Raw genomic sequence first — 71,840 nt, 5'->3', positions numbered from 1 at the left:
TGGTGCTTCCAGTTCCTGTTTTCTTTTTGAGTTTTGGGTTTTTTTTTCTGGTTTTTTCAGTTTATGCTTTCTTCGTTTAAAAGGCAAACAAGTTCGTTCAAACCTATTAACATGGGATCTAGTTTCGAAAATCTCGATGCGAGAAATGCAAATGCAGAAACATTTCATGATTCCGGCGCACGGTTCAAGAGATAAAACATTTTGAAAAATAAAGAATGAACGAAAAAACACAAAACTCGTAGGGTGTAACAGGTGTCACGCATGCACCGAGCCACTTGTCACCAGAAAGAGGTGGTGGGAGTAACCTTTGCAAGGGGTACCCGTTAACTAGCAATGTCAGAAGAACAACACTAACCATGGGTTGTGGACCTAATCTCATGTTCTCCAAATACACTAACCGCACAGACTCCCGTGTCGCCCCTGCACGCGGCCCTAGAGAAACCCTAACCGCCACGTGAGGGCACAAACCGGTGATGCCGTGTGTTGGCGGCAATGGGGTTCTTAAATACCTCGTGAGGAAAAATTGCGCATGCCAGTGTACCCTCGACTAGGAGATCGTTGTGTGAGGGCGGAGTGGCGTTCATCTGATCCCGCGCAGATGGATTTCTACTCGTTGTGACGCCCCGGTGGTAGGGGTGTGCAGCTTCCTTGTATGGGTGATGTGGCACGGCGGAAACCATTGCGGTACATGTGTATGGGGATAGGGGCAGCAGCCTTAGTTCTTCGACGAATCGACGACGCGACGGTCATATCTGGAGATGGTGATGGCCTTCTTCGAGGCCGGTGATGGTATGAGACAACCCCTCCAACTCCAGATCATGTTTGATATAACTGGACAGGTGTTACACACGGCGACTCTTGCGGATGCGCCAAGCCATGCCTATTGCCGCCAGGTGCTACACACGGTTACTCATCTAGAGGTGACAAGTCATGTCTGTTGCCGTTAGGTGCTATGCGCAATGGCTCCTATAGAGGCGATAAGTCATGCTTGTTGCTGCTGAATCGAAGGTGGTGCGGTAGTGACTAGAGGTGAGGTAGTATGGGACGTCTTTGTCTTCTGGAGATATTCGGCTATCAAAGTGTTGGTAGCCGAGCAAGGGAGAATGGTAGATTCAACTTCTATGACGAGCGTGCACTCTCCGGTGGAAAGATGAGATCTTTGATTAGGCTATGTTGATCTGTGCCCGCGTCGTGTCCTTGCTGAGGGTGGTGGATCGAAGCTCGGTGGTGGCATGAAAATTCGAGACCGGCTTATGGTGGGAATCGTCACCATCGATGTACATGTGGTGTTTCCTTCTTGAAGGCTTATCCTAGGAGTTGTGTACTGTTTGTTTGTTTGTTTCTGTCTTTTTATATTGTTAGTGGTTGCCTGTTGGAGCTACTGTGATGAGGCTAGTGACCTGGGGTTTTCTCTTTTCTGGATCGAATTTGGTTGGCAACTCGATTTTGTTTCTTGAATAATATACGGCTGTGTTCGTATTTTGATGCAGAGACGGGGTTATCCCCTTTTCAGAAAAATAATAATCAGAATTTTATTGACTAAAAAGGCAGAGCTTCACTACCCAATAGACTAAAAGCAGAGTTTCATTACCCAGTGTAGTCAACCACAGTCGTACTACGTCTGAACAAAAGATAAGAAATAATTGGCGCTTTGAGGACTTTTGTGGGAGTGGTGACATAGACACCGAGCCATCATATGAGTTCTTCCCGAACTTTGTAGACCAACCATGGACATCAAATTATCTCCATTTTCATTTGATATTTCCATTTGGCTACATATACCAAATACTAAAAATAAAGTCCCTCTTTGTATAGCGGCATTACAAAAGTGCGTGAATATAATAGCATTCCATGTAGCAGTGGCGAATCTAGAATTTTTTTTTTGGAGGATGGGCTCGAAGTTCAAGCCGAGAAAATCGAATGCTCTTTTGAAGAAAAAGTAACTTATCTCCTAATCCTTTTGTACAAATAAACTAAAAATTTCCCAGATTAATACTGGAAACATGTGCTATTTACTAGAATTTTTCTGAATTTTTAAGAAAATATCAAATTTTGAACCAAATTTTGAATCTGTTCACCAAATTGGCCATTATCTCCTAATCCTCTTGGCCAAATAAGCTCAAAATTTCCCAGCCGACTACTGGAAACATGTAGTATTTACTGAATGTTTTCTGGAATTTTTGAAAAATACCAAAATTTGAAAATAAAAAGGTTTCACCAATTTATAGAGACAATATGTGCCAAACAAGTGCTCAAATTGACATGAACTTTCTCAAGACCAACACTAGTAGCATGATTGACCAGACAACAAAGTTTCATACAACATGCACAACAATACTTCAAGTACTAGAGAAGCAACCAAAATAAGACAAACACAAGATATCGGTGTTGCTTCTTACTAACAATATTGTAGCTGGAGAACTCCTCCACACAAAAATGCAAGTGACTAACTGCAAGCCATATGTCCAAATTAGCACAACTATTAGGCCTCCTTTGGTTCATAGGGTAGGAAAATCATATGAATAGGAAAGTCATAGGGAATGAGATGACATGTATCTCAAATCCTATGACTAGGAATAGAAAAGGAGATGCCCTTTGCTTCACATCATAATATTTTTTCCATTGAGTCTAGACTAATGTTTATTTTTCTATGAAATAGGGAGGATAGGAAGAATTCGTCCATAGGAATAGGATTCTATTCCTACAAACAAAACGGCTCTAAAGGAATTTTTCCTATAGAAATAAATCCTATCCTATGGAATTCCTACATAATTCCTTCAAACCAAAGGAGGCCTTAGTGATATGGTAAGGTATCCTCAACTAACTATTGACACTGGTACTAAAACAGAGATACACCTATAAGAAATAGCACATACTCATGAGGCAAATGTCCCATGCGATTTTTCTTTCTCTGAAATCGTATCATAATTTGACCATCAGGAATACTTTTGAAATTATCACACAAGCCTCTAGAAATGTTGTGGTAACTAGATGGACCACCAACATGTTTTTGAAAACTTGCCAAAGCTGTTTTCCAACGTTTGTAACCATCTATAGTAACTACATCATTTCCAAATGTAGCGGCCTGTGATGGTTTCTTGAAAAGAAAACAAGGGAAGCAAAAGGCAGCCTCCTTTGTGACACTATATTCCAACCAATCAAACCTATCTAGCAATTGTGGTTGAAAAGATCTCCAAATTTTACCGCCCAATCTGACTTCAAATTTATGCCCGCTTGCTTTGTTTCTCTCTTTCAACAAATAAGCTTTTCTCACTTCACTAATTTCAGGGGCATAATCTTCACTAGTAGAAAAGAGGGCTTTGGTTCAGGCCGGATCAGCCCATTAGTCCCGGTTCAGTCCAGAACTGGGACCAATGGGGGCACTGGTCCCGATTCGTGAGGCCAGGGGCCTGCCGGGCCTCGTGGGGGCATTGGTCCCGGTTCGTCTGGCCCCTTTGGTCCCGGTTGGTGGGACGAACCGGGACCAATGGGCCTCGCTCCTGGCCCACCACCATTTGTCCCGGTTGGTGGCTTGAACCGGGACCACAGGCTGCCCTTTAGTCCCGGTTCATGCCACGAACCGGGACCAATGAGGTGCCTATATATACCCCTCGCCCGCGAGCAGAGCACTCCAGTGCTCTGTTTTTCTCTGGCCGGCGAGGGGAGGGCTTTGTGGTGCTCTAGCTCACCTCCTATGCACATGAGGTGTTCGATGAAATGCCCGAGCCACACTAGTTAAGCTTTCTCCTCTCGAAGCTCGACCTCAAAGCTCCATTTTCCTCGAGATTTGTCTAGGTTTAGCGGCCCGTCACGTCCCATTCCCGTCTTCACCGCCGTCGATCGCCCGCGCCGATCTCGTCGCCGGCACCACCGTGGTGAGCCTCTTGTTCTTATCTTCTTTCTGAAAGAAAAAAAATTCTTACTTTAGATAGATACTTGTCTAATTTTCTTACTATTTTATTGCTTGTTATTATATAGTGCGATGGTTTTGGTATCCGCCCCCGTCGGCCCTCGTCCTGTCTATGATTCGGATGTGGTATATATTGTCTTTATAACTATTGGTTCATTTATTGTTTATGAAAATTATGCCGAGCAACGTGACATAGATTTTATTTATCTAGGAGGTATGTGAACCAGAAATTCCAACCGACCCTATTGTCGAGAGGTTAAATTTAGTTGAAGAAGAAAACAATTTCTTGAAGGAAAAAATAAAAAAAAATTGAGGAGGAGAAGATGATATTGGAGTTGCATGTTGTGGATGTCGTCGATGATCACAAGATCAAGATGGATGCAATGCGCTTGAAGATTAGAAAGATTAGAAAATATGCCATTCATACCGAGGCTTGGTATCATTATGCCGTTGGATCAATTGTTACCTTGGTTGCGATTATGATCGCATTTGTTTTCGCATTGAAATGTTTTATATAGTTTCAATGTATGGTTTAATTAATTAGATGCTCTGGAGAGCTATATGTTGTTAGATGAGTACTATGTATGTACTTTGGTTTTAATGTGATGATGAACTTCTATTAATTTGGTCACTTAATTATCTATTCATGATGTTCTGTAATGGTTTTTGACACACTTAATTATATATAATGCACGCAGATGAACCGGCAATGGATGTACGGTGACAGACACACCTCCGAGTACATTAAGGGCGTGCATGATTTTCTGGAAGTGGCTGAGGCAAACAAGCAGAATGGTTTTATGTGTCGTCCATGCCCTAAATGTGGGAATACGAAGTCTTACTCTGACCGGAAAATCCTTCACACCCACCTGCTTTACAAGGGTTTCATGCCACACTATAATGTTTGGACGAGGCACGGAGAAATAGGGGTTATGATGGAAGACGGCGAAGAAGAAGAGGACGATGACAACTATGTGCCCCCTGAATACAGTGATGCTGCAACGGGGGAAGCTGCTGAAGATCAAGAGGAACCAGACGATGTGCCCAATGATGCTTTAACGGGGGAAGCTGCTGAAGATCAAGAGGAACCAGTGCCCGATGATGATGATCTCCGCCGGGTCATTGTCGATGCAAGGACGCAATGCGAAAGTCAAAAGGAGAAGCTGAAGTTCGGTCGCATGTTAGAGGATCACAAAAAAGGGTTGTACCCCAATTGCGAAGATGGCAACACAAAGCTCGGTACCGTACTGGAATTGCTGCAGTGGAAGGCAGAGAATGCTGTGCCTGACAAAGGATTTGAGAAGCTATTGAAAATATTGAAGAAGAAGCTTCCAAAGGATAACGAATTGCCCGACAGTACATACGCAGCAAAGAAGGTTGTATGCCCTCTAGGATTGGAGGTGCAGAAGATACATGCATGCCCTAATGACTGCATCCTCTAGCGCGGTGCGTACAAGGATCTGAACGCATGCCCGATATGCGGTGCATTGCGGTATAAGATCAGACGAGATGACCCTGGTGATGTTGACGGCGAGCCCCCCCAGGAAGAGGGTTCCTGCGAAGGTGATGTGGTATGCTCCTATAATACCACAGTTGAAATTTCTGTTCAGAAACGAAGAGCATGTCAAGTTGATGTGATGGCACAGTGAGGACCGTAAAAAAGACGGGAAGTTGAGAGCACCCGCTGACGGGTCGCAGTGGAGAAAAATCGAGAGAAAGTACTGGGCTGAGTTTGCAGCTGACCCAAGGAACGTATGGTTTAGTTTAAGCGCGGATGGCATTAATCCTTTCGGGGAGCAGAGCAGCAATCACAACACCTGGCCCGTGACTCTATGTATGTATAACCTTCCTCCTTGGATGTGCATGAAGCGGAAGTTCATTATGATGCCAGTTCTCATCCAAGGCCCTAAGCAACCCGGCAATGACATTGATGTGTACCTAAGGCCATTAGTTGAAGAACTTTTACAGCTGTGGAATGGAAACGGTGTACGTACGTGGGATGAGCACAAACAGGAGGAATTTAACCTGCACGCGTTGCTGTTTGTAACCATCAACGATTGGCCCGCTCTCAGTAACCTTTCAGGACAAACAAACAAGGGATACCACGCATGCACGCACTGTTTAGATGACACTGAAAGTATATACCTGGACAAATGCAGGAAGAATGTGTACCTGGGCCATCGTCGATTTCTTCCGACCAACCATCAATGTCGAAAGAAAGGCAAGCATTTCAAAGGCGAGGCAGATCACCGGAAGAAGCCCGCCATGCGTACCGGTGATCACGTACTTGCTATGGTCAATGTTTTACACGTAATCTTTGGAAAGGGTCCCGGCGGACTAGCTGTTACGAATAACGCTGAGGGACACGCACCCATGTGGAAGAAGAAATCTATATTTTGGGACCTACCCTACTGGAAAGACCTAGAGGTCTGCTCTTCAATCGACGTGATGCACGTGACGAAGAACCTTTGCGTGAACCTGCTAGGCTTCTTGGGCGTGTATGGGAAGACAAAAGATACATCTGAGGCACGGGAGGACCTGCAACGTTTGCACGAAAAAGACGGCATGCCTCCGAAGCAGTATGAAGGTCCTGCCAGCTACGCTCTTACGAAAGAAGAGAAAGAAATCTTCTTTGAATGCCTGCTCAGTATGAAGGTCCCGACTGGCTTCTCGTCGAATATAAAGGGAATAATAAATATGCCAGAGAAAAAGTTCCAGAACCTAAAGTCTCATGACTGCCACGTGATTATGACGCAACTGCTTCCGGTTGCATTGAGGGGGCTTCTACCGGAAAACGTCCGATTAGCCATTATGAAGCTATGTGCATTCCTCAATGCAATCTCTCAGAAGGTGATCGATCCAGAAATCATACCAAGGCTAAGGAGTGATGTGGCGCAATGTCTTGTCAGTTTCGAGCTGGTGTTCCCACCATCCTTCTTCAATATCATGACGCACGTCCTAGTTCATCTAGTCGACGAGATTGTCATTCCGGGGCCCGTATTTCTACACAATATGTTCCCCTTTGAGAGGTTCATGGGAGTCCTAAAGAAATATGTCCGTAACCGTGCTAGGCCAGAAGGAAGCATCTCCATGGGCCATCAAACAGAGGATGTCATTGGGTTTTGTGTTGACTTCATTCCTGGCCTTAAGAAGATAGGTCTCCCTAAATTGCGGTATGAGGGAAGACTGACTGGAAAAGGCACGCTAGGGGCGGACTCAATAATATGCAGGGACGGGCATTCTTGGTCTCAAGCACACTGCACAGTTCTATAGAACTCTACCTTGGTGACCCCGTATGTCGATGAACACAAGAACAGTCTGCGCTCCAAACACCCGGAGCAGTGTGACGACTGGATTACATGTGAACACATCAGGACTTTCAGCAGTTCGTTGGAAACACGTCTCAGAGGTGACACCACTGTTTGTGATGAGTTGTACTCGTTGTCCAGGGGACCATCTTCGACTGTATTGACTTACAAAGGATACGAGATAAATGGGAATACATTTTACACGATCGCCCAAGATCAAAAGAGCACCAACCAAAACAGCGGTGTCCGCTTTGATGCAGCAACCGAGAGGGGAAAGGACACATATTATGGTTACATAATGGACATATGAGAACTTGACTACGGACATGATTTTAAGGTCCCTTTGTTTAAGTGCAAATGGGTCAATCTGTCAGGAGGCGGGGTACAGGTAGACCCACAGTACGGAATGACAACAGTGGATCTGAACAATCTTGGGTACACTGACGAACCGTTTGTCCTAGCCAATGATGTGGCACAGGTTATCTATGTGAAGGACATGTCTACCAGACCGAGAAAAAGAAAAGATAAGGAAGCGAATACATCATACGATGAGCCAAAGCGCCACATAGTTCTTTCAGGAAAAAAGGGACATTGTGGGAGTGGAGGGCAAGACAAACATGTCTGAAGATTATGAAAAGTTTCATGAAATTCCTCCCTTCAAAGTCAAGGCTGACCAAGCATCCTGATAAACGATGAAGATTATCCATGGTTACGGCGCAATAAGCAAATGACACAAGCGAAGAAAAAGTGAAGACTTTCTCCCGCAACTATTATGATGATACCATGCCAACTTTGTAACAGACGAGTATGATACCATTGTCCGTTTTGTACACGAAGTGCATCCAGTTTTTGCCGTAACCCTCTCAACTTTCTTGCACATGCTATGTGGATGAAATGATGATACCATGCCAACTTTCAACCTTTTCAGAGTTCATTTGAAATGCTTTTTAATTTTAGAGTCTTATAGCTCAAAATAATCAGTAAATGCATGAAAAATGGTGCATGAAAAATAACAAATAAAATAAATAAGTAATTTGAAACAAAATAATATAAACTTTAATAAAATATATAAGTAGAAATAAAATAAAATAAACTTTAATAACATAAATAAAATTTATGAAACTAAAATTATCAAAGTATTTTCTGTTCAAAACATTATAAGCAACCTCTAGTATTACTGAAACTAAAATTGTATAAAATTGATGCAACTAAAATTATCGAATTATTTTTTGTTCAAAATCATTGAAAGCAAAAAGAATATTCATAAAGAACTTTTTTGTTAGAAACTTTAATAGCAAAAAGAATTATCATAAAGTAAAATAAATAAGTAATTAGAAACAAAATAAAATAAAATAAATAAGTTTTTTGTTGTAAGTAGAAACAAAACAAAATAAATAAAGCAAAAAAGAAAACAAAAAAGGCAAAAAATAAAAATTATGCCACCTACTGGGCCACCACGGCCTGAATACGACTAGAAACCCATCCATGGGCCAGGATTCAGGCCCGCAGAAGGCCCAGTAGGCCCACAGGCATGTACAGAGAGGTTAGGCCCGTAAGCCTGCTTTAGAGAGGAGCTCGACAGCTCAGGCGCACCGCACCTTATAAACAGGTGCGGCTCTCTCTCAGCTAGCGAGGTGGGACTAAACTCCCACCACCACGCCGTTGTGCAAGGCTTTCCGTCCCGGTTGGTGGCACCAACCGGGACCAATGCCCCCCTTTAGTCCCCCCGTCGTCGTCCCTGCCCCGTCACCGCCAGGGTGCCCCGACGCCGCCCGCCGCCCCCGCCGACGCCATCGTCGTCGCTCGCGCCCCTCGTCGCCGTCGCCGTCGCCCGCGCCCGTCGTCGCCGTCGCCATCGCCCGCGCGCCCCTGCCCCGACGCGTCACCCCGGCCCGAGCCACTGCCCCGATGCCGCCCCATGCCCCCGGCCTGCCCCGACCACATGCCGCCGCCACGTTCGGTCCGGCCGTCGGCCTTCCTCTCTGTTTTTTCATATATATGATTTTTTTCAGATGTTTTGTTCATATATATGATGATTTGTTTTTTGCATTTTTATAAAAATGTATATATGTATGTATGTTCTCTGTGCATATAAAAGTTAGATTTTTAGTACATTTGGGTACATTTTAGGTTAGTTTCATTTTCAGAAAAGTTTTATATATTTAGGAAAAGAAGGAAGAAGGAAGAAGAATAAAAAGTTTTATATATGCAAAAGTTACATTTTTAGAAAAGTATTATATATCTAGCTAGGAAGATAATGAAGAAGAAGAAAAAGAAGGAGAGGAAAAAGGAAAATAAGAAGAAGAAAAAAGAAGAAAAAGAAGAGGAGAAGAAGAAAGGAATAGAGGAGGAGAAGAGAAAATAGAATATATTCTATTTTCTCTTCTCCTCCTCTATTCCTTTCTTCTTCTCCTCTTCTTTTTCTTCTTTTTTTTCTTCAATCTTCTCCTCTATTAATATCTTCTTCTCCTCTTTTTATTTCTTCTTCGTCTTCTTATTTTTTATCGGATATGTCGTTGTCGATATACCCCGTGTCCCGATAACTTCAACACCGGGGGGGGGGGGGGTTCGACCTACCCCCTCCCCGATAACATTATTTTCCCATGTATGTATGTCGTCGTTGTCGATATAACCCCCTCCCAGATAACTTCGACCGTGATAACTTATACCACGGGAGCACCCCCCGGCCCTCTCGCTCGACCAAAACTCTCGAGGACACCCAAACCCTAGAAAAAACGATGTCGGTCTCCTACCCCCTCCCGCCGCGCCCCTACCCTTGAAGCGTTGTCGAGGCCACCCCAAACCCGGAATAAGCTAGGTCTACGTTTGCACTAATATATCCACCTGCTGTCATGTTTGTGTAATAATTGCCATGTTGTAATATTTGCAGAAACAATGGAGCATGGACGAGACGAGGAAGCAGAAGAGGTGTTGGGGGACATAATCTTAGCCGGAGGTGATGTCTTGTCGTATCTTAACGACAATGATGGTCTGGAAGAACAGGGTGAAGAAGCAGGCTACGGTGATCGAAGAGTGGAGGAGGAAAGACATGATTATGATGGCTCTGGTGACCCAATGCTGGTGCAAGAAGGAGCCCGTGGTGACGGCTCTGGTGACCGAACAGAGTCCGGCCAGGTAAATATATTAGTTAAGCCTGTGCTGACTAGCTAATTGATGCATTCATTGTTTTGGTATGTACACATATTAATTAACTCTCGTCTTTCTTCTTTTTTCTAGCCCTCCGGATCGAGCACAACTTTGGTAAAGAGACGAGGCCCGAAGAGAAAGTTGCGCTCAGATGAAAGGTTTGAGATCATAGCAATCACGCGCGACGGCCAACCGATTGAACCCATCCGGACAAAGGAAGCATTTGCTGCTCAGTGCGGGGTTCTTGTTAGGGACAAGATCCCGATCAGCATCCACCAATGGTATAAGCCTAAGAAGGAAGACCCAGAGGTGTCTTAAGTCAATGATATGCAGAAAGATGATCTTTGGACTAAGCTGAAGGCAAATTTCAACCTACCGCCAGAGGAGGATCCGGAGAAGCCAGTTAAAGTGCAATTAATCAAGTCTCATGCTCTTAAGAAGATGGCAGATCTATTCAGGAGGTGGAAGAATGAGCTGAAAACGTTTGTCGACAAAGAAGAGACACCAGAATTCATCGGCAAATATGAGAAGATCAGAGATCAGTGGCCCGCATTTGTGGCCCACAAGACATCGGAAAATAGTAAGAAGTTGTCAGCGACAAACAAGAAAAATGCTGCGAAGAAGAAGCTTCACCATCGCACGGGTCAGGTGGCTACCTCAAAGCCCGGCCTAAGTGGGCCAAAGCTGAGAATGATCTGCTTGATAAAGGGATCGAACCAGAGACAATGAACTGGACAGACCGTTGCCGGACTTGGTTCTTCGGGGCTGGCGGAACCTTGGACCCTGTATCAGGGAAGTGCGTTTGGACGGACGAGCAAATGAGAATACCAGTCAAGAGGCTTCAGCACTATATCAATGCAGCGCACCAAGGGACGTTCGTTCCAGACAAAGAGAACGACGAGCTCACAATGGCCCTCGGGAATCCTGAGCACCCTGGACGGACATGAGGCACGCCAGGCTCCGTTCCGTGGAAGGCTGGTTTTCCAGATGCAGACGGTTACAAAAGCCAGGCGAGGAGGAAAAAAGTGGAGCAGACCCAAATTCAGAAGCTGCACGAAAGGGTTCAAGCGCTAGAGGAACGAGACGTAGCTCGCAGCAATCGACCTGCCGAAACTACCCCCGAAGCTACCCCGCCATCTCAGCGGAGAAGCAGCGTAGCTTCCACCGAGCTGCTTCAGCCGGAGCATGTCTTGACGGCTCCTGCTAGCTACCCCGTGGATGCAATCATGGAGTCTCAACATTGCCACCTTATGACGCGATGGGAGAACTTCAAAGTCAAGGCGGCTGTCGGCTCTGTTCGACCTCCTGAACCCGGCGCAACTTTTCACTGTCGTCTGATTCCAGAAGGATATGCTAGGGTGACGGTGGATGAAATAATGGAGGGATTTGAGGACCTCCAGCTTGACCACCCTACCGGTGAAGGGGAGACTCGGCTGGGTTCTGCTCTGAAGACTCCATGCCTATGGCGGAAGGAGCTCATCAACCTTCCGAACTGGACGCCTCCGGCGAGTAAGGGCACTCCGCCTCCTCCTCCGGCGAGTGATCAGGGCACTCAACCTCCTTCTCCGGCGCGTGGCGGCACTCCACCTCCTCCTCCGGCGAGTGATCAGGGCACTCAGCCTCCTTCTCTGGCGCGTGGCGGCACTCCGCCTGCACCGGCGCGCCGGAGCAGCCAGCCTCCTCCTTCTCCGCCTCGTCAGCAAGGGCGGAAGAGACCCGACGCCGCTCCGGCTGCTCCGGCGCATCGTAGTCCTTCTCCTCCGCCTCGTAAGCAAGGAAAGAAGACAGCCGCAGCCGCTCCGTCTGCTCTGCCGGCGTCTAGCAGTACAGCCAGAGGCGGGAGGCAATACAGATTCGGTCCTTCTCTGAAGACTCCAGAGAAGTTACCATACGAGAGGACCGAGGAGGAAACCACGAAGATCGTGCGAGCCGAAGTGAAGAACTTCTTTGAAGGGGTGAAAGCAAAGAAACATCCACCTCCGGAGGAGAAGGTAGATCCGGTGAAAGCGAAGCGCACTCTGGCTGCCCTGACAAAACCACCAAAGTCTCCGCCGAAAGGCAACTATGAGCGCATTATTGGAAAGACATTTGCCGAAGCGGAGCGGTCGGGAAGTACTGTCAGTGATCAAAGGTTAAAAGAACGACGAGCTGGGAAAAAAATTGCCCTGCTCGGCGAACAAGCGAACCAATCGTGCCCCCCGCTCAAGGTGTCTAAAGACATCGTCGCTAATGATCCGAGGATGGTGGCCGGTTATAGCAATCTTGGAGATTACCTGCCCGACGATGTACATTATGATTTCTTGGAGGTGGACGAACACAAATACCATTACGGGAAGCCTCTCGTCAAAGATGAAAGATCTCTAACAACGATGATGCGAAGATTACATGATTGGTACATGAAAACCTGCAGAGAGTCTGGGGGGAGGGATACTTTGATGCTGAGAGTTAAAGAGGAGCATGACCTCGTTGGAATTGAACTGTTGAATGTTCCATTTGAGGAGTTCTTCCAGTTTTTCAATCAAAAGGCCCTCGATAAATCAACGGTCACTTGCTATTATCTGTAAGTAGTACTACTTCTGTCATTAAGTCTCTCTATATAGGTCAGCTCTTTCATTGCATGTATTTGTAATTATCCTCACTATATTATGCAGATTGAAGATCGCCGAATTGAAGAAAAGACAAGTCGGTGATATTGGATTCATTAACACAAATCTCATAGATGCAACTGAGGTTAAATACCATGCCAAAAATACCGAGGCCAACTTGCTACGATCGTTGGTAATAAATGAAAACAAAGATATAATACTCTTTCCTTACAACTTCAAGTGAGTGTTACTGTCTTGTGCATATTCGGTTTCCCTTATTAGTCCAGGTTATAGTAATGTAATTGATGACTTATGCATGCGTGCGCAGCTTCCACTATATTCTCCTAGAGATTAAGCTTGAGCAGGGAGTAGTAACCGTCTTAGACTCGAGACGAAAAGATCCCCAGGACTATGCGGACATGACTCAAATGCTCGAGAAGTAAGTTAAATCGATCATTATCCACCATATCAGCAACTTTGTTCATTTCCTGATATCAAGTAATTGTTTTCTTTGTCTGGCAGGGTTTGGAGAAAATTCACCAAAAAAGCTCCGGGACTGCCGAAGAAGCTGCAATTTAGACACCCGAAAGTAAGTACTATAGTAGCATGTTCCGCGCATCTCCTAGTGATTCAAGCGCTAGTTTCATCAATACCATTTAGCATGCTTGCTTATCAGTTTGATTGACCTGTATTTCTTGTAAAGTGGTTGTGGCAGGAACAAGGGAATGATTTATGTGGATACTACGTTTGCGAGTCCATCCGCCACACGACCTGTGAGCGGGGCTACTCTGACGAACAATATGAAGTGCGTAAGCAATAATATTCACAATTTTATTTTATTACCATCATTTGTGTTGAGTTTCATTTATTCATATATATATGTATTGACCCCCTTCTTCAAATTAGATCTTTCGGATGTGGGATGAACTCCTAGCACCAGATCGTATGCGAGCAATTCAAGAGGAATTGGCGGCATTCTTCCTTGACCACGTGACCGCTGAAGACAGAGAATACCATGTGGACCTTGACTTCGTATATAATTAGGAGATTATATTGTAAGAGATAATTATTGTATATATGTAGCCAGTAGTGTCGGATAGATATACGAGAACTTGTTGTTCGACCAATCTCTCGGAGAAGGAGAGGTGGTCGATATCACTTCTCTCTGTATGCATATGTTCATGACGATCTTCTGTTTCCTTCATTTTCTTACTAGCTAGCGTGTCTAGTCCTCTCTATACGTATATAGTACGTAGCGTCGACCAAGCATGGAGATAAGAGAGGACACTTCTCTCTATTAATTAGCTAGCTAACACAATATATAAACACCTAAATTAACCCCCCCCCTTAAAAAAAACAAAAACCCCAGCCCCTGAAATGCTGACGCGTGGATACCTATTGGTCCCGGTTAGTGCCACCAACCGGGACCAAAGGCCCTCCTGCCTGGACTCGCCGCACCGGCCACGTGGAGGCCCATCTGTCCCGGTTCGTGTAAGAACCGGGACTAAAGGGCTAGGGCATTAGTAAGGACCCTTTAGTCCCGGTTCAAAAACCGGGACAAAAGGCCCTTACCAACCGGGACAAAAGACCCTTTTTCTACTAGTGCTTCTATTGGTATTCAATCCGCTGGATCACCAAAAATCCGAGTCGAATGAAATTCTAGTATATATTGTCTTGGTGGTGCTGGCTGGTTTGTGCTTTCGTGAGTTGGGGGATTGATGCTCTCATCAGTTGGGGAACTGATGCTCTCATTTGAAGTGGGATTGGTGCTCTCATCAACAGAGGGATTAGTGCACTCATTTGTTGGATCATGGGGATTATGTTCTAAATGAGGGTAGGCTGAACAATAACATTGATTGGGGGCAACATTGGATTCAGGAACAATAGGAAGTGTATTTGAACTGCTTGCAAACCAACTATGCAGAGTCTTCTTCCTCTACATTTCTACAAAGAAAATAAAACAAGGATATATGTTTTTGAATTAATTTAAAATGGAACCAGTATTGACTAAAACTAAACAAGATATTGACAAGAATAAACTAAACTAGCAACTGTACTGATTACTGAATTAAGAAGAATTAGACAGACTCAGAGACAGAGACAACTGACAACCTGCGCCTTCGAACTACTCTGGACTAGGAGGCGGCGGATCCGGCGAGCTGTAGAGGGCCCTAGTTGACGAGCTCCCTGGCGGGCGGGCGGCTCCCTCTATCCCTCGGTGCAGGCTCGGTTGATGATGGATGGGAGGCGGCGTCCGGCGTCCGGCGGGAAGGCGGCGTCCGACGGCTAGGTTTACTGGATGGCAGTTGCTCATGCGTGTGTCGTGCTTCGTGCGCGTGCGTGCTGGTGGCATGTAGAACCATACTCCCTCCATCCATATATATAGGGCCCAATGCGTTTTTCGAGACTGTCTTTGACTATTGATAAGATTAATAGTATATGACATGTATAATCTAAAAATTATATTATCAGAAACTCCTTTCACGTACGAATTTGATGGTGTGCTTTGTGTAACTTGCATGTCATATATTTTTCTCTAACATGTAGTCAAAGTTAGCCCCAAAAATGCATTAGGCCCTATATATCTGAATGGAAAACAAAACGGTCAATAATGTTAGAAATAGGTTAAATTGTCCAAGCGCGGTACGGACGCATATGTTCGTATGGTCGCGTCCCTTTGCTCCACACGAGCGCCTGTATCCATGCCTCTTCCCCATGTTGGTGCCCTCTCGAGGTGCCCTTTTAACTTGTATATATAGCCAATTGATCAATGGAAAAAAACACACTTGATTCATTCAATCAATTACACCTAATTTTCACCCTAACAAATAATTGGGCAGGGGGAAGTGGTTATCTATCCGCGGGAAGCGTCACGCCGCCTAGAAATGGTTTAGTTACACGACAGGAATAGCACACGGCCCATTCAAACTATTCTCATAGGAATGGCATATATGCATGATTGGAGTGCCATGTCATTTTTAATCTTATATGACACAAAAAGATTGTACCATTCAAAAAAATGTTCGCGACATTTTTTAAAAGTTCACACATTTAAAAACTTGTTAACACTGCTTTTAAAAAATGTTCAATAAAAATATGTTTTTGCATAATTTGTAAAAAACAATTGCACCATTAATAAAAGTGTCCATGAATTTTAAAATGTTTGCATTTGTATCAATATGTTCTGTTACATTTTATAAAAATGTTTGTGACATGTAAAAAAAATCGTCCAATTTTAGGAATATATTAATAATACTCAAGGATGTGTGTGATGTTTAATTTTATTCTAACAAGTAACAACATTTGAAGATTTGAAAAAATTTCAAGCCATTCTTGGAAAATTCTCAACATCTATATTTAAAATATGTTCAATGTGCATTTTAACGTTCAATGTGTATTCAGATAAATGTTCAACATGTGTTTAAAAAATGTTCAACATGTATGTCAAAGTTGTTCAATGCGTATATGAAAAATATATTATGTGTATTTCAGAAAGTATACATGTATTTTGTAAATGAAAAAATAGAAGAAAATGGGTAGGAAAAAAGTGAAAATAAAAACCCTAAAGAAAACTTATGAAAATCATTAGAGAAAAATACAGATGAGAAAGGAAAAAAACATAGAACATTCTAAAACTATCGAGAAGGTTCCACGAACCGGTCCTTAGAAGCTTCCCAAAACTGCTCGACACCACTAACTGGGCGGGTGCACTTACATAGGCCAATGTGACCTCCATCCCGTAGCAAGCGATTCTTAGCATTTACCACCACCAAGACGCAGAAATGATATTGGGTGACGGCCCAGTGTGCCTGATCTTGTTAAGGGTTGTATCCTTTATGCCTGCCAATAATCTACAACTACCAATTGGGCTGACCTATGTGGTTAGACACACCCGACCACTCAGTCCTTTCTTGCTCGCGGGAATGTCTCGCTTCGGGGAGCTCCTATTTGACGCATTTTGGATGAACATAGCCTTGCGACGCACGCAAGGACCCTCCCACTGAGCCGACCCATTGGTAACCTTTGTAACAAGTAGGCTAATTTGCGGCATGAATATATTCACAAAAGAAAAGTGCACACCCTCGCTAGGAATCGAACGACGAACCTCTGGCACGTGGGGGATACTAGCTAACTAATGGAGCTAACAACCATTAGTAAAAAATGAGGAATGCACGACATTATGAACTAATTAAAACACAGAATTTTGACACCTTTGCAAATTTCTGAACATTTCTCCGAAATTCCGAATATTCTTTACAAAAAGAATATTCTTTGAAAATCCAAACATTTTTTTAACAACTAAAGCAAAATTTGAAATTTTATTTTTGAAAAGCATGATTTTTTTTAAAATTCCGTACACTTTTGTACAAAAATAAATTTTGAATCCTGAATATTTTTTAAAGGCGAACATTTTTTGTATTAGAGATTTTCTCCAACTAAGAAATATATGGAAATTCTAAAATTTTCAAAATATTTTTTCTAATACATGAGCAAAAATTTTAAAAAGCGAACATTTTCTTGATATATGAACAAAATTTAGAAACTTCGAACGTATTTGGAAAAGCCAAACATTTTTTCAAATTTATGAAACATTTTTTGGAAATTGTGAACAACAAATGAAAACGAGAAAATTTCTTAAACTTCATAATTTTCTATGAAAAGCATGATAATTATTTGAAAAAGTGAACACTTTTTGGATTTGTGAACAAATTTGAAAACAACAACATTTTGGATAGCACAAATAATTTTTGAATTACCAATTTTTTTACAAAATGTGAAAATTTGTTGATTTTTTTTAAAAAGTAGAAAACAGATTTTTTAAAGTTTTGAACAATTTACAAAAATGAATTTTTTTATGAAAATTACGAACATGTTCCAAAAATACAAAAAAATTAAAAGAAAAATAAAGTTGGAATGGAAAATAAGCAGAAAGAATAAAAAAAGGAAAGAACAGAAAAAGAAAGAGGAAAACGTAAAAGGAAAAAACCAGTTTAGGTTCCTAAAACCAAAAAAATCTACTAGGAACCTTCTAGAAGGAAGGTCCCAAAACAGTCGAAATCACTTCAGAAAAACCTTCACTAAATGGGCCAACTGACTACCTTACTCGCTTCGCTCGATCTGTGTGTTTGATCAACAACTTGAGGTAACGAGCGTCAATCAATAAATTCTCCGAGATCACCAATTAAGGGGTACCCCTCTCAAATGTCACTCCCACTTTTCTTGGGCTTGAGAACTCGCCCACTGTATGTGCCCATTTGTCACAATCTGGTAGTTTTCAATTTTGCGTACATTCATTTATTCAAAACATTTTTATCTCTTAACTCGGGTGTTCAAATCCCGAACCGTATTCACCGTTGGATTTTTTGCAACGAAATCTTCGAAACTAGATCCCACAATAGGTTTCGACAAACTTATTTTTCATGAAAAAACATGAAGAAAAAAATAAAGCCGGAAGCATGTTTCTTTTCACTTTTTTTCCTTTCCGAGAGGCACAGCTCGTGGAAACAAATCCGTGCCTCGACGAGAAGCAAATATGTGCTCGTTGAGAAAGCAAAAAATCTCTCGCGAAAGCAAATCTATGGCTCCACGGGAATTAAATTTGTGTCTCCCATGAAAGCAAAAGAATGTGTTGTTTTCCTTTTCCGTGAGGCATGATTGTGCCTCTCACGGAGAAATTTGTACATCCACGATAATCAAATCTGTGGCTCCCGTGGAAGCAAAAAGAAAAACATGTTATTTTTCTTTTTCAGGAGGCACAACGGTGCCCTCGCGGAAGCAAATCTGTGGTGTCTCCTGTGGAAACAATTTTTTGTTCTTTTCCCTGAGCTACAACTATGCCCCTCGCGCAAGCATATTTGGGCCTCCACGAGAAGAAAATCTGTGTATCCCACAAATGCAAAAAAAAAACATGTTTTTCACGCAAAATTTCGTTTCTATTCTTTTTTTCTCTCAAACACCTAGGGAAAAATAGAAAAGCTGAAAAAACATCTAAAACCTGAAAACGCATGCAAAAAAACAAAAACAAAAAACTGAGTGAGTGCCAGCATGTGACAAGTGGCGGCGGATACGAGCGCGCCATGGGTACCTATTGATTAGTTGCTCTCAAAATTCTCTACCTTCATGCGAGATTGATGGATCTGTCTCGCCTAGGAGGGTGTATGGTGGGCCGGCACAATATAGTTTGTTTGTTAGTTTCATTCGTTTCCTTGGTTTCCTTATTTTTATTTTTATTTTCTATTCTTACTTTGTTTAATTTCAAAGAAATTTATAAGTTCTTAGGAACATTCATCACATATTTAAAAAATGTTAATGCAGTGCGAAAATTTGTTCATGCAATTTTTAGATAATTCTTGGGTATTCAAAAACATATTTGAGACATTTAAAAAATGTATGCATTTCGAAAAAGGTTCATGACATTTTTCCCAAATGTTTATACAATTTTCAAAAAAAGTCCACGTGATTTTTGAAATACGTTCGTACTATTCAAAAAATGTTCAGCATCTATTTCATGTATTCAAAAAAAGTTCAAATATGTATTTGAGTTTTTTTACACAATGTAAAACGTTGTCCTCATTTTTTGTAAATATATTTTGTACCATTAAGAAATTGTTCAATGTGTATTTGTAAAACGTAACATGTAGTTGAAAAAAATGTTCGAAACATCTACAGAAAATTGTCTAGGTGTATCAAAAAAATGTTCCACGTTTATACAAAAGTTTAACATATACACAGAAAAGGGACAGGTGGTGACGACAATTTAGTGTTTTCCGGTGTTGTCGCCAGAGGAGGTTGACGAGGGGGACACGGTAGTTTATTCCCAAAGAATTTTGCCGCAGCACCTGGAGGCAGGAGGAATTCGGCTGTACCTATCAACGGAGTAAACCTTTATCCTGTGAAGTCAAGTCAAGGTGTCTCTGCGGAGATGCTTGAAAGCATCCGAATTTCTGGTACTTGTCCGTGATGATGCTTGGAGCAACTCCAACGCGCCAATCCAAACGGCTCCGTTTGGGTCGACGTATCAGTCCCTTTTTACCTTTGGGTCGGTAATTAATGTGTCCAACGCGTGGACACATATTCGTTCTTGCGGGTGCTTTGCGGCCATTTTTTTGTTTTTTGCGATATATTAATATAATTTAGCCCAAGTTCACATAATTCAAACAAATATAAATATCTTAGAATTTCACAACCAAATAAATATCTCATAGTTTACAAGCCAAATAAATTTAACATTTAAAAGAGAGAAAAAATAGCCGATACACCTATTGGTTATCAACGTGAGCCCACATATGCTCAACCAAATCATCTTGCAGTCGAATGTGAGTTTCTCAATCACGCATTTGATGATAAAATTTGGTGAACTGTGCAAACGTTGCCACTCCTCCATGCTCAGACACAACATTGTCACCCTGAAACTGAAACACTTGATCGTAGATTTCATCCAGATGCTCGTCCTCTACAATCATATTGTGCATGATCACACAAGCAGTCATCACCTCCCACAACTTCTTGGTGCTCCAAGTTCTAGCGGGATACTGAATGATGCCCCATTGAGATTGAAGAACATCGAAAGCACGCTCCACATCCTTCCTAGCACTCTCTTGTGCTTGGGCAAATCTCTTCCTTTGCTCTCCTACAGGTTGGGGATTGTCTTCACAAGAGTAGTTCACCGAGGATACATACCATCAGCTAGGTAGTGTCGTTTCTTGTAGTAGTGGCCATTGATCTCAACATTGACCTCCCGGAAGTTGCCTTCTGCAAGCCTTACAAACACCGGAGACCGTTGAAGCACGTCGATGTCGTTGTGAGATCCGGCTATGTCGAAGAAAGCATGCCAAATCCAGATATCTTGGGAAGCCATGACCTCAAGTATGACAGTGCAAGCTTTCACATGGCCCTATACTACCCCTGCCAAGTAGAAGGGCAGTTCTTCCACTCCCGGTGCATACAATCTATACTACCAAGCATCCCCGAAAAGCCCCTACTCACATTGATCGCCAACAACCAGGCTGTATCTTCAGCAGTTTGCTCTCTTAAGTACTCTGGGGCCACATCCTTGCAGAACTTGTACATGGAGTCTAGGCACGTGGACTCACTCATTCAGACATACTCATCAATGAGATCATTGGGAACTCCGTATGCAAGCATCCGAATAGATATAGTGCATTTCTGATAAGAGGAGAAGCCAACCATTTCCAGGGCATCCTCCTTGCACTTGAAATAGTTATCGTATGCCACCGCCCCCTCCCGGATACAGTTGAACACATGTCTAGCCATCCGAAAACAGTGCCGGAATAGGTGGTGTTTGAAGAGCGGGTTAGGGGACTCGAGGTAGTCCTACCAAAGTAGGCAATGACCGCTCTCTCGGTTGCGATTCAACGCTGGAGTATGCCCCGGGATCGAGCCCGTGAACACCGGCTGCTGCCTACTAGTGTAGTCATTGATGACCAAAGCAACAACCACAATCTCCTCATCATCGGATGAAGAATCATCCGAATTGCAAATGAAATTTTGGAAAAAGTACTCATCGCTGGAGTCCATTTGTACCTTGCTGGCAAACCATCAAACACCATGCATTCGTCATGGAAGAAGCCGGCCGATGAAGATCCTCGCACCTCTCCGAGACCAGGTAGCAGGCCCGTTGACGTGGAGGCAAACGTGGCGGTGTTCCGCGAGCGAGGTAGCTGCGCTTGTGTGCTGCCGGGAGGGGAGGCGAGGGCGTGGTGGCGTCGACGTCGGGTTGTTGCGATGGCGGTGAAAACGGTCCACCAAACGCCGGAGTAGGGGGCCGTCAGGGGGTGGCGTGCTACTGGGGGAGATATGTGGGTGCAGGCGGCCGGCCTGGGCACCGGAACTGAGTGGCAGTGCCGACGGGTGGGGTGGCCGGTTGTGCTAGTTGTCGATGGGATGAAGGGGGAATGGCCAATGTGCCACCGACCGGCGGGCCAGGGGGAGGAGAAGGGCGGGTGTGGCACGCTTCCGCTGCGTGTCTGCGCTGGTGCAAATGCGGCCCAAATTTGGGCCTAAAATGGGTCGCCGCAGACAAAAACCGGACGCTGGTCCATTTGCATCGGCGCGTTGGGCCGATTTTTTGTGTCCGTTTCGACCCAAACAGACACGCGCGGACACTTTGGGTCGGCCCGTTGGAGTTGCTCTTAGTGGTTATCCTTGGTAATTGTCTACACGGTATTTCTCGTTCCAAATAATTTAATTCTTAAAAATGAAGTGGGAAATAGGATCAGCACCTACCACCACTTCACCAAAGTTGTTATCTTTCTTTCGAAGCAAAGACAGACCTCCACATTCCATCCGGTCTCTTCTGGGCCTCCAAGCATATCTCTATCTGGATGAAAACTTATTGAGCGGTACAGACTCCACTAATCCTACCAAATGGCATTGATGCTTCGGCGCTTTCCTGCTCATTGGCATTACGTACCTAATATTGTAGATGGATGCATCTGGCAACAAAATTTGTAGTACAAGCTATCGCTGTCAACCAATTACAACACCGGGAATAACTTTTGAACAACGAATGAGAAGGACAAGCCAATGATTCGGTACCATGTGAAAATGCAGCATAGGTAGAAGCTTATAGAAGTAGGCAAACACCACTTTCACGTGTGAGTGTGACTGATTGTTGTTGTTACTATGGAAGATTAACCCGCAAAAAAAAAATTTAAAAGTAGCAATGTGGCCCGCGCATATGTGGCCCGCGCATATGCGCGGGCCAGTATATTTAACAAAGATAAGTTACACCCAGTAGATATTTGTCACTTCTACTGATTGGTCATCAACTGGTGGTTGAAAACACAAATTTACCCTTAGAATACCTTGGGGTGATTTTCAAGATAAGAGGAATTCCTCGCTCACAGAAATATCGGACGCACACATTTGCGTCGAATTCTTCAGTTGCGACGTGTTCCACGGGATCGTCGTTGTGTGGTCCTAGCTTGGTTTCTTAATTGTCAATAAATCATGTCCATCTTATCTCTAGGCATTAATCACAACAATTCTCTTTCTTGGTGATGGACAAACCTCACAGGAAATTTAACTTAAGTAGAACTACAGATTAGGTGCAATAACAAGCTAAATGCAAGTTAGAAGTTCTATATGTTTTGCACAATGTAATAACAAAGGCAGCTGAATAAAATATTCAATATTTCTGGTCAAGTTTAAATGCGCAGACATTCTCTTTCAATCATCTATTATATTTTCTTTTTGATCTTCTCTAATATAAGTGGAATTACATAAAGTTTTGAATGCATTTAGATATTTTGCGGATTCTTTATTATTTATATACATAACTATCGATAAAATCAATCAAACCCCAAGAAATGAATATTAATATGAATTTAGCATTTCAAGCTCAAATCTAATTATATATAATTGCAATTTTACTGTTTTACATCCTTTAATTCAGACAAATAGTATAGATAAATAAACAATTAAACATCACAATTGGCTCATGATACACATACGATAATAGTAAATGATAAGAGCAGAACAGAGTACCCTCCACATTATGTCTACACCTAATGAAGGAGTATATTTTGAAAGAATCTACGATTGTAAACACGGTGATGCTCGGGGTTGATATCGTGTTTTAAAATGATAATTCCAGTAATTTTTAGCATGCAACAGGAAGCTAATTTTTGTTACTCCACCTTAGACAGCAGCCTGTTTACATCACACAAAGGACAGACGAACCAATTTTTTTACGTAGAACAGATACAACGTTTTTCGGTTACATGTGGTTTGTCAAGTTGCAAGGTCAAAAATGTAATTCTGCGTAGATAAATATGTATGTAGATAATTGCTCTAGTAGAGAATGTTTACATATGAAATTATATCCATTCTACAACAAATTATCAACTATAATTATATTATAAAACATGTCTAGACTAGAGAATGTTTACATATGAAATTATATTAATTTTTTAATCTATTTATTTAGGCGGCGTTGTGGGGCGGTGGTGCGAGGGTGTCTGAGCGTGAAGTTTCTTGTGGTTGCAGGACGCTAAAATTATACGAGAAAGCTTTCTTCCCATAAATTTGTCGGACGGAGGAGGTGATTATACGGGATCCCGTAAAAAAATCAGGTTTACGGAGCTGTTGGAGGCCTTTTTTTGCTCCAACTTCCTGTAAATGATAGTTTTTTTAGAGATATGGGAACTATTGGAGCTGCTCTTAGTAAGGGATAAGTATATTTACTAATATAACTTAAGGAAAAAAGTATGATTCAAGAATAGGGATAAAACCCATTTGTTAACATGATCACAAATACATCAAGGCACTAATTATTATTGAATGACAATAAAGACAATGAATATATTTGTCCATACCCATGTAAATAGGAGTATCGATTATTTTTTATTTGATTCCACGAGAAAGTGTCAAGAAAAATCATTGTGTAGGCTCACAAAGGGAGTATTCGTCATCAATAGTGCAGTCATCTATTGTAGTGAGACAAATGAATGACATTAGAGTGTAGGATTACCTGATTAGGTTTGTAAGAGAGGGGCTTGGAAGTCAGTTATGGTGTGTGATGGGCTTGGGGTAGTGAAGGGATGTCGGTGCATAGGTATCATGATGACAACCACGGAAAAGACGACCACCACCATACTGATAGCATGTCCATGAGAAAGGGGATTAGTAGAGGAGATGCAGATATAATCTCCTTCCCTTCATTTTTTTCTCATATTTTGGTCAAGAGTATTATTCCTGATATATATACCTAAGGCAGTAAGGCTGATTGTGTTTACTACATTAGACATATATAACACATAAGTTGGCTTGTTGTACTTTGATGATGAATTTAACAAACTGTAAAATAGAGCAATGACTTTAAGGCTTAATGGTTACTTCTTAGTTGCATGCATAGTTGGTGCGTAGGTGTAGTTCCTAAATACATCTTGCTAGATGAAACTGATGGGAGTAAAAAAATGGACAGAAAACGTATAAAGGGGGGCTTGGACTGGATTATTCGAAAAATATATCCTGCTGGGTATTGGAGAGGGTTAATACGATGATTACCCTATTATTTTCAACCTGTAGAAATTTCACTGGTTGCATCACTCAAAGTTGTATTGTTGTAATGCCATATACATTATCTCGCAAAAAAATGCCATATACATTGCTTCGTGAATAGATGTAATTTTAGCATTTTAAATTTCAGATTCATACATAACTACCCCACTGCATGCAAACAAATCAAGAACAAAAATGCTTAGCATTAGCATTAGTCATAGGCCCATAGCCTTGTCTTGATGCAAACCGTGAAAGCCACATCTTAGGATTAGAATGCCTTTTTTTACACGGGCTCAACCACGCAACTCCCGCAGATATGGGGCAGCAAGAAGGTGGCAGCATTGTTGACAGCTGATGCCATGAGAGGAGAACAATTGAGTTACCATGGAGGTAGCCATGAACTAATTAATTACTTGCATACCTTAACTTCATATGCACAAAAATAAAGACTAAAATGGGCCCGCTAATATGACCTAGTCACCCACTTATTAATTATTAATTATGTAATAAGATTTCTGTATATCAACATCGAACTATGGAGGTCGGGTGATGAGATATCTATTCCCTGGTATGTAATAACTAGTACATCATGTGGATGCATGTAGCAAAACTGAGCGAAAAGAAAAAAGGATGATGGAATATTGATGAGTATAAGTATTGTGTGCCCCATGAATGCACACTCAAGCTAGTCTAAAAACATGACCCGCACTTAGCAAGTTAGCATACGTTGTGTCACTAAGGGTGAGGCCTATCATTGAGAGCATTTTATTAGCGTAAGTGTGATGTATACGCATGACGCCTTATCCTTGTACTACAAAGTGTTATTTTTGTGAAAGAGTGTGCTGGAAATCGGGAACATATCTCTTTGTTTCTTTATCATGGCGTACACCAATCATAGGAGGTACTTGATTCCAGCCATGGAATTATATCCTACAGTTCCGGACGAGAGCATCAATGCCTCCCACTTTCACAGCTGCTTTCGTGAGGGAAAGGAACATTTTGGACCAGGAGGCATCTTAATGGCATGAGCTCTTATTAATAGGACCATGGAGTTGCTACCGAGCCAACACACTAATGTAGCTGCCAGGTACAACGCACAAGCAAGCTTAGAGGAAGCAAGCGGAAGAGCCCCCTGTCTCCCGTCAGGTGATAAAAGGAGGAGATAACAAAGGTAGGTCGCTGCCCTGCTCGTTATCCCTGTATACTACGTAGTTGTAATTGTACTCAATCTGCTGATCTGTTGTACAATCAACTAGGATGGCCGACGCGGTACTGGGCAGCGTGACAAACGCTCTCGATATTGTGTTCAAGATCAAACATGCTGTGGATACAGTTAAACGGAATGAAAAGGAATGCCAAAAGATCAAGAGGCGTGTGGAGAGGGTCGGGCACACGCTCGCGTTGTGCCAAAAGGACGCGGAGCTAATGAACCCCGAAGGGAGCGGCACTGCACTGGAGGCGCTGCGTGAGATCCTCGCCGAGGCGCTCGAGCTCGTCACAGGCTGCCAGGAAGAGACCAACATGTGTTGTCTCCTCATAAAGGCCGGGGAGATGTCCAAGCAGCTCAACCAGGTGGACCAGAGTATATCCAGTATAAACTCTGATGTGTCGGTTGCCATCATGGTCTGCATTGCGCCGCACACCAAGCCACTTGTACGTTAAGTTTTCGATGCATAGTACATAATCTTTTTATTGGTGTTTCTTTTGATTTTATCATGAATAATGCATATATAGCTGAAGGATGGTCACTGTCTAACAGAAACTCTACCAAGTACCGGATGGACATGGCCGTTCGCTCCAACTGGTATTATGCAGTGAATCTTTTGTACATTCTACAAATTCTTACAGTATTACTTTTCATCTACTCCCTCCGTTCATAAATATAAGACCTGTTAGAGATTCAAATATGGACTACATACGGAGCAAAATGAATGAATATACACTCTAAAATATGTCTATATACATCTGTATGTAGTACATATTGAAATCTCTAAAAGGGCTTATATTTAGAAACGGAGGGAGTATATTATACTCCCTCCATTCCAAAGTAAGTATCCCTGACTTAGTACAAGTTTGCACTAAAGTTGTACAACGAACACTTATTCTGGGACGGAGGGAGTAGACTTTTGGTCATATAATTCTAAGCTTGCAGCCCTTGGTTGCTCAGGATCAACAACTATGAAACCTATTTCTGCAACAAAAAAACCCCTACAAAACCTTTGATATTTTAGTATATGAACTTTTAAATAATAATAATATCATTTCAGGACAATATTGGCATGGGATTCATCAACCCAATTTTTTGAGTAAATGACAGGTTTTACCTATAATAATTTTGGTGACACTACTTACCCCACTTGAACAAATAATGTGATATTTTATCCCCTTCACTTCACATTTTTGACACGGCTGACAACGTCCGGCAGTACTTATTCCCTTATATATATTTTTGTCAAAATTTACCCGTAACTTCACATTTATGACACTAATTAATTGCCCCTTTTTGTTATTAAAAAGAGGTAATTGGTGTCACAAATGTACATTTAGGGGTAAAATGTGGTGTGGGTTAAGTAGCGCCACAAAAAGTTTAAAGTATAATTTCATTGAACATAACATACAAATTCAGCTATATGAATAGTAGCTATTAAACCATCCTATCCGAGAACTTTTTATTAGATGTGTTTCTCATATTAATTTTACTCTATTTGAATTAAATTTTTACTTGAAATATTGTGTCAGTATTGATGCCAATCTTTTATTAAATTGTTGGGATTATTGTGGCCTTTTAATCTTGTATAGATTGCACGCATCCACCTAAAGTACAAATTTTTAAATACTTTCCTTCGGCCGAATGATCATAATACCCTAACAAATGGAGCTTATTTGGTATTGAATTACCCCTTAGTGTTTTATATACAATCCATTAGCTTATCTCTACTATTTAACCATATTAGCGATAACATATGTCATTACTGTGAAGGACAAACGAACACGGAGTGTACCACATACAATTTCTGAAGTTGCCATTGAGATCAAGGTAGCGTTGGACAAAGTTCAGAGGAACAAGGCAGAGTGTAATGAAATTGAAAAGCGTGTGAATGGAGTCAATGCCCTCCTTTCACAGTTTGGGAATACAGAACTCATGAAGGACCCATACATGAGGGCTTCAATAGAAAAGCTACATACAACCTTTTGCATTGCTCGCACACTCGTCATGGATTGTCAGAAAAGAAATATCATTTTCATCCGATCTGGTTGGGAGCTGTCAAAACAGTTACATGAGGTACTAGAGAAAATTGATCTTGCCCTTGATGAGATGATCACCATCAGTTCCAGCTATGAATGTACAGTGTGACAAAGTGGTGTGCCCTACATCCTAGCCTCTCAAGGTATTTTCATCTGCCTTAACCTCAACTTGCCAGTATTCCACCATGTATATAGTTTGAAGGATCCAAATATGCAATTATTAATTTCAAGTGCAAAGATGACATGCAGCTGCATGTTTTTTTTCAGGCATGACATTCTCACTCCTGAAAAAATAGGCCGACCTACATCTGAGCTAGTTTGGCAACACAAAGTTTCATACCGGAGTAAATCATTATGTGATAGTGATCAATTTTGTACCTCCATTGGGCCCACATCATGATATAGAGCCTAAAAAGTTCATTATTCTGGAGCAATGCCAATAACACAATGCATAAACATACTTTAATTAATTAAGTTGCTCAACACCCACTATAATAAAGGCTACCAAATTTGAGTTATAGTGAACTCGGGCATGGTTTGATTAGTTTTGCCTCATCGATGTCACTCATGCGAAAATCATTCATTTTGGCTGAATTGCAGTGCAAATTTGAAGTAAATTATGATGGTAAAAGGATGGTGGCCAAACCGCGAATCAGCTATGGAATACAAGAATGGTGCAGTTTGTCCGATTAAAGTTGGATAGTTGATGGTTGTATTAAACATATCAATGACTACCTACTTTGGAAACAATCCATTAGCTCGGGCAGGTTTTTTATGAAGTTCATAATTAGGTATCCAGGATTTTTATCTATGAAGAAAAATCCAGACACTCTATGTCTAGTTTATGTCCCCTCCATATATTATTGGGTGGGGGGGGGGGAGTGAGAATAAAGAAGTGCTTATATTTATGTTGATATATCTATGATAATATTATGTACCTTATGAGTGTATTATAGACGCATGATGAAATGGTAAATCTAAATATAAGAATTCTCATTCTTTGGTCTATAGGAATTTTTTTGGTGCTATCGCTACATTATACTGACATAACTAGGAAAGACGTCACTAGTAGAAAAAGGGGCTTTGGTTCAGCCAGAAAAGAGCATTAATACCGGTTGCATTCCGAACCGGGACTAATGTGAGCATTAGTCCCGGTTCGAGCGGCGAGGGCATCGTACAGGCATTACTCCCGGTTCAAATGGGACCTTTAGTCCCGGTTGGTGCCACGAACCGGTACTAAAGGGTGCGATGCCCATTAGTACCGGTTCGTGGCACGAACCGGTACTAAAGGTCTCAATCCCATTAGTACCGATTCGTGGCACCTTTAGTACCGGTTCGTGCCACGAACCGGTACTAATGGTGCAATTTTCAAATCCTACCCCCCCCCCCCCCCCGTGTATCGCCTTTTCAGTTTTGTAAAAAGCAAAAGAAAATGATAAAAACTTCAAAAGTTAAAATCCTTCGAGATGTAGTTATGTTACCACATGAAAGATCGTGGATGTCGCCTAGAGGGGGGTGAATAGGCGCTTTAAAATAATTACGGTTTAGGCTTGAACAAATGCGGAATAAACCTAGCGGTTAATTTGTCAAGCACAAAACCTACAACAACTAGGCTCACCTATGTGCACCAACAACTTATGCTAAGCAAGAAAACCTACTTAGGTGATAGCAAGATATGACAAGAAACAATATGGCTATCACAAAGTAAAGTGCATAAGTAAAGGGCTCGGGTAAGAGATAACCGAGGCACGCGGAGACGACGATGTATCCCGAAGTTCACACCCTTGCGGATGCTAATCCCCGTTTGGAGCGGTGTGGAGGCACAATGCTCCCCAAGAAGCCACTAGGGCCACCGTAATCTCCTCACGCCCTCGCACAATGCAAGATGCCGTGATTCCACTAAGGGACCCTTGAGGGCGGTCACCGAACCCGTACAAATGGCAACCCTTGGGGGCGGTCACCGAACCCGTACACTTTGGCAACCCTTGGGGGCGGTCACCGGTACCCGTCAAATTGCTCGGGGCGATCTCCACAACCTAATTGGAGACCCCGACGCTTGCCCGGAGCTTTACACCACAATGATTGAGCTCCGAACACCACCAACCGTCTAGGGCGCCCAAGCACCCAAGAGGAACAAGCTCAAGGGCACCAAGCACCCAAGAGTAATAAGCTTCTCAACTTGTAACTTCCACGTATCACCGTGGAGAACTCAAACCGATGCACCAAATGCAATGGCAAGGGCACACGGAGTGCCCAAGTCCTTCTCTCTCAAATCCCACCGAAGCAACTAATGCTAGGGAGGAAAAAGAGAGGAAGAACAAGAAGGAGAACACCAAGAACTCCAAGATCTAGATCCAAGGGGTTCCCCTCACAAAGAGGAGAAAGTGATTGATGGAAATGTGGATCTAAGATCTCCTCTCTCTTTTCCCTCAAAAACTAGCAAGAATCCATGGAGGGATTGAGAGTTAGCAAGCTCGAAGAAGGTCAACAATGGGGGAAGAACACGAGCTCAAAGGATAAGGTTCATTGGGGAAGAAGACCCCCTTTTATAGGAGGGGGAAAATCCAACCGTTATGTGCTCAGCCCGCACACGAGCGGTACTACCGCTCCACGAGCGGTACTACCGCTCGGGCGGAAGAAGCAGGGAAACAGATCAACAAAACATGAACCTTGGGGCGGTAGTACCGCTTATAAGCGGTACTACCGCTCACCCCAGCGGTACTACCGTGGAGTCTGGAGGGCAGGAGAGTGACAGACCCGAGTGGTACTGCCGCGGTGGTTGGGCGGTACTACCGCTCGTGAGCGGTACTACCGCCCTACTGCCACTGCGAAGTACCGCACTATCCGACACGAAAAATGACCCCTCGAGTCAACGCGGTAGGGGCCTGGTACCGTAGCGGTACTACTGCTGAGGACCCACCAGCGGTACTACCGCTGCGGAGCGGTACTGCCGCTTGTGACCCCTAAGCGATACTACCGCTGGGTACCGCGGTACTACCGCTGGGACCATCCTAAAGCCACTTCCACGAAAACAAGAATACTCCACGGGAAACCAAAACTGCCATAACTTCTGCATATGAGCTCCGAATTGAGCAAACTCAAGCTTGTTGGATACAAGACGACGAGTAGCATCAAAACAGCGACAAATAGAGGAGTGAAACCTCCAACCGAGAAGAACCGGCATAACCTTCCAACATCGAAAACATCATAGAAGATGCGAGTGAACTCCGTTTTCGATGAACTCGAGCTTGTCATCAAGATGACCATAAGCTCCAAAACTCACAAAGAGAAAAACCAAACAAGAACCAAGAAAGGTGATGCAAGGATGCAATGGTTTGAGCTCTCTACGAATGATACGATCAAGCTACTCATCGAGAGCCCCCCTTGATAGTACGGCAATCGATCCTATAACCCGGTCTCCCAACTACCATCATGAGACCGGTAAAATAGAAAACCTATCAAGGGCAAACCTTTGCCTTGCACATGGTCCACTTGAGCTAGATGATGACAACTTGACTCCCTCAAGTTGGACCACCTTTCTTGGTTGCGTTGGCTCGATGAAGACTAGTTGATTGCTCCCCCATACTCCACTATGGGTGAGCCACTCTTCCGCACATCTTCACAAGTCCATTGTCACCACAATGGACGGCAAGCTTCAAGCATTTGATCTCTTCATGATGCTTCACTTGAACTTGCACACCGCAACATCTTCACAAGTCCATTGTCACCACAATGGACGGCAAGCTTCAAGCATTTGATCTCTTCATGATGCTTCACTTGAACTTGCACACCGCAACCTAACCCCACAAAGAACTCTCACGAAGATCATGGGTTAGTACACAAAGCGTAATTGACAATGCTTACCACACCATGGAATCGCTTGATCCCTCTCGGTACATCTTCTACTCTTTGTGAGTTGATCAAGTTGATTCACTCTTGACTTAGTCTTGATCAACCTTGAATCTTTTCAACTCTCTTCATTTGGATGATGTCTTGAAGATATACATGAATGATCACACAATCTTCTTCTCCAAGACATGCTTGCAATAAGCTCAATTATCACATGACCAATCTTTGGATAATTCCTTAATAACACCTTGATCACCACATAAACTCCTTGAAACCAACACATGAACTTCAAGAAATGCCTATGGACAAATCCTTCAAATATAACTCAAGGCAACAATTAGTCCATAGAGATTGTCATCAATTACCAAAACCAAACATGGGGGCACCGCATGTTCTTTCACCACATCTACTAGTTAGGAAAATTTAAAAACTTAAATTTGGACATGTTTTGCAAAAAGTGTAGGGAAAATGTAAAACGGCTATAACTTTTGCATACGATGTCAGAAAAAACGTATAATATATCAAAATGTTCAGCACGAAAATCCGCATCCGATTTTGACATCCTACGGCTTGTTTGCAAATTTTTAGAATCCTCAAATTCCAAAAGGAAAAAAAGTTATGCTCAAATTCCAGTTTTTAAAAAAAAATCATTAAATCTGGTCAAACTATGGTCAAACTACTTATTCAAGAAGTATTAGCGTTACTAAATAATTATTCAAGAATATTAGTGTTACTAAATAATTATTTCAGTTTTTTTGAATTTTGGTCAAATCTGGTCAAACTGTGGTCAAACTATGGTCAAACTACTTATTCAAGAAATATTAGTGTTACTAAATAATTATTGCTTTAACAATAATTTCAAACTCAAACAGTGAAATGTGTGACTTCATGCTCAAGCTAAACTCCTGAGGGTTAATAGGATTGACATCTTACTATTGTGAGGAAAACAACAAGTGCAGACTTGGAAACGAGGGAGAATAGAACCCGGAAGTTAAGCGTGCTCAGGCTGGGGGAGTGGGAGGATGGGTGACCGTCCGGGAAGTTAGATGATTTGGAATGATGAGGGGTGATTAGAGATTAAATTGAGCAGTGATGAGGGGTGATTAGAGATTAGAGGTTAAAATAATTCAGAAATTTGAAAATCGGGAAAAAAAATTCAAAAAAAATCCTTTAGTACCGGTTGGTGTTACCAACCGGGACTAAAGGTGGACCTCCAGGCAGTAGCCACGTGGAGGGCCTTTAGTCCCGGTTCGTATAAGAACCGGGACTAAAGGGGGGACCTTTAGTAACGACCCTTTAGTCCCGGTTCCATAACCGGGACTAAAGGCCCTCTAGAACCGAGACAAAAGGCCCTTTTTCTACTAGTGCGTGTGTTCTTGATAATATAATTCTATTTTAGAAGAATGAATTGCTGCTATATATTTTGGTAGCTAAACATTATTATGAAGTTTTATGAAATAGTTATTACTTCTAGTGCTTGCTAAAAGATATATGCGCGCTATTTAAAATTGAACAAGAGTGCCGGCACATCGACCATTCTACCACTAGTATTTACTGATAGTAGCAATAAGCAAAAATTCGTCAATGTAGAGTGAGGAGATTCTAACATTCAAGACGCCAATCACATACATCAATTTAAATTTACTTGGTTGATCACATAATTCGAGAAAAATATAAGGGAAAAAAATCTAGGTTCATGTTTTGATTCATGTAGCCAAAAATAGTACATTAAATGTTTATGAACATGTTACCACTTTTAACAATAATATTTAAGTGCATATGTTCATCCGTGTGTGTGTGTGTAAAATTATGGACCATATTATTTCATACCACTAAAAATATACCAACTACAAGAATTGCGCCCTAAATTAAGGACAACCCTGTTGAAGTAATCTAAGAATTTTTTTAGAGAGAGCCTCATAAGGTTATATAAATACGTTGTTAAAATTTTAACTAGGCCGTTTGAATGAGTGGGACTCTCTCGCAAACTGAGAAAACACGGCCTATTGTCGTCCTTGGTCGAGCATACCTTTGCGCGATTCTATGGGCTGATTTTTTTTTCTTAGTAATAGCGAGGTGAGAGATACCATCAATGCAGTCACATTCAAGTGTAGTTTGTCGAGCCTTGCATTTATAAATAGTACCATCGAGCCTAAGCTTGTTCTTGAAGACCCATTTACATCCTAAATGTTTACACCCATAAGGACGATCAATGACCTCCCATGTCCCATTGGCCATAATGGAATACATGTCACTATGTACAACTTCCCTCCAGTAGTCAACATCAGGAGACGCATAAACTCCTGAAATGTAAGTGAGAGTATCATCCATGAGGTACACAATGAAATCCTCACTGAAAGACCATGCGGTCCTTTATCTCCTGCTCTTTTGATCCTCTTCAGGGATCTCATAATGTTCTAGTGGAGCAGAGGGTTCATGAGTTATGCATTATCCCTGACTAGATGAGCTAGGCATATCTTTCACAGGAAAAATATCCTCAAGGAAAGCTGCATCATTTGACTTCATAGTTGTACTAACATTCATGTCACGTACCTCAAAATTTTCAACTAAAAATCTATAGCCAATGCTATAGAAAGCATATAACTAATATAAGCACAATCAAAGGTTTTTAGTCCAAGCTTACACTTATTGGGAATCGGCATGTTGACTTTCGCCAGGAAGCCCCAAGTTCTTAAGTAAGAGAGTTTAAGTATTTTTCTTTCCCATTCCTCAAATGGGGTAAACTATTTTTATGGGAACTCTACTTAGGACATGACATGCAGTCTTCATAGCTCCCTCACCATCCCTTGGAAAGTATCGCACCGCCCAACATGGCATTAACCAAATTAGTTAGAGTGTGATTCTTTCGTTTGCTAGCCCCATTTGATTAGAGAGAATAGGGAGACATCATCTCATGCATTATACCATGTTCCTCCTAGAATAAATTGAACCCGTTGAAAAATACACTCCGTTTTGATCCAACCTAAGCCTTTTGATCTTTCCATCAAGTTGATTCTCTGCTTTGGTTTCACAGATTTTAATGTAGTGGAACGCCCCGTCTTTTGTTTTCAACATACATAGCATGCAATATCTAGTAGAGTTATCTATAGAAGTCATTAACTATCTTTTTCCACCCTTTTTCAACACACCATTCATCTCACAATTCTAATGGCGTATAGTTCCTCACCTCAGCAGTCATTTGGTACTTGCGAGGTTGCTTTGCTTTCACACATACTTTACACTTAGAACTTTTGAGAACAGTAAATTTCGGGATTAGACTCAAATTTTCTAGCCGCGTCATGCAACTAAAGTTAATATGAAAAAGTCATAAAAGCCAAACATTCGATTCAGATTCATTAAAAATATGAGTATATTAACTTTAGTATAGAACTCTATGGAACACGGGCGGAACAAGACTAGCTCTGCACCCATAGCCTTTTACCAATAAATTGTCCACATTATACAACCTTATTGGACTTAGATACCAATTTATGGCCATCTTGATAAAAGATGGAGCCGGTGACAAGATTCTTATTTGTAGTAGAGACATGCTACATGTTCTTCAGCAACAAGATATTTCCTGAAGTAAACTTTAGGTCGACCATACCAACAACACGAATAGAAGAATGTGACCCATCTCACATTAGCTAGGATGTAGTTCTTGTGACCTGATAAGAAGAAACCATGAATATATATATATCAGCACACACATGTATATTTTCACTCGTGTCAATCCACCAATCAGGAGAATGGCATACTAAAAGAATGGTAGGGAATTTACCATACCCGCATTTTTCATTTCAACATCGCCAATAACAACCTTAGTGGTATTGTCACTGTTCCATGCCGACGTCAGTCAAAGCGGTCCATGCAACCATTTTCCCAATGCCCATCTTCTTCACATACATGTCATTTTTCTTTCTTCTTAAAGGTATCCTTCTTATTCTTCTTGAAGTTGACAGGTTGTGATACCTTGTTCTTTCCCTCAAACTTCCCTTTGCCTTCATAGTTTTTCTTGTTCTTGAACTTGTGGGACTACAAATTATTCTTTTGCACCAAGTTGGCACTAGAATTCCCTTCATGGAAATGAGCATGTGTGCCATTCGCCCTTGCCTTCTCTTTAATATCAAGAATACCAATTAGACTGACAACAAATATCCCTATCTTTTGTGCTTCAGATAAGTAGCAAAATTTCTCCACGAGGGAGGATGCCATGCAATGATGCCTTCGGCAATAAATTTGTACGATAACACAAAATTGAAATGCTCAATTTCCTTGCCTAAGTTCATTGGCAAGTGAATGTATCTCATGAGCCCGCTCAACTACAGAGTGGTCAGCAGTCCACCTGTAGTCATGTGTTGTTCCATTACATACAACTCACTTCCTGCGTTCGATACTCCAAACTTGGCCTTGTTCTCATCCAACATATCCTTACCAACCTGAATGGTCATGAAAGGATTGCCGATCTTATCGACAAGAACACTCCGAACAACACCTCTGAAGAGGGTATCTGTAGCTTCGAATTATTTCTCTTGCTCGTGAGGAAGAGTACCCTCTGGCTTGCCCTTGGAGGTGTGACAACAGTTCATGGTGGTTAGCCAAAGTACTACCCTTGCACACATATAATTCACACCTCAAATGGAGGAGCTTTGAGGGTCGTGCTAAAAGGAATCGGAGAAAAATTCCTATACACATCAAGTTTTTGGATTGTTGAAAAACTGAGCAATTTACCTTTAAGTTTAATCTATAAAAATGGCAAATAAAACATGATAATCGTCTACGGGCGGGTGACTACTGGGCTGACCCCTTAACGCAGGTTGCTCGATGCCACTAGTATCGTTGTAGGTTCGCTCTGCTCTAGTTTCTTCGGGTTATTTTCTTTTTTCTTTTTGTGTTTTTCTTTTTCACCGGTTTTCTTTGGGGTTTCCTTTGTTATAGTTTAATTTCTTTCTCTGATTTCCTTTGGTTTTCCTTATTTTTTTCATGGTTTTCTTTGGTTTTATTTTTTTATTTCTGTTTCTTTGTTGGCTTTCATTGAGTTTTCTTTTTTCTAACACATGCCTACTTTTTTACTCAGTACATAATGTATATTTAGAGTACACACGTGAAGAAAGCATTATGCACATTTACCATTTTTCAAATATATGATTTACATTTTATTTCTCGCAAAAAATGATTTACAATTTCTAAATCACAGGTTTTGAACACTTTTCGAATACACACATACATTTTCCAAATACACATTGTACATTTTTCGATGGAAATAATTTTTGTAAAGACTGCAAACATTTTTTAACGCATGTCTTCATTTCTCATAAGCGTTGTACATTTTTCGTATATCGCGGGGAATTTTTTATGGTACTACTTTAAAATTTATATATTAAAACATGTGTAACATTCTTTTTTTGCGGGGACATGTGTAACATTCTTACAAAATGTATGTTCTCATGTATACTTTTTTTAAACACATTGTATATTTGTTGTATACATTTCTTTTTTTGTATATATACGTTTAACATTTTTAAATATATGATTTCACATTTTCCTTAAATTCGTGTCTTGACAATTATTTCGAATATGTGTTATTTATTTTACATTCAAACATTATTTTTAAGACACAAATAATATTTTTGAACTATGCGACTTTGTTTACATTGGATCAACGTTTTTTCAGAAACGTCACAAACATTTTGTTTGAAAGATGGGGCCATTTTTTTCTTCTAAATGTAACAACACGTTTTTTTAGTGGTATGTAAATTTTATTTGAATTACAATGGTTTTACATTATATAAATTTTATTGAAGTTGCATACATATTTTTTGAAACACATGAACATTTTTTAATTGCTAATAATTTTTTTTGGAATGGTATTCTAAAAGTGGGGCGAACATTTTTCGTACACTGCATTCACCTTTGCTGACACTGCAGTTATTATATTTTACAATATATATTTTTTATTTTCTGAAATAAAAATAATAGAAAAGAAGAACACACGGGATGTCAGTGTGGCGGGACCATGTCATAACTGGGCTGGCCCACTACTAAGAAGCTGCAGGCGACGGTAGCGATTCACAGCGGGCAGGACATAGGTGCGTCCAAAGAATACCTGGCCTAGTACCGGCCGAGACATGCACAAGGCCCATCATTCATTATTCTGCAATGTGCGAATCGAGTGACACGAGAGCCATATCTCGCTTATAGCAAGATGGTAGCTCCCTAGGACTGAAGCGCCCTGCTGCGCCCACGCTTATGGCGAAAAGGCTCACACGCGGCCGCGCGTTGCAACGCCCGACCTGGGCATCGCGCGTACGACACTGTCGGAAAGGGCGCAGGGTCCACCCACATGTCCAGACCATCCACAAAATTCTGACCGTGATTTCAATGGTGGGGCCTATTGTCTCCTTCCATATATAAAACTCTGCCCCGTGATTTTAACCGGTGGGGGGCCCGCTATGCCTGATTAATTAGCATCACCCTGATTTCTTTACAAGGAAACTTGAGTTCCTAACACGCTGTCGGAAATCGATCGTTCTAACGCGCGCGCGGGTAATAGCATCCCTCCGCTTATGGACGGCCCAGTAGCATGTTTGTCGTTCGTGCGTTCATTCGTCCAGTCTGATTTGTTGTGCTTGTTCTTTTTTCTTGTTTCCATTTTTTCTATTTTCTTTCATTTTTCTATTTCTTCATTGGTTTTCTTCGTTATACTTTGTTTTTTATTCTTTCTTGGGTTTTCTATTTTTTGTTTCTTTTTTTCACTAGCTTATCTATGGTTTTCTTCTTTTATTTTTTTCGTTTTTATTCCATTTATTTCTTAGTTTTTCTGGGTTTCTCCCCAACACAAATCTAAAATTCTCGTATACATGTGGTACAATTTTTAATATAAATTTAAAAGTTTTCAAACAGACAATAACATGTTTTTAAATGCATGATGTTATATATTTTTTATATTTTATGCACATTATAAATTTTGGGTATTCATTTAAAATAAATTTTTTATGCATTTAAAAAGGTTTCAATTTTGATGTCAACTTTTTCCATACACATTATACATTTTTTATACACTATCAACATTTTTTATAATAAATATTAACATTTTTCAAATGCATGAATAAAAATTTTAGAATATGTTTTTTTATGTCTACTTTTTTTTTACGTACACCTTCCACATTATTTTGGTATACGTCAAGAACATTGTTTTGTATCTTTTTAGCATTTGTTTGGTTTACGTACATGATTAACATTTTTGTTTCATATTTATGTTTTTCTGTGTACGTTGTCCATGCACGTAGTACATTTTTTGTATACACTAAAACATCATTCATTTTTGTCATTTTGTATTATGCCATCAATTCATGCATCTTTTGTACATTTTTTTAGTATATAGATATTGGCCGGTTTGTCTAGCTAATAGATCCGCCTGCGGGCGTGTGTATCCCTAAAACACTTGTAATTTAATGTGTGAAGGAGTAAACCATAAAAAAGGCAGGCATAGTCGCGCGAGTGACATCATCGATGAGGTTTGAATACTAACGCCGGCTGCTGTCTGCCTTGCTCGAAATGCCATATACTCACGTGCAGTGCTTAGACATGCATCCACGAGCCTGCCTATTACTCCCTCCTTCCCATTTTATTAGGCGTACTAGTCGCTAGCATGAAAATTGACGCATCGATCATTAGGTGAGGCATAGTACGAGGGATCTCCTTTGACCTACTTGGTTGACCGATCCAATCTCTAACTGCACGAGAGGCCTATTGGCATTTTTTTTCTTCAGAAAAGTAGCGATAGTAGGTGAGCCTATAACTGCATGCCTTTTTATTTTGACGTGCCTAATATTATGAGATTGCATGCAAAATTTAATACACCCAAGATTTTGAAAGTGAGGGAGTTAGTACTACCTCCGTCCCAAAATAAGTGTCCCAACTTTATACTAACTTTAGTTCTAGATTAGGCAACTACCAGTTGGTCAGAAACTTCTTTTTTGCGGGTCAATTGATCAGAAACTTAATCATGTTGTTAGTACTAGATTAGGCAACTAGCAATTGATCAGAAAATGATGCCATCGATGACGCTCTCATACCTTTCCTCTAACGGTAGTGGATCAAATGACTCACTCTATTTGTTCAACCAGACAAAACGGTCACGCCAGCAACTCTGACGTTCACAATGACATGGCTGAGATCAATTTTGGTCATCTATTTAAGCCGTCTCCTCCACCACGACCGGACACCAGTCATTGATCGAGCTCCACATCACATCAGTAAACCAAGCAGCCACCCACTCTCAGGTTGTCACGGCAACCATCAAGATCTAAGCATGGGATCCGTGACGGCGTCGACGACGGCAATGCCCGTCCTCCGTGTGGCCGCCATCTCCGGCTCCGTCCGCAGCAACTCTTGGCACGTCGGCCTCATCCGCGCTGGTACATACACACATTTCATTTTGCATGTGGTTACGTGCACTAATGAGTGCTCACTGTGCCATGTATGCATGATGCAGCCGAGGAGCTGTGCGAGGAGTCCATCCCGAGGCTGCGCATCGACCACGTCGACATCTCCAGCCTGCCCATGGCCAACCCGGACCTTGAGACACAGGGCGGCGACGGCTTCCCACCGGCCGTGGAGGCATTCCGCGACAGGGTCGCCGCCGACTGCTTCCTCTTCGCCTCGCCGGAGTACAACTACTCCGTCACCGGCTCTCTCAAGAACACGCTGGACTGGGGGTCGACCCACCTGCGTGAGATCGGGATATACCTGACCTGCACTTCATCAACAAGCCGGAGCTCCACATCAGGGCGTACGAGGACCCGCCCAAATTCGACGGCGAGGGGAACCTCATCGACGTCCAAGCCAGGGAGCGGCTCGTGCTCCTCTCGCTGCAGGCATTCGCGCTCAGGCTCCAACACAAGCAGGACTGACTGAAGATCGAAGAGACTTTGCATCACAGCTACCTACTTATCTGCATTTCCATTCAGATGATCCGTGTTTAAACACTAATAGGTTAGGTGTGTAGGCATCATAGCCTGTCGCTATTTTTGCAGGCTGTGGCATCTTTTATTTTCCTTTTTTGTTTTGCTCCGTTTGTGAGCCATATTTGAACCTCAGACTTTGTTACGTACTTTACTTAAAAATATGGCTGCATGCATCATTCTAATGCAAAGGTTGGGGTCATCCTCTTTTTTCAAAAAAATTCGTGTATTGGAGCACAATTTACTTCGTGTATTCGTGTACTTCCGTGAATAAAAAGACGATGCTACTCCAAGCAGTCTGCTTGTAATAAATATCCGAAGAGTTGCACTCATGTCAACCCCGCAATCCGGCGCGCCCATGGGCACCTGACCTGAATGGGTAGGTGTTAAAAGGGATAGGGAGGGGATTGGTGGAATCGTTGGTTATTGCTTGAGCCTCGTGGGCATATATATAAGGAGTATAAGGCAAGATGGAAAAATCCTACGCTATCCTATGTTTCCTTAGTAAACATTATACTCAACATGGAAACTGACGAGGTTGCTCAAATAAGGCGGTAGCCCTTTGTGCCGATGTCGATGTAGGCGAGAGCGTAGGGTGGTGTAGCTTTGGTCGAGGTAGCCGTGCGAAGAATGCCGTGGTCGATGTCGAGTCGGGGTAGCCGGAGTCGAGGAAGTCACCGTGGAGCCGCGGGCGCAAGGAGGCGCCGAGTTAGTCATGGGCTCAGTGGTGTCGAAGTAGTGGTGTACAGGGAAGAAGACGGTGTTGACGAAGCGTCGCGCCGGGTTTGCCAAACCCGAGGTCACGTTGTAGACGAAGGCACGCATTGGTGTTGCCAGCACCGGCCATGCGTAGACGGACGAAGATGGAGTTGACGAAGCGCCGCGCCGGGCTTGCCAGGCCCGGGAACACGTCCTGGACAAAAGTACACATTGGTGTTGCCAGCATCGGACATGCGTAGACGAGGGACCTGCACGAGCTCTACGCCATGTCGAGGAGTTAGAGGGGCTAGTAGAGAAGGCGACTCGACGATGGTTGTGGCGCCAATCGGCGTGGGGCCGATACCAACAGTGGTCGGAGTAGACGAACTTGTCGGGGACGATGACGGCGACCCTGGCGACGGGTTGGTGCTGGACGAAGAAGAAGGGGGTGGACGGGCGGCGGCGGCTACGGGGGTAGCAGCGGCGGTGGCCAAAGAAGAGCGGCGACGGCGGCGATGGTCGAAGTAGGCGAAGAACCCGACATCATGACAAAGACCGGCGCGGACGGTGGTGTTCCTGCGCCAAGGGAGCCGGCGCGTCGCATACCACAAGAAGTTGACGCGCGGGGACGATGGAGTGGACCGCGGCCCACGGCGCCACGGCCCGAAGGGGTGACACAGTGGCAGCAAGCGGGTCAGGGCGGCGACAGGAAGATCTCGGGGCGGCGGCGGGGACCTCTTGCATAATTGACACACACCATATTTGGCCACCCTATGTGTTCAGTGCGATTCAGTGTGCAGACCCTTTCATGTGGCTAAAAAGACTTGATTTTGGTCTTACCTACTTACTTTTGCCAATCACTTGCAAGTCAGTTACCCCATTTTGACGGTCATTATATAATTTTGAACAAGAAACCAAATTCAGGGCAGGTTTAAATCCAAAGTATCAAAACAACATACTAAATTTGAACAAAATTGCTTTGTTTTTTCTCAACCACTTACCCGAATGAAAGGGCATGATACTTTTGGAGAAGAGGGCATTAATAAGTAATCAGATATGTATTACTCTACCTGTACCAGAATCCAAAATTCCTCTTATGAAAAAACGACAGAGTGAAAAACACCAGGAGGTGGATTCAACCCTAGCCTAGCTAGAATCAATCTCCAGGTTTGACATCATGTGTGTCTTGCTAAGGCAAAAATTCCTTCAGTGGGAGGTGACGTTTCTTCCAAACAATCTGTGATTTCGGTCTTCAAGTGTTGCGTGAGTGTGTACATATCGTGACGGTGTGCATGTTGTGTACTTCTATGTTGTACATGCCACTATAAAAACGAAACAGAGCAGAAAAATTGTCGTTGCAAGTGGATTGGAGGTCGCTTGCGTTGACACGGGGAATTAAACTTTGGTCGAGACTGCGTGCAGTGTCCTCCAGCCGTGTAAGAGCATCTTCATCCGAGCATCTCAAACGTCCGGGCGGTCCGTTCGGTCACTGATTGGTCACAATTTTGTGATCTAGACGGCCCTCTCAAACGGAGCTCAAAGGCGTGGGCTGACTGACACCTCTCATATCCAGCCCAAATATGGGGCGGATATGGGGGAGTCCAGGCACGCCCGCCATGTCAGCCCGGCCCACCCGACCCCACAAATATCCCCACATCCGAAAAATCCTAGACATCGGTCAATCTGAAATTCACTTCACTCCCATCTCCGTCCACTCCATTTTCGATCCCCTACCTTCGATCCGATGGCCGGCGACAGAACCGAGGCACATAAAGCTCGGCGCGAGCGGCAGCGGGCGAGGCAGATGGGGGAGGCGATGTCGGCCTGCCGTTCGCCCTTGAGCGTGTCGGTGGATCCCGAGGCCGCAGTCCTCGCGTCGGTCCTTCGCCGCTCTCTGAAGACAACGGAGACGTATGCGCGGCGCCTCCGCCGGAAGAATGCCACGGTGCACTAGTGCAGAACCGGGCTATAGCACCGGTTCGTAAGGCTCTTTAGTGCCGGTTCTGTAACCGGCACTAAAGGGTGGGGACTAAAGGTCCCCCCCTTTAGTACCGGTTCTGCACGAACCGCCGCTAAAGAGCCACCACGTGGCACGTGCCAGCGCCGGGGGAGGGGAGCCATTTAGTACCGGTTGGTAACACCAACCGGTACTAAAAGGTTTGGGGGTTTGGGGTTCATGATTTCTTTTTTCTTTAATTTTGTGTTTTCCATTTAATTCTTTTTCGTTTGCTGGTATTTTAGATACTACATATTATACACATTAGTATATATATAAATAGAATTTCTCGTAGAACCGATCATATATACATATATATATCATCGAATGTCTCGCACCACCATTCACACACATACACATGTATACATATATACAATTTGGTATATACAATTTCTCCTACATTGAGGCATTACTGCGGTAGCGGGTAATGGTATTCTCCTTTGGGATCTATGACCTGGTCGAGCAAAAATCCCGCTATTTCCTCTTGAATTGTTCGTACGCGATCCGTTGGTAGGAGCTTTTCCCACACCTTATCGAACTTTTAAGAAGGAGATCAATATGCATATGTATTAGTCGTTGTGTGATTAGATATATATAATGATGTAAAAACTGTGAATAGTATTCTGGCAAATGTACCCATAGCTGTATCAGGTACGCTCCTTTGGGAAGCCATCATGTGAATGTTCTCGCAAACGTAGTATGCACATAAATCAGTCCCCGGCGCCTGCTTAATGGCCTTTACGAGAATAGAATTCAATCAGATAATAATTAATCAAGCATGATACTTAATGGCATTGAAACTAGAATTAAAGAGATTATAGCTAGTTAGTACTATAATTAATTACTTACCTTGGGTCGAAACCAATACACCTTTGGTTTCCATTCGCCTGGAACCGTTTTGATGAACTTTTGCCAAGCCCTGCCCGCCGGCAAAGAAAATGAATAAATGAGTAATTAATTAGTTGATATCAGGAAATGACGAACTAAAGACACTACTAGAAAAAAGGCTATAGATAATATGAACACTAATGGCGCACCACACATGTAGTGCGCCACTACTATATACTAATGGCGCACCATGTGTTGGTGCGCCATTAGTGTCCAAATACTAATGGCGCACCACATCCACGGTGCGCCACTAGTAAAAAAAAATTAATTTTTTTCAAAACTAGTAATGGTGCACCAGGGGATAATGCCGCACCACATCCATGGTGCGCCACTAGTAACTTTTGTAAAAAAAATTCAATTTTTTTTTATATTTTTTTTTCAAAACTAGTAATGGCGCACCGTGTGTGTGGTGCGCCATTACTAGTTCTAACTTGGCCCAAAAATTCCACCGAATGCACTCTCCCTGGACCGCCTTTTCAGTTTTAAAAAAATAAAAGAAAATGATGGAAATGTCAAAAAAATAAAAGAAAATAAGTTTTCCATGTGATATGTGGTCTACTTGTTGGGGAACCCCGTTAAGCATTTTCAAAATCCTCAAAAACCTAACAGAAAAAAAGTTACAGGGCTTTTAAGATCTAGAGGGGAAAAAATGGACAAAATTTCAAACTTTTTTTTTGGGAATTGTTTTCAAAAAATGATACGTAATATGACCAGGAAGTTTGAAATATTTTTCAAAATTTCATCATACTCATGAACATGAACAAAGTCATAGACATCAACAAGGTTTAATAGGATTGATATGATAGATATATCAACAAGTGCCTGTTAAGTGAGGTGGTGCTGGGGTTGGATAGAACTGCGAAGTTAAGCATGCTCGGGCTGGAGTAGTGTGAGGATGGGTGACCTTCTGAGAAGTTTGACCACTTAGTGCGATTTGACTTGAGATTAAGCATATTGACCCGAGATTAAGCCATAGTGACCCGAGATTAAGAAAAAAATGAAAAAAAAATTGAAAAAAAAATTCTGAAAAAAATTTGAAAAAAAATTGTTAGTAATGGCGCACTTTCTTAGTCAGATAGTAATGGCGCACTGTGTGATATACTAATGGCGCACTCCCTGGTGCGCCATTAGTATATGGTATACTAATGGCGCACCAGGGGTGCGCCATTAATATTAAAATCTAATGGCGTGGTGCTAGTGGCGCACTTGTAGTGCGCCATTAGTAGTCAAAATAGGTGCGCCACTAGCAGGCCTTTTTCTAGTAGTGAGAGGCTGACATATATAGTTCAATAATGATTGAAATTACCTGTTGACTATCCCCTTCACGATTGAGTAGTCCATAGATTCTTTAAGTAGTGAGTCTAGTACTTCAATTGTTCCTTCTTCAACTTTAATGATTAATAAGATCCAGTGGTAACTGCATGCGTTTGCATGTATAAATTAAGCGGGCATGTGCATAACACTCATCAACTACCCTAAACCCTATACACTTATTAACATCTAGCTAGTAAGAAAAATAGAATTTATAGTAGAAGACAGTGTGACTCACTTGAAGTTGTAAGGAAGTAGTATATCTGGATTGCTATTGAGGCGTTTCAAGAACTCTAGCATGTTTTTCTCTACTTCTGCTTTATACCATTCATATGACCATGTCTCTTCATTAATGGTGTTAGGGTCAATGAACCCAATGCCATAGTGTCCTTCTTTTTTCACTTCATACATCTTCATCCTGCATAATACCACAAAAAATTAGTGAGGATAATTACAGTTAATGATCAACGAGAGCACTACACGGCTATCTTGAGACTTAAATTACAGAAAGAAATCACTTACAGACAATAGCAACTAATGATAGATTTGTCGAGTGCGTCTTGATTGAATAACTGGAACAGTTCTGAATACTCAACAGACAGAGCTAGCTGATGGAAGTAATGATCTTCGTTGACTTTCACCATGAGGGGCTCTCCATTGGTAGTCTTGGTAATTTCCATGTACCATTGATGCAACTCATACATTCTTGTTGAGAGCTTCTTGACCTCCTCAGGCTTGACCAGAGGTTCGCCGCGGACATATTTTCGTTTTAGCTCCTCCTCTTTAAAAGTTTCCATTGGCTCCAAGCCTAGGAGTTGTTCTACAGTGCATTTGATCTCTTTAGCCTGCCTTATATGGTCGTCAGTTATTACCAGCTGATCAACGCCGGTACTCACATGTGTTGGTACAATGAGCGGGGGGATCGATTGCACCGCCTGTTCTCCCAGCTGGGGAACGGTTTTCCCGCTTTTTTTGGCAGCTGCTTGGCTCGAGCTCGAGCTCGACTCCTTCTGTAGTCGTGCTCGATGTGCCTTTCTGATTTGGCGCTCATAGTCTGAGTCAACAGGCTTGGGAGCTGGTTTTCTAGCCATACGAATAAAGTGGTCAATGATTTCCTGGGTCACTTTCTCCCTTGGCGGCGGTGGCGGTTTCGGTCCAAAATTGGCGTCCACTTGGGCCTTTACTATGGCTGCGTTTTGTTCGTCGGTCATGTCGTAAGGCCTCTGCGGAAGAGGCGCGAGGCTTGGACCATATTGAAATCGCTTGCCTCCGCCTGTACCTCCTGTACTACCTCGACTTGTACCGCTACGCACCAGAGCTGCGGCGGCTCTCTTCCGCGATTGCTGAGGCAGCGGAGACGGCTGACATGGCTGAGTTGGAGCAGGAGGAGTGGCCTGACGCGGTGTCGGACTTGGAGGAGGAGTGGCCTGACGGTTGGCGGACTTGAAGCAGGAGGAGTAGCCTGACGCTGTGCTGGACTTGGAGGAGGAGGAGTGGCTTGACGCGTTGGTGGACTTGAAGGAGCTAGACTCTGCTGAGGCGGTGCAGACTGATGACTTGGAGGAGCGGGAGTCTGCTAATGCGGTGGCGGACTTCAAGGAGGAGTCGGCTGACGGTGTTGGTGGCCTTCGAAAGATGATGCAATCCTTTCTCCATAGGATGATACGATGTATGGCCTCTCCCAGTGTGTGCTCCTCATCACCTCCAGGAATGTCAAGCTCTAGCCCCGAATATTGGTCCACCACCTCATCAACCACGACACGAGCATAGCCGGGTGGAACCGGGTTGCAATGGAAGGTTGCATGGGGGGGGTTGTATAAGCAACGGCGTCCGCCACCTTCATGGATATGTTCTTCATTTTGAAGTGTAGCAAACAGTTAGTGTTCTCCATGATGTCATCCACCGGGTATCTATCGAGCAGTGCGTCGCCCGGGGCAGAACCCATGCTGCTTCTCGGCATGGATGGGACGGTGCTATCCAATGCTGGATCATCCGCTAGTTGTTGCCGCTGCTGAGACCCCCTTTCCTGGCTAAGTGAGTCGATCTGCTGCTGCTGCCGCTGGAATTTGAGTGCCAACTCCGCGTGCGCTGATTCTAGGCCTTGAAGGCGTTCTGCTTCCTGCTTCCTCTGCTCCTCCTCCAGCTTCCTCTTCTTCTCCTCCTCCATCTTCCTTCTCGCACGGCTTCTGTAGTCGGTGTTCCAGTCCGAAAAGCCCTCATACCACGGAACAACGCCCTTGCCTCGTGTTCTTCCCGGGTGTTCAGGATTTCCCAGGGCGCGCGTAAGCTCGTCGTTCTCTCTATTGGGCGTGAACACCCCCGTTCGAGCATCTTCTATTGCTTCAAGTAACTTATCTTCGGCTCCTTTAAGACATGCCTTCTTCGAAACCTGGCCTGTCTTTGGGTCCAACGCCCCCCATGCGCATAGAACCAAGTTCTGCACCTGGGGGGCCAGCTCAATGTAACTGGAGTGACCTCTGCAGCCAGCATCTCTTTCACAGACTTATCCCACCTGACCCTAGCCTATGGAACTGCTCCTTTTTTCGGCATTGGCCTTGTTTTTTCTTGACCGTTCCTTTAGATAATTCCGATTCCTTGAATTTCACGAAAGCGGGCCAGTGATCTCTTTGCTTCTCCAGTGTTCCCGTCAATTCTGGAGTCTTCTTTTCTCCTTCGGCGTACTTGGCCCATATAGTTTTCTTGTGGTTGCTGAATGCAATTGCCATCTTCCTAAGAGCAGCGTCCTTGACTTTCTGCACATCTGCATCTATGAAATGATCTGGTAGGGTGAAATGTTCCATGAGAGATCCCCAAAGCCGATCTTTTGCTCTTTGGTCGACAAAAGTAAGATCTGGACGTGGCTTTGCTGGCTCTTTCCATTCTTGAATGGAGATCGGGAGTTGTTCCTTCACAAGAACTTCGCACTGACGAACGAACTTGTTCACAATGTTCTTTGGCTCGCTTGGTTCGCCATTAGGTTTGATGGCATCGATGTTGTACTTTACGCCCTCCTTCAACCTTTTGGCCGGGCCTCGCACTGTCCTGCAGCCTGTAGAAGATTTGCTCGATCTGGAGGGCTGAAATAAGAAAGATCGATTCATTAATATATATACAAATCATTTAAAACATGTGATGATCACCAGATGCCTGCTTGTATAAATATACCTCGTCGGTCTCTGTTATTTCAAGATCAACATTTTCTTCGTCATCATAATCATAGTTCACGACTTCATCAATTCGGTCGTCGCGATCGAATATCATATCACCCTCCCCGGTATTGTTCAGATATTCGGAGCCGTCATATTCTTCATTCTGATCATCTGGCCCGCGAGGGGAGCGTATGATCTGGAACAGGGCCTCTTCTCCCTCTCTGCCGGTATTGTCCGTCATAGCTTTTATTTAACCAATCCAGAAGAAATATAAAACAATTTAGTATTCAAATTACAATGCATGCAATCAATAAGGAAAAACTGAATCATAGTACATAATATGCATCATCGAATATAATCTCGAATACATCATCTCGAAAATATATATAATCTCGAATACATCGTCTCGAATATTATATATCGAATACATCACAAGCTGGCTAGCTAATAAATATCGAATAATACAGAATAATCTAGGCCACTCGCGGTTCCTGAGGCGCGGGCGGTGGACACCCAAAGTGAAGGAACCATCACAGGATCATAGCTCCAGTCATCTCCCCAAAGAACCTGCCAGGTATTGGAGAACCTGACGTCCATAGCAGCCATGTAGCGACGGACGTGCTCGTCCTCCTCCCTGACACGGCGACGCACCATCTCCGGCGGGGCCGGCTCCCTCCACACCGAATGTGGCCCACGCGAACGCCACCAAAGGAGCTCAGGGTCGACGACGGGACCCGGGGCCAGGTTCCTCACCAAGCGGCGAGCCCCTGAAGGTAGCACCTCCCAGTGCCAGCCCGGCGGAGCCCAGTCCCGGGCATGGGTCCTCTGAAGCAGGACGTCGTCACGAACGTGTCGACGGCGAGGATGCGGGCCGGGCATCGTCGAGAACAAATACTATATGCCGCAAAAGTAACATTTTTTTAAATGATAGGATTGTGATTTCTTATATGCAAATTCTAAATTTCTATAACTAAAATTATAAGAAACTAAAAAAACATCGATCGTCGTCTAACAATGTGAAATTAATCTAATTCATCTAGCTAAAACTAACATTTCTAAAATTTCTAACATTTCTATAACGTTTCTAACATTTCTATATAACTAACATTTCTATAACATTAATATATCTAAAACCTTTGACATTATACTATTTGACAGAAAACATTTGTATAAAAAACAGAAAAAACCTTTGACATTATAACTAACATTTCTATATACTATTTGAAATTAATCTAATCTAATTAATTAATTCATCTAAAACCTTTGTATAAAAAACAGAAAAAACTAAAAACTAAAAACAGAATCTAGTGCAAAAGATGAACAAATAGTGTGTGTGTGCGCGCGCGCGCGTGTGTGCACCTACGGCGCCGGCGGCGCGGCGGCTTCGAATGGAGGGTGGAGAGGAGGAAGAGGGGCTCACAGCGCGGGCGAGGTCGAGGCGACGGCGACGGCGAGGTCTAGGTGACGGCGACGGTGAGGTCCAAGGCGACGGCGACAGCAAGGCGAAGGGACGGCGACAGGCCGGTGCGGCGACGGGGACGGGCCTGCGACGGGGGCGGCGCGGAGTTGACGGGGACGGCGCGACGAGGACTGGGGCGGCGCGGAGTCGACGGGGACGACGCGATGGGGGCGGCGACGGCGCGGGACGGGGCGGCGGCGCGATGTCGAAGCAGAGAGAAGTGGGAGATGAGAAACTGAATTTTTTTTTGAAGTGTTTCTTATATAGGAGGCACCTTTAGTACCGGTTGGAGCCACCAACCGGTACTAAAGGCCTGTTTTAGCTAGGCCAAGTGGCGGGAAGGCGCACCCCTTTAGTACCGGGTGGTGGCACCAACCGGTACTAAAGACCCCACCTTTAGTACCGGTTGGAGCCACGACCCGGTACTAAAGTGGGTGCGCTGGCGCAGTTGGGGTGTGGAAGTTTAGTCCCACCTCGCCTAGCGAAGAGCGGCCACACCTGTTAAAAGCCCCGGCGCGGGTGAGGTATCGAACTCCTCTCTATAGCAGGCTTTTGGGCCTAACTCTACCGCTCTGCCTTGTGGGCCCATTGGGCCTTGCGGGCCTGCATCCTGGCCCAACTAGAGGTTGGGTTTCTAGTCGTATGCAGGCCGTTGTGGCCCAGTAGGCGGGCTTTTTTTATTTTTTTTTTCTACTTTAGTTATTTTCTTTTATTTATTTCTGAGTTGTTTTGTGCTGTATTTAGAATTTATTTGTGAATATTTTTTTCTTTAGGTTCAAAAAATTTCTGTTAGTGCCAGTAGTTTTCAAATGAATAGTTTAAATTTGAATTATTTGAAATTTGTGTGAATCACTAGTTTGTGAATAACTTAACTTTAAAAATAGATTTTCTAGTGATTCTTTTTTCTTATGTTTAATATTACTGTTTTTATCATTGTATTCAATTTGGTAATACTTAGGTTATTTAAAAAATGAAATGCCTTTGTAACAGATGAGTTTTCGTCCGAAACCCTGATACTTCGAAAGAGATTGTCCATTTTGTACACGAAGTGCATCCAGTTTTTGCCGTAACCCTCTCTACTTTTTTGCACATGCTATGTGGGTGAAATTATGATACCATGCCAACTTTCAACCTTTTCAGAGTTCATTTGAAGTGTTTTTCAATTTTCAGGGTCATTTAGCTGAAAAAATCAGTAAATGCATGAAAGAATTTGTTTGCACATAAAATTTCTTCGTGTTTCAAATGCCAAAACACATAAGTACCCTAACTATTACAAAGATTCCCTCCGGTTTGTTCGAAGCGGCACTTTCTAGATACATAAGTTCGGAAACTCACTAAAGAAGAAAGTGATGACAGTGAAGCCGATCACATCCCAGAGTGTGATCTTTGGGTGTGAAACTTTTTCTTCGCGTGTGTCCCTTTGCGCCATAACCATGGACAATCTTCATCATTTAACTGGATGCTCGGGTCAATATTCACTGTGAATGGAGCAATTTCATCAAACTTTTCATAATCTTCTGACATGTCTGTCTTGTCATCCACTCCCACGATGTTTCTTTTCCCTGAAAGAACTATGTGGCGCTTTGGCTCATCGTATGATGCATTCGCTTTCTTATCTTTTCTTTTTCTCGGCTTGGTAGACATGTCCTTCACATAGAAAACCTGCGCCACATCATTGGCTAGGACGATGGAAAAGGCACAAAGGGACCTTCAAACCACGTCCATAGTCAAGTTCCCATATGTCCTCTATGTAACCATAATATGTTTCCTTTCCCGTCTTGGTTGCTGCATCAAAGCGTACACCACTGTTTTGGTTGGTGCTCTTCTTATCTTGGGCGATTGTGTAAAATGTATTCTCATTTATCTCGTACCCTTTGAAAGTCATTATATTGAAAGATGGTAACTAGGACAACAAGTACAAGTCATTTTCAATAGCGGCGTCATGCGTGGCACGTGTCTGCAACCAACCGGCGAAAGTCCCCGTTTGTTCACGTGTAATCCAGTCGTCAGACTGCTCCGGGTGTTTGGAGTGTAGAAAATTCTTGTGTTGCTCCAAATACGGAGCCACCAAGGCGGAATTCTGTAGAACTGTGTAGTGTGCTTGAGTGAGAGAATGTCCATCCATACATATTATTTGATCCCCTCCTAGCGTGCCTTTTCCATCCAGTCTGCCCTTATGCCGTGATTCGGGAACACCAATCGGCTTAAGGTTAGGAATAAAGTCAATACAAAACTCAATGACCTCCTCATTTTCATGGCCCTTGGAGATGCTTCCTTCTGGCCTAGCACGGTTATGAACATATTTCTTTAAGACTCCCATGAACCTCTCAAAGGGGAACATACTATGTAGAAATACAGGACCCAAAACGTTAATCTCTTCGCATAGGTGAACTAGGACATGCGTCATGATGTTGAAGAAGGATGGTGGGAACACCAACTCGAAACTGACAAGACATTGCACCAAATCATTCTCTAACCTTGGTATGATTTCTGGATCGATTACCTTCTGAGAGATTGCATTGAGGAATGCACATAGCTTCACAATGGCTAATCGAAAGTTTTTTGGTAGAAGCCCCCTCAATGCAACCGGAAGCAGTTGCGTCATAATCACGTGGCAGTCATGAGACTTTAGGTTCTGGAAAATTTTCTCTGCCATATTTATTATTCCCTTTATATTCGGCGAGAAGCCAGACGGTACCTTCATACTGAGCAGGCATTCAAAGAAGATTTCCTTCTCTTCTTTGGTAAGAGCGTAGCTGGCATGACCCTGATGTATGCCGTCTTTTCCGTGCATACGTTGCTGGTCCTCCCGTGCCTCCGGTGTATCTTTTGTCTTCCCATACACACCAAGAAGCCAAGCAGGGTCACACAAAGATTCTTCGTCACGTGCATCACGTCGATTGCGGAGCGGACCTCTAGGTCTTTCCAATAAGGCAGGTCACAAAATATAGATTTCTTCTTCCACATGGGTGCGCGTCCGTCAGCGTCATTCGGAACAGGTTGTCCGCCAGAACCCTTTCCAAAGATTACCTTCAAATCCTTGACCATATCATGTACATTAGCACCAGTACGGTGGCGAGGCTTCATCCGGTGATCCGCCTCACCTTTGAAATGCTTGCCTTTCTTTCTTACGGGATGCCTGCTCGAAAGAAATCGATGATGTCCCAGGTACACATTCTTCCTACAATTATCCAAATATATATTGTCGGTATCATCCAAACAGTGCGTGCATGCGCGGTATCCCTTGTTTGTCTGTACTGAAAGGTTACTAAGAGCAGGCCAATCATTGATGGTCACAAACAACAACGCCTTCAGGTCAAATTCTTCCTGTGTGTGCTCATCCCACGCACGTACACCTTTTCCATTCCACAGCTGTAAGAGTTCTTCAACTAATGGCCTTAGGTACACATCAATGTCGTTGCCGGTTTGCTTAGGGCCTTGAATGAGCACTGGCATCATAATGAACTTCCGCTTCATGCACAACCAAGGAGGAAGGTTATACAAACATAGAGTCACAGGCCATGTGCTATGGTTGCTGCTCTGCTCCCCAAAAGGATTAATGCCATCTGCGCTTAGACCAAACCATACGTTCCTTGCGTCACCTGCAAACTCCTCCCTGTACTTTCTCTCGATTTTTCTCCACTGCGACCCGTCAGCGGGTACTCTCAACTTTCCGTCTTTCTTACGGTCTTCTCTATGCCATCGCATCGCCTTGGCATGCTCTTTGTTTTGGAACAAACATTTCAACCGTGGTATTATAGGAGCATACCACATCATCTTGGCAGGAATCTTCTTCCTGGGGTGCTCGCCCTCGACATCACCAGGGTCATCGCGGCTGATCTTATAGCGCAATGCACCGCATACCGGGCACACGTTCAAATCCTCGTACTCACCGCGGTAGAGGATGCAGTCACACTACTAGGGAAAAGCTTATACCACTAGTAGAAAAAGAGGCTTCCATACGCCCCCATTAGTCCCCAAAATAATCGAACCGCGACCAAAGGGGTCTTTAGTCGCGGTTCGGGAGGAGACCCGCGACCAACTATCTGGGCCCAGCGCGCTCGGTCGACAGCTGGCGGACGGGAGGGGCTTTAGTCCCTGTTGGCCTGGCCAACCGGAACTAAAGGTCCTCAGGCTGGCCCAAAGGCCTTTAGTCGCGGTTGGCCAGGCCAACCGGGACTAAAGGCCCATCCCTATATAGGACTTAGCTCACTTCACTTAGCCACAATTGGTGCCACTTCTATTCACAATATTCAGAAGGGGGGTGGTGGGTTTGCTTTTGGTTCCTCCTATGCACACAAGGTGTTCGATGAAATGCCCGAGAGCATGAAACAAACATGATATGAAGTGTCCGAGCCACACTTGAGCTTTCTCATTTATTTTTCCTCCGCGATCGCGGTTAGCAACTTGAACCTTTCATGTGTCATTGATAAAATATGCATGTGTGTAGTTCATTGTTTAATTTGTATTATTTCTAGCTAGTTAGTTTAACAAATGCATGATGGTTAATTATATACTTTATATAATAATAATGCAGATGAATCGGCAATGGATGTACGGTACCCGACTCTCCGGCAAGTTCACTACGGGTTTGAAAGATTTCCTTGTAGTGGCAAATGCGAACAAGCAGCGAGGTTTTATTATCTGTCCATGTGTTGTCTGTAAGAATCAGAAGGGTTACTCCTCCTCAAGAGACGTTCACATGCACCTGCTTCGGCACGGTTTCATGCGAAGCTATAATTGTTGGACCAAGCATGGAGAAAGAGGGGTTAGAATGGAAGAAGATGAAGAAGGGGATGATATCGATGACAACTATCATGATCATTTCGGTGATACTTTCATGGAGGATGATGCTGAAGGTGGGGAAGGGTTAGGTGAAGGTGAAGAAGAGGCACATGATGAGCCCGCTGATGATCTTGGTCGGACCATTGCTGATGCACGGAGACGTTGCGAAACTGACAAGGAGAGGGAGAATTTGGATCGCATGTTAGAGGATCACAAAAAGTCGCTGTACCCAGGATGCGATAATAGTCTGAAAAAGCTGGGCTGCACACTGGATTTGCTAAAATGGAAGGCACGGGAAGGTGTAGCTGACTCATCATTTGAAAATTTGCTGAAAATGTTGAGGAATATGTTTCCGAAGAATAACGAGTTGCCCGCCAGTACGTACGAAGCAAAGAAGGTTGTTTGCCCTCTAGGTTTAGAGGTTCTGAAGATACATGCATGCATTAACGACTGCATCCTCTACCGCGGTGAATACGAGAATTTGAATGAATGCCCTGTATGCACTGCATTGCGTTATAAGATCAGAGGCGATGACCCTAGTGACGATGTTGAGGGCGAGAAACCCAGGAAGAGGGTTCCCGCCAAGGTGATGTGGTATGCTCCTATAATACCACGGTTGAAACGTCTGTTCAGGAACAAAGCGCATGCCAAGTTGTTGCGATGGCACAAAGAGGACCGTAAGTCCGACAGGGAGTTGAGACACCCCGCTGATGGAACGCAATGGAGAAAGATCGACAGAGAGTTCAAAGATTTTGCAGCTGACGCAAGGAACATAAGATTTGGTCTAAGTACTAATGGCATGAATCCTTTTGGCGAGCAGAGCTCCAGCCATAGCACCTGGCCCGTGACTCTATGCATCTACAACCTTGCTCCTTGGTTGTGCATGAAGCGGAAGTTCATTATGATGCCAGTGCTCATCCAAGGTCCAAAGCAACCCGGCAACGACATCGATGTGTACCTAAGGCCATTAGTTGATGAACTTTTACAGTTGTGGGGCAGACCTGGTGTACGTGTCTGGGATGAGCACAAAGAAGAGGAATTTGACCTACGAGCGTTGCTTTTTGTAACCATCAACGATTGGCCTGCTCTCAGTAACCTTTCGGGACAGACAAATAAGGGATACAATGCATGCACGCACTGCTTACATGAGACTGAAAGTGTACGTTTGGGTAATTGTAAGAAGAACGTGTACCTGGGTCATCATCGATTTCTTCCCCGAAATCATAACGTAAGAAAGAAAGGCAAGCATTTCAACGGCAAGGCAGATCACCGGCCGAAGCCTGCGGAACGTACTGGTGCTGAGATATTTGATATGGTCAAGGATTTGAAAGTCATCTTTGGAAAGGGTCCTGGCGGACAATCAGTTCCGCGGGGAGTTGACGGGCACACACCCATGTGGAAGAAGAAATCTATATTTTGGGAGCAACAATATTGGAAAGTCCTAGATGTCCGCTCTGCAATCGACGTGATGCATGTTACGAAGAATATTTGCGTGAACCTGCTAAGCTTCTTGGGCGTGTATGGGAAGACAAATGATACAAAGGAAGCACGGCAGGACCAGCAACTTTTGAAAGACCCAGATGACCGGCATCCGGAATGGTTTCAAGGTCGTGCCAGCTACGCTCTTACCAAAGAAGAGAAGGTCATTTTTTTTGAATGCCTGAGCAGTATGAAGGTCCCGTCTGGCTTCTCGTCGAATATAAAGGGAATAATAAACATGGCGGACAAAAAGTTCCAAAACCTGAAGTCTCACGAGTGCCACGTGATTATGACACAATTGCTTCCGATTGCTTTGAGGGGGCTCCTACCGGAAAATGTTCGAGTAGCCATTGTGAAGCTATGTGCATTCCTCAATGCAATCTCTCAGAAGGTAATCAATCCAGAAGATCTACCACGGTTACAGAACGATGTGGTCCAATGCCTTGTTAGTTTCGAGTTGGTGTTCCCACCATCCTTCTTCGATATTATGACGCACCTCCCGCTCCACCTAGTCGAAGAGATTTCCATTCTCGGTCCTGTATTTCTACACAATATGTTCCCCTTTGAGAGGTTCATGGGAGTATTAAAGAAATATGTTCGTAACCGTGCTAGGCCAGAAGGAAGCATCGTCAAGGGCTATGGAAATGAGGAGGTAATTGAGTTCTGTATTGACTATGTTCCTGACCTTAAGCCGATTGGTATTCCTCAATCGCGGCACGAGGGGAGACTAAGTGGAAAAGGCACGATCGGAAGGAAATCAACGATATGTATGGACGGTCATTCTATGACTGAAGCACACCACACAGTTCTGCAAAATTCCAGCTTGGTGGCTCCGTACTTCGAGCAACACAAGAATATTTTACGCTCGGACAACCCGGGGAAGCCTGAATCTTGGATTAGAAAGGCCCACATGGAGACTTTCGGCAGTTGGTTGCGAAAACATTTAATGAATGACAATGATGTTGGAGATCAGCTGTACATGTTGGCCAAGACACCATCTTCGACTATAACGACTTTCCAAGGGTACGAGATAAATGGGAATACATTTTACACCATCGCCCAAGATAAAAAGAGCACCAACCAAAACAGTGGTGTCCGCTTTGATGCAGCAACCGAGAATGGGCAAAAGGTCACATATTATGGTTACATAGAGGAGATATGGGAACTTGACTATGGACCCTCCTTTAAGGTCCCTTTGTTCCGGGGTAAAGGTGGACGAGCAATACGGAATGACAATGGTGGATTTCAACGATCTTGGTTACCTTGACGAACCATTCGTCCTTGCCAAAGATGTTGCTCAGGTTTCTTATTTGAAGGACATGAGTAGCAAACCGAGGAAACGGAAATATAAGAAAACGATCAGTACATCATGCGATGATCCAAAGCGCCACATTGTTCTTTCAGGGAAAAAAACATCATGGGAGTGGAGGACAAGACAGACATGTCAGAAGATTATAATATGTTTGGTGAAATTCCGCCCTTCAAAGTGAACACTGACCCAAGCATTAAGTTAAATGATGAGGATGCTCCATGGATACGGCACAATCGTAAGCAAGCAGGGACACAAGGGAAGAATTGATGTGTAATAATTTATTGTACCAAACTTTGTTGAATGGATCATGTGAATTAAAACTTACGATGGCGAATCCGGATGATTTGTATTTGGTCGATGAACTGAATGATGTATCAAACCTTTTGTCAAACCTTCAAGGGATCGAGGATGTAGAACAAAAAAATCGGTATCGCCATCATACAGCCCTGCCGTATTTGGTCGATGATGTAGAACAAAACAAGGTATTTGGTCGATGAACTGAATTTTTTGATATATTATTTGTATTTTTAAGATTTTAAAATGAATTAGTTTTATTTTTCTGAATTTTTTGATATATTATTTGTATTTTTAAGATTTTCAAATGAATTAGTTTTATTTTTTTGAATTTTTTGATATATTATTTCTATTTTTAAGATTTTAAAATGAATTAGTTTTATTTTTCTGAATTTTTTGATATATTATTTGTATTTTTAAGATTTTAAAATGAAAAGTATTTGAAAAAGGACCTTTAGTCGCGGTTCGTGACACGAACCGCGACTAAAGGCTCTTTCCGCGCGGGAACGAAAACGGCGCGAAAAAACCTTTAGTCGCGGTTCGTGACATCAACCGCGACTAAAGGTACCCCTTTAGTCCCGGTTGGGGACACCAACCGCGACTAAAGGGTACCTTTAGTCGCGGTTGGTGTCCCCAACCGCGACTAAAGGCTTGCCCTATATATTCTCCGCGGCCCTCGTCTTCTCCGCGCTAAGGACCCAACGCATCCAGGACCTCGTCTTCTCCGCAGCGCCGCCCTCGTCTCCGGTAGGTGCCCGCCGCCGCCTGCCGTCCTCCTCGCGTGCCTAGAAGAAGAGGGGACCGCTGCCGTCGTCTTCTCGCCCTCGTCTTCTCGCCCGCCTTCTCGCCCGCCGCCGCCTGCCGTCCTCCTCGTCGCCGCGTACTGGATGCGCGCCTTGCCAGCCTCGCGCGCGTGCGGAAATGGCGCCACCGTGCGTGCCCGTGCTGGTGGTCACCGCCGCGTGGGCAAACTAAAAATTGAGCAAGAGAGCAGAGAGAGAGAAGGAGAGCGCTCGGGGTCGTGGGGCCCACCCGTCAGCGAGCGAGAGAGAGAGAGAGCAGAGAGAGAGAAAGGGACTTGAGCAGTTTCTGTTTATAGATTCATAAATCCATAACTAATTCATAAATTCTCCAATTTGAGTGATTCAAATTTCTATACATTCAGGAACTTGAGCAGTTTCTGTTTATAGAAAAAGTTCAACATGCTTCTGCAATAATGTTTGTACTAAATAATTAAATACAGAAAAGGGAACTAAAAATGGAAACTTGCAAAATTCATAACTTGAATTCTGTTAACTCAAACTGAGCAAACTTGAGCTCTAAAATTTTGTCTTAACAAAATATACACAATGGTATTTTATTTGGGAATAATTGTATAAATTTGACCAAAAAAACATCAATTTTCTGTTCTGGTCATAAAAGAAAAGGAAAAAGAAAATGGCATAACTAATTAAATAATTATCCAAAAATTATGTTTAATACCTCAAAATGTTCAGTGAAACATTTGGCACATGTTTTCAACCTTATACATGCAGTTTGACATCTAAAGTATTTCTGTTTTTGTTGTTTTCCAAAAATGGCTGAAATGAAAGCAAAAATTAATAGCTCTTAATCATTCAACCGTCACTGCTCCTCCTCTATGTCCCCTTAATCTTATTTTTTAATTCCTTTATACTTAATTAATTTTTACTACATGCAGGAGTGACATATGGCGGACAATAGAGCCGAGCCGCTTAGGGATCCGGAGGCTGAACGTTATTTAATGGGCATCATAAACAACGAGATTCCTTATGTGCCGGGCTCAGAAGATGAGCAAGAAGAGGATGTAGTCTCTTCTTTTCTGAACCTTGACGGTGGAACAGACATTGTCGATGATCAAGAAGGTGAAGGAACGGACATTGTCGACGGAGGTCAACCGTCAACAAACGACGATCTCGAATTGCAAGTAGCAACCACCTCCGGCGAGGTATATATATACATTGAGCCTCTCGTGATACAAACTTACTGAAATGTGAATACATATGTATTAACGCGCGCGACTCTCTTTCTTTTTTTAGCCCTCGGCCGGATCGAGTACGACAAAGCGTGGCAAATCCAAGGCGATGAAAACAGGAGAAACATATACCATTGATTTTGTCAGTGAAACCGGCAAGCCCCTACAACACACCTCAAAGTTTATCAACCAATGCGGAGTCGTTGTTAGAGACAACGTCCCGATCACCGTCCAGGAATGGAAGGAGCCAAAGAAGGCACGTCTTGGTTTCAGTTTTGTCGACAAGAGAACGAAAAAGGATTGCTGGAGAAAGCTTATGGAACATTTCATTCTACCTCCGGAATACAACAAAGTCGATGAATTCGGTAACGAGGTTCCGGGTGGACGTGAGAGGAGGAGGCTAGTTAAAGAGTTCGCTCTTCAGAAGATGGCCGAAGCATTCCGGAACTTCAAGAAAAATTTCCGTGACTATGTCAACAAGGGCAAGACTCCGGATTTCAATGGACAACATGAGAAACCGAAAGATGATTGGCCAGAATTTGTGAGGCAAAAGAAATCGGAGCATTTCAAGGAAATATCGAAAAAATAAGGATAATGCGAGTAAGAAAAAGTACCATCATATTATGGGGCCAGGAGGATACCGCCTTTCGGAGCCTAAGTGGCAGAAGATGGAGGAGGACCTGAGGGTGCAAGGAATCCCTCTAGGTACAGAGGGATGGGACCCAAGGGCCAAAAGCTGGTGGTACGGGCATGGGGGATCGCTAGACCCGGAGACAAGGGTGTGTGTTCACCGGAAGAAAAAGTTTGCTCCCACCCAAGCCCTTATTGACGCAATGACCCAAGCTCAAGAGGGCTTGATCAAGTTCAACAGAGAGAAAGACGCACTGACAACAGCCCTCGGGAATGATGAACACGGAGGACATGTACGAGGCAAAGGCAGAATTCCGTGGAAAGTAGGGTTTTCCAGGACAATGACCCGTACTGTTACAGAAGCCGTAAGAGAAAGACGGACCGGGATGCAGATCTTTTGGCGAAGTTTGCATCGGAACTCCATGAGTTGAAGCAGACCGTGCATGAACTAGTAAAAGAAAAATCGGCTGCAGGGCCGCATGAAGATCATGAAGCGGATCGCGGAAGCCAGCAGCGGAGAAGCAGCGTGGCTTCCACGGATGCCCCGCCTGGTGCTAATGCACCGACGATCGAGATTCGTGCACCGGAGCCTCACTACCCCGTGGATGATGTAAAGGAAATGAAAGAATGTGATCTGCATTATCCCGTGGGGAACGTTTCCACGAAGGTAGCTACCGGCAGTGCTTTACCCTGTACACCTGGAGCACTCCACCACAACAACCCCATTGCATATGGCTATGCTCGTGTCACGGTGGAAGACATAGTCCAAGAGTTTGAGGACCTGGAGATTGACAAAGCTACACCCGAAGGGGAGAGAAGACTTGGAGATGTCAAGCGCCAGATCATTCTATGGAAAAAGAAGTACATAGTGTTTCCAGGCGAGGCGCCAAGGCTAACAAGTCCACCCCCCTCCGATGGTGGTGGTGGTGGTGGTGGTGGTGGTGGCGGCGGTGGTGGTCGTGGTGGTTCACCTACACCTCCTTCACGCCATTCGACGCCGTCCCCCGATCCACAACCTCCGGCGGGTAAGCAGCCGCCGCCCCCCAATCCTCCTCCGGCGGGTACGACGCCCCCCAATCCTCCTCCGGCGGGTACGACGCCCCCCAATCCACCTCCGGCGAAGAAGCAGAAGCAGGCGGACAGCTAGGAAACCCGCTCCTGGACTATTAACCCGGACCCTTATGTACCTAAGACCACAACGGTACCGGAGCCATCACTGAAGCCTCTCCTCCCAAGGCCTTGGGAACTTAGTGAAGCTGAAACCAAATTGGCCGCGTCTGCTCATTATGAGAAATGGAAGGCGGATACGAAGGCGATAAAAGAGCCTGAGCCCAAGCAAGTATTCACTGAGAAGCAAAAGAAGTGGGCTAAGGATTTTTTGACGACACCGTCCCAAGCCGAGCTGAATATGCCTGACGACTATGGACATGAACTTTGTAGGCAAGCAGAAATATTGAAGGAGGAGAAAGAAGAAAGTAAAAAAAGCGGAAAACAAGTTGACCAGCTCGGGATGCAGAATAAACAATCGACCCCCCCCCCCCCCCCCCGCTCATAGTGAAAGCCGGTCCGGAAGAGGACCCCGAGATCATAGCAGCTGCGGCAGCACTTGGATTGACTGTAGCGAGTGCCATGAAACAAGCGTCTGAGATGGGTTTGACTCTTCGTGCCTCGTTAGACCTTGAGGATGCGCCAGCATGTGAGATAGCATTACAATATGTGCGGAATGGGCCTCTCGTCGAGCCTGCGCGGGAAAAGAGTCTACCACCACAAATGCGAAATCTGCTACGTTGGTACAAGCATTTCATAACATGGGCCGGCAAAGAATATGTTTATGCGGATGTTACAGAGGAGCATCACACCAAACGGTACTCTGTACAAGTTCATATGAGTGAATTGTTCCAGCTGTTCAATCTGCGCAAGCTCGACAAATCTATCCTGAGTTGCTACGTTCTGTAAGTGATTTATTTCTACCTCATCTCGTTCTTCATTGCCTGCACTATATATATATATTGTCCTAACTATATTGTTGCGTACGCTATTATGCAGATTGAAGATTTGGGAATGCAAAATAAGAAACATCCATGATGTTGGGTTCATTGACCCACATATCGTTAATGGACATGTGTTACAAAATCACCCCAAAGACGTGGAGAAAGACTTGTACAAGTTTCTTAGAAAGCATCAACTCAAAAGTCATATTCTATTTCCTTACCATTTTGGGTGAGTGTTTCTCTCTTGTGCCCATTCTCTTTTGTTTACTCCATGCATGGTATGTCTAATCGATGAGTTATGCATGACTGTGCATGTAACGTGTCCGCAGGTTCCACTGGATTCTGCTAAATATTGAACTTCACACCTCCAGAGTTCTAATCATGGACTCTATGGATTCGGATTCAAAGCGTTGGGCCGACATGAGAAAAATGCTGCAAAAGTAATTATTTTCAATCATTTGAGCTCTATATCGATCGGTCTCTTTCGTTCATTTCCTAATATCAAGTAACTAATAACTCCCTTGTTCATTTAATTTTCTTTGCCCTGTAGGGTTTGGAGACGGTTCTCAGAAGAAATTGTCGGTGAATTCAAACATGAGCTAGATTTTAGAAGGTTAGTTAATGTGGATAAGCAGCCACCGGGGACCAATCTATGTGGATACTATGTTTGTGAGAACATCCGGAGACACACATCTGAGCGGAAGGCATCGGATAGCGTGCGGAAGGCGACGGATAACTTGCGGAGGAGGCTTAGTCCAGAAGCTCGCTTCCGACCAATTCAAGATGAATTAGCAGGATTTTTCATGAGGGAAGTCATCAATCCTAAAGGAGAACACTATACCGAGGACGAAGAAATTTATATGCATACCCGAGATTGAAACTTGTTCGAAGTTGTATATGGTCATCCATCCTAATTGTGTATGGAAACTTGTTCGAAGTTGTATATGGTCACCCGAGATTGAATATATATTATATATTCCTCTTGAATTCTTCTTGTTTGAAATTTCATATGCATGTATATAGTAGCGTAGAATATGTGTACTGAAACTTCATCAAAATTAAAATAAAACACAAAATAAAATATAAAAGAAATAAAACACTACAAATTAAAAAGAAACCAGGTTTAGGGGGGCTAAAACCCTAAACCTGCGGAGGAGGCCTTTAGTCCCGGTTAGCCACGAGAACCGGGACTAAAGGTCCTCCGCCCCGACGGACTCCTGGCGCCCACGTGGACGGGCCTTTAGTCGCGGTTAGTAAGAGGCGCGACTAAAGGGGGGGCCTTTAGTCGCGCATATTTAGTCCCGGTTGCACAGCCGGGATTAATGGCCTTTGCGAACCGGGACTAAAAGCCTATTTTCTACCACACAGACGCTTACTAGTGGCACGAGTTTATACCCCTCGCTACTGCTACTTACTAGTAGCGCGTGTTTTTACCCCTCGCTACTACTAAGTTGATAGTAGTAGCGCGGGTTTTTAACCCTCGTTACTACTAAGTGGTCTCTGCCGTGTCCCCCGGGACATGCCATTGTAGTAGCGAGAGTTATAAACCTGCGCTACTACTTTGTGAATAGCTGTAGCGCAGGTCAGATGCCCACGCTACTAGTATATTCCCACACCACCCACCCTCGATCCACCCCACCAACCGTCCCACTCCACCCACACCACTGTTTGTCTCAAAAAAAAAAAACACCCAACCATCGATCCAGATCCCTTCCACCTCCTCTCTTCTCCCGATTCACCCCTCGTCTCCCTCCCATCCCACGCCGCCGCCGCCGCCCACCACCACCCCGGCGACCTCCCCACCGGCGATCCCCAGCCTCTCCCTCTCCTTCTCCCCTGCATCCGTCGCCCGCACCTTCCCTCCCAGTCCCAGATCAACCCGCGGGTGAGCCGGCGGCCAGGACACACGCGAAGCGACGGAGGTCGCCTGCGTCTCCCCAGTCGCCCTGCCACTGCTTCCTTCCTTTTCTCTGCGGCAGGAGAAGAAAACCTTGTCGGGGTGCCCAAGCCATGGAGCACCATCGTCAAGGTGCTCGGATTTGTTTCGATTTTGGGTTGCTTCTGCTCATGTTGTTGGTTGCTCTCTTCTCTTGTGTTGGTGATGATGTGAGGGTGGCCCTTCCTTTTCTTTGCTGCAGTGCAGGAGAAGAAAACCCTAGACCGACCCGAGGATTCGTCCGACAACCACCTGAGGAGGAAGCAAGCCATGGACGGACCTCCCTTTCCTTGAATGCTGCGCCCTCCCACCCATCTTCCTGCAGCTGCAGGTAACCCCGGCCCCTCCCTCCCAGCATGCACATGCTAGTTTGGTCATTACCCTGGCTGCGTACAGTGGCAGTAAACAGCTTAATCCAAACTTATTAGTCTACAAATCTACATCGGTGTAGTAGTCTAGGAAAACTAGCTTGAGTCGATTTGCTTTTCTTGTGTTACTGGTGTCCGGCCAGAATTAGTAAGGTGTGATCAACGTGGCCGTATAATTAGATTAGGAAAAATACTAACTTGAGTCCGACTAGGACTTGTCCTAGCTATCTAGCTGCGTTGGTAGGAGTATAATACCAGGATTAGGAATTTGTAGTCCAAGTCGGTTAATAGGTGAGTCTGATTTGACTAGAACCTGTATCCACTGGTGGTGGCTGCGTCCATATATATACACCAGCTGGGTTCATTCAATGGAGTAACCTACACTAGCTCATTCACTACTAGTTAGATCAATGGAGTAACCTGTTATTTCCTTTGCATTTTTTACTGTAAAAAGTCATGGCTCACCTATTAACCGGCGGCCGTAGAAGGACTAATCACCTAACTGAAACACTAATAATCAGAAGATAGATTGAACTTCGTTTAATGGATATACAACATATTGAATTATTTTCTATTTGGTCTAATTGATATAATCATGTCTAATAGAGTTCACAATCTTTACTTTGAAGATCTGTAGCTAGACGTTAGAACTATTGACATGCAAATAATTAACTAACTGCATGTCGTACTTGAATTACAGGTTTTTTGTTTTCGTCACTCCTTTGTTATATGGAAGAAGACTTCATGGTTAGCATTATTTATTATAACACATTCATATAAGATTTTATTGCCACTGTAAGTAGGAAGTTAATTTTTTTGGTCTGTTTTTTTCTGCGGGGATTTTGGTCTGTTTTTCTAATCGTATATATGATCTTTCAGTCACAGTTCCAGTATTTTAGAACTAAAGCTCCCCCCTAATTAAAATGCAGAAACGTGTTTTCTTTCATGATGTTTCAGTCACTGTCTTAGAAACACTAGAAAATATCTGTCGACAAACTTCTTCATGGAACTAATATTTTTATGCTAATGACAAATTGGATTTATAATCTTTAACCTCGAATCTTTATATGATTTTAGTTACTACCATATCTGCTCTTGCAGGTCTACTAGAGTATCCACTTCTGAAGATATTGAATTGATTCATCACTCCATGTTTTTCTGGGTCGTTTAGTTATCACCCTGTTGCCACAAAACCATGGCATTCTAGAAAATGTAAGTATAGTAGGTTGCTCACAAGGAGATGAGAGAATTCAAGTGTCACTTTTAGAGATGTATTATGAGATTGATCCACTGCATCATTTCGTCATACAAATTTGTTTGTTCTTATATGTGCCTTCGGACTAGCTATTTCCATATTTTGTTTTAGGAATTTATGAGGAGTTATGTAATTTGGAGTTCTCCTAACTTTGAACACCGCATTGGGCGCTAATTAAGTGTACAACACAGGCTAATGCTCATAAAAAATCCTACATGAACTTATTTCCTTGAGTAACCGGATCTGTGCATGTCTTACAAAGATATATCTAGGTGCAATGATATTCACAACTTAGCAGCCTTTGCACAAGTAAAGTTTCAGAAGATAGCTCACTCATATGTTCCAATGAGTAACCGGATCCCCAATTGTACATTTGTCCCTATCAATGCAAATGCTGAGCCATGTTCCACTTTTACTGCTCTACATTATATTTTCACTGCCTGAAGGGGTTAGTATGCTCCTTGTCTTTTTCACTGATTGTCTTTTTATCGACATGCACCACATTATTTTTTCATGTCATTCTTCTGAAGAATCTGAAGTTTTTGAACCTCTGTTGGTAATGCTGCAGGGTTCTGGTGGCGATGCCGACGGTCGTCGAGAGGTTCGTGGACTGGACGGTGTCATGGCTACCGATGTACGGAGAGGCGAAGCTGCTGCTCGTCATCTACCTCTGGCACCCCTCAGCACACGGGTAAGCAGTCGATCAGACACCCCGAGCCCGAGAGGTGATCAACATTTCAGATATACTTGATTCAGTATGTGGCCAATTCTGAATCTGAATCTTAATGGTGTTCGGATTTCAGGGTGCGGGGCACATGTACGATGGCTTCCTCCATCCGCAGGTGGCGTGGCATGAGGCCGACATCGACCGGGGCCTGCTTGAGCTGAGGGCGAGGGCGAGGGACGTGACGGCGGCACAACTCAAGGCAGCGGCTGCCATCGGTCAAGTGTGGCTCGTCGAGGCTGCCCGCTGTGCTTCGTCATAGCTGTAGGCCGCGAGATCAGGCCGGGAAGGTGCCATGCATTGACGAGTGAGCCAATTTTTGGATCGGACCATGACAACATGTCTCAGTCTCTGACGTCTAGAAGTAGTGGTAAAGTTTTGAATTTGCATGGCAAAAACCACTTACGTAGGTAGCTGACACGCACATCATTGTGTTTACACTTACTTATGTAAAAGATATGAATTATACACAAGTTGCCTCTACAATGAGGAACTGTGATAGTAAGATACGGCAATTGTGTGATAGAATGGAATTGATAGATTTTTTTTAATTTCTAATAAGTTAGTAGTAGCGTGGGAAAAAACTACTAGTATTTAGGATACTAGTAGCGTTGGTATGATAGATACGCTACTACTAATTCGTTAGTAGTAGCGCGGGTACGAAATAGCAGTAGCGTGGGTGGCACGGGCGTGATACTAGTAGCGCGGGTACCCGCGCTGCTAGTAGCCATTTTACCCGCGCTGCTAGTAGCCTTTTCCTACTAGTGTCATTAGGGCATGCATGTATTTTCTGCACCTCTAACCCTAGAGGGCAGACATCCTTCTTTGCTTCGTACGTACTCTCGGACAATCCGTTGTCCTTTGAAAGCATATTCTTTATCATTACCAGCAACTTTCCAAATCCCTTGTCAGATACACCATTCTCTGCGTTTCATTGCAGCAATTCCAGTGTGGTGCCCAGTTTTTTCTTATCAGCTTCGCAATTCAGGTACAACAATTTCTTGTGATCCTCTAACATGCGCTGCAACTTCTTCTCCTTTTCACTTGCGCAGTTTCTCTTTGCATCGGCAATGGCCCGACCTAGATCATCAGCGGGCTCATCTGATGCCTCTTTTTCAGCTTCTTCCCGCATTGCCGGCTCAGCTTCTTCCCTGTACCATCGTATTTAGGGAACCCATGGCCAGGATAGTTGTCGTCGTCCTCTTCTTCTTCATTGTCTTCCATCATAATCCCTCTTTCTCCGTGCTTGGTCCAAACATTATAGTGGGGCATGAAACCAGACTCAAACAGGTGGATGTGAATGGTTCTTGACTTAGAGTAATTGTGACCATTCTTACAGCCAGCACATGGACAAGGCATAAAATCATCCGCCCGCTTGTTTACCTCAGTTGCAAGCAGAAAAGTATGCACGCCCTCAACATACTGGGGAGAGCATCGGTCATCGTACATCCATTGCCGGCTCATCTTCATTACACAGCGCCGAATAGACCAAATTAATACAAGTTCATACATAAAGTTCATACAACACTTAAATGCAACATATATACAAATAACTCTCTAGCTAAAGCATTTAAATGCAACAACAAATGCGATCAAGATCGCAACTAAGGTAACAATTGATCCAACAACATAATGATACCAAGCCTCACTATCAATGGCATATTTTCTAATCTTTCTAATCTTCAAGCGCATTTTCTCCATCTTGATCTTGTGATCATCGACGGCATCGGCAACATGCAACTCCAATTCCATCTTCTCCCCCTCAATTCTTTTCAATTTTTCTTTCAAATACTACTTCTCTTTCAACTAAATTTAACCTCTCGACAATAGGGTCGGTTGGAATTTTCGGTTCACATACCTCCTAGATAAAAATATCTATGTCAACTTGATGGGCATAATTTGTGATAAACACGAAATGCAACAAAATAGTTATAAAATAAATATACCACATCCGAATCATAACCCGGACGAGGGCCGACGGGGACGGATATCAAAACCATGGCACTACGTATAACAAACAACGTACGGGTAAGATAATTATACAAGTAACTATATATCTAAATCACACAAACATGATTTTTTTTATACAAAAAAGATAAGAACAAGAGGCTCACCCCACAAGGTGGTGCCAGCGACCGGGCGGTGCGGATGATCGACGGTGGTTAGGACGGACACGTGAAGGCACTAAGTAAACCACACCTACATATGCAAACTAAGAGTTATTTTGAGCTCAAATTGCATATAAATCAAATAAATTACCACATATAATTCCTCCCAAATTACTAAAACCCACAAATTAATGACTATATAAAGCATTGCAAGAGCTAATCTAATAATGAGAGATGAAATGACAAAGTTGCTTACCTTTGTGATCACTTGAATGGATGGAGGCCTTCAAATCTTGACAAATTTTGGGCAAAATGTGTGATGAGCTCGAGGTAGGGGAAGAACAGGGAGGAGAGGGGAAAGTGGAAAAACAGAGTGAGCTCGATCGCGGGTGGACGAAGGGTTTATATAGGGCGACCTTTAGTACCAGTTTGTGCCACGAACCGGCACTAAAGGTGCTGGAGGGGCCCCAGACTGACATTTCTACCTGCCACCACTCTCTTTAGTACTGGTTCGTGGCACGAACCGATGCTAAAAGTTCGGCACGAACCGGTACTAATGAGAGCGGCCCGCCTAGCCGTTGGAACCGGCACTAATGGTCACATTAGTGACGGCTCAAATACAACCGGGACTAATGAGCTGAACATTAGGCCCTTTTTCTACTAGTGGTGCTCCGACTCGCCATCGAGATGTCGGAGCACGAGGCAACCAAGGAGGCGGCGGCGAAGGCGAAGGCAATCCACCATGCGAAGGAGCAGGACAGCCTTCTCCGCAGGATGTTGGGCATGCATTGCAGCTCGGACTCGGACCTGGCGGACGGCTCCTCCTCCAGCTCCGACGACGACACGCCTCGGCACGTCGACGCCTACACGGAGGAGGGGCACAGCCGCACCGACAACCAGAAGGGGAAGGGGCCGGCGAGGAAATTGTGATTTCCTCCGCCCTTCCCCGTTATGTACATAGCATTGCATGGTTTGTATAGATTTGAGGGCTCGGATATGAGGGATGCGTGTGTGGAAGCCACCAAATGAGACGTGTCCGGACACGTCCGCGGGCGTTTGAGGGCCTGGATTTGCAACCTGCAGCTATAGATGCTCTAAGCAAGGTGACCCTATCGGCGTATTTCTCCTCGTCTTTGTTGCTGATCTTTATATGACCGTTATAGCCCCGTTTTTGACATAGTCGCTAGCCTTCTAAAAATAAGTGGCCATTGTGAAACTACTACCTCCATTTCAAAATATAAAGTTTATTAATTTTCAGAAAAGCCAAACTTCTCTATAATTGACTAAATTTTGAGAGCAAAAATCAAAAACTACAATACATAATCAACATCAATAGATTCGCCATGACATATATTTTCATATTTTAAGCTTGGTCAAATATATAAAATATTGTAAGAACAGGAGGGATGAGGGATCGAGAGAGATAGGTGAGATATTGGGAGGAGGAAGAGAGGGTAGGTGAGATGCAGAACGAGGGAGAGATAGACGAAACAGGACTTTTCTCATCAGCGTGTCCAGTACACTGGCTTTCCTGACTACATATAGCACCCCTTGGCCTCGGGCCCACTTGTCACTCACACACACACACCACCAAACGACTAAGTCGTCTCTGCAGTTGGGACCCGCTCCTCATCATCTTCTTCTTCACGCCAATCCTCCTCATGGTCCTCTGGCTGGACAGCCTCTCTGTCCGCCTCCACATCAGGCATGACTCTGACTGCCGATGGGGAGTGCGTGACAAATATTTGACTTTTCAACTTAATATGCATTAGATTTTGGAATGAAGGAAGAGAAAACTTATATTTTGCACGGCTCTCTATGACAGATCTCAGTGTTGACCGAGACTTAAACCAGTCGAGTAAAACTTAACGAAACGTTTATAAAAAGGGTACTTGCGTGATTTCTTACAAACACACTGTTTACAGCAGCTTACTCTTTCTTACAGAACCACATAAAGACTGGTGCACGAATACAGAGCAAAATGTATTCCGCCCAACAAAAGTGAAAAGTAACCCCTAAAAGAAAGTGAAATAGTCAAAAGTACCTACATATCCAACACGCAAAGGAAAATGCAGATTAACGTTTAGGTAATCGCACGGTGCCAAGTTTCTTCTTCGCTCAGTCCTCCGCTCCTGCTAGTTAGTGCTGGAGCCGGAGCGCGAAGGCCTGCAGCGAGAGGAGCACCTGCTTGAGCCGCTCCCTCGTCTCGGCGTCGACGAGGTTCCCGTCGGCGTCAAACTTGGGCGGGTCCTCGTACGCCCTGACCTGGAGCTCCGGCTTGTTGATGAAGTGGATGTCGAGGAACACCCCGATCTGGCGGAGGTGGAACGCCGCCCTGCCCCCGCCGCAGCTGCCGCCCGCGGAGACGATGGCCGCGGCCTTGTCCGCCCAGCACTTGTGCGTGCCCCTCGACGCCCAGTCCAGCGCG

General features: G+C 43.7%; 4 protein-coding genes and 1 pseudogene across 10 annotated transcripts in view; 3 read left to right on the top strand and 2 right to left on the bottom strand.

Annotated features, from left to right (window-relative positions):
• Positions 1-20,275: 20,275 nt before the first annotated feature.
• LOC120976092 (uncharacterized) lies at positions 20,276-20,808 on the bottom strand. The gene is made up of 2 exons (XM_040402916.1): positions 20,631-20,808; positions 20,276-20,580 (listed from the first exon to the last, which is right to left on the bottom strand). The coding sequence occupies exons 1-2, from the start codon at positions 20,806-20,808 to the stop codon at positions 20,276-20,278; spliced, it is 483 nt and encodes a 160-aa protein (XP_040258850.1).
• Positions 20,809-25,942: 5,134 nt separating this feature from the next.
• On the top strand, positions 25,943-29,234 carry LOC109747961 (uncharacterized). Its single transcript, XM_020307006.4, has 5 exons — positions 25,943-26,145; positions 26,231-26,627; positions 26,734-26,778; positions 27,955-28,363; positions 28,821-29,234. The coding sequence occupies exons 2-4, from the start codon at positions 26,232-26,234 to the stop codon at positions 28,327-28,329; spliced, it is 816 nt and encodes a 271-aa protein (XP_020162595.1). The 5' UTR covers positions 25,943-26,145; position 26,231; the 3' UTR covers positions 28,330-28,363; positions 28,821-29,234.
• Positions 29,235-40,372: 11,138 nt separating this feature from the next.
• Positions 40,373-41,894, top strand: LOC109747963 (probable NADPH:quinone oxidoreductase 1; annotated as a pseudogene).
• Positions 41,895-64,719: 22,825 nt separating this feature from the next.
• Positions 64,720-67,855, top strand: LOC109747955 (uncharacterized). Of its 7 annotated transcripts, none has more exons than XR_006671194.2 (6): positions 64,721-65,050; positions 65,160-65,288; positions 66,026-66,072; positions 66,427-66,537; positions 67,149-67,305; positions 67,384-67,855. XR_006671194.2 is itself a non-coding variant. In XM_020307002.4 (5 exons), exons 2-5 carry the CDS (start codon positions 65,252-65,254, stop codon positions 67,564-67,566), a joined length of 390 nt encoding a protein of 129 aa, XP_020162591.1. In that variant the 5' UTR covers positions 64,720-65,050; positions 65,160-65,251; the 3' UTR covers positions 67,567-67,855. The 7 variants fall into 7 exon arrangements, 3 of the variants coding, with proteins under 3 accessions (XP_020162591.1, XP_073367364.1, XP_040241828.1); XR_012205711.1 differs by having other exon boundaries at positions 64,723-65,050; positions 67,149-67,271; XM_020307002.4 differs by lacking the exon at positions 66,427-66,537 and having other exon boundaries at positions 64,720-65,050; positions 67,149-67,271.
• Positions 67,856-71,271: 3,416 nt separating this feature from the next.
• The window catches only part of LOC109747960 (probable NADPH:quinone oxidoreductase 1), a 983-nt gene continuing 414 nt past the window's right edge, over positions 71,272-71,840 (bottom strand). Inside the window, exon 1 of the mRNA XM_020307005.4 lies at positions 71,272-71,840. This exon is cut by the window's right edge and continues 414 nt beyond it. Coding sequence (XP_020162594.1) covers positions 71,552-71,840 — 289 coding nt within the window. The 3' untranslated portion in view covers positions 71,272-71,551.

This window comes from Aegilops tauschii, chromosome 3 (genome assembly GCF_002575655.3).
Source record: "Aegilops tauschii subsp. strangulata cultivar AL8/78 chromosome 3, Aet v6.0, whole genome shotgun sequence".
In the NCBI taxonomy this organism is placed as follows: Eukaryota; Viridiplantae; Streptophyta; class Magnoliopsida; order Poales; family Poaceae; genus Aegilops; species Aegilops tauschii.
The sequence above is the reverse complement of the archived record's forward strand: the minus strand, read 5'-3'. Positions and strand labels throughout refer to the sequence as shown.

Excerpts from the sequence above, each read along its gene's own strand:
- LOC120976092 (XM_040402916.1), bottom strand. The coding sequence starts at position 20,808 with ATGGCTTCCCAAGATATCTGGATTTGGCATGCTTTCTTCGACATAGCC. Across the intron at positions 20,581-20,630 it reads ACGACACTACCTAGCTGATG|GAGAGCAAAGGAAGAGATTT; the intron begins GTATGTATCCTC and ends CCCAACCTGTAG.
- LOC109747955 (XM_073511263.1), top strand. The coding sequence starts at position 65,089 with ATGTTGTTGGTTGCTCTCTTCTCTTGTGTTGGTGATGATGTGAGGGTG. Across the intron at positions 65,289-66,025 it reads CCATCTTCCTGCAGCTGCAG|GTTTTTTGTTTTCGTCACTC; the intron begins GTAACCCCGGCC and ends CTTGAATTACAG. Across the intron at positions 66,073-67,148 it reads ATATGGAAGAAGACTTCATG|GGTTCTGGTGGCGATGCCGA; the intron begins GTTAGCATTATT and ends GTAATGCTGCAG.
- LOC109747961 (XM_020307006.4), top strand. The coding sequence starts at position 26,232 with ATGGCCGACGCGGTACTGGGCAGCGTGACAAACGCTCTCGATATTGTG. Across the intron at positions 26,628-26,733 it reads CGCCGCACACCAAGCCACTT|AAACTCTACCAAGTACCGGA; the intron begins GTACGTTAAGTT and ends ACTGTCTAACAG. Across the intron at positions 26,779-27,954 it reads ATGGCCGTTCGCTCCAACTG|GACAAACGAACACGGAGTGT; the intron begins GTATTATGCAGT and ends ATTACTGTGAAG.